We start from the raw sequence: 61,733 nt of genomic DNA, 5'->3' as shown, positions 1-61,733 counted from the left end.
ATTTCAGAGCAAATATTAAGAGTGTTAGGTGGAGAAAGGCTTCCTAAAGGGCAGGACTTTTAAATCTGGAGCTTCATCAATTGTGGCAGAGGAGTCCGAGACTCCCTAACAGGGAGCTGGAAGAGAGGTGGGCTTGGAGCTTATGGGATAGAAGCTGCTATTTACCGGCCCAAAATCAGTCTCCCGTGGGTCCTGCTGCCTCGACATCAGGTCATTACATCCCAGGGCTATTCAGAAATGTCCCATGTCCATTTCCAGAATCTGTCCCAGCAACTTCCCCTCCTCTTGTCAAAGTGAAAACACAGGTGAGCAGAATCCAGGTGCAGCCTTGCCTCAAACCTCAGGACAGCCTCCTTTTCCCTTCCTTGGGAAGACATCTGGCCCTCAGAACACTTTGAAGGTCTTGATCTTCTGCTGGTAAGGATGGAACTGCTTACTTCGTGATGCCTGGACTTCATCCTGGGAAGGATGAACCCAGAAGGAAGGCAAACTGCTGCCCCAGCACCACGGGAGCAGGGTGAGAGGAGGCCAAAGACAAAGTCATCCCGGGAGAGAACTGCAACGTTTCGGCAGGCATGCTAGCTACACGCTCTCCATCCCCTTCACCTTCCTGAGCAGCAGCTGCTCTCATCAGAACCTGGGATTGGGGAGAAGGGGTGAAATCTCACACAATTCATATGGGCTTCAGTTTCATATAGGGACACTGATGTTCAGATAAAGCTGACATCCCACATCTTGGTCCTCCCAAGCCTGCTGCAGTTCTAGGTCTCAGGTAGTACTATTAGACAGAATGCTAGATGTATAAGCAGATGGAGAGTCTTGATTTGTGTTAGGTTTTCTCATCTAATTTTCCAAATACATCATTGAACAATTTCAAGGGGCCAGCAGCTGCTAGGCAATGCTGAATATAGGGCTAAAAATGAGTAAGAGCTGGTCTCTGTTCTCAAGCTCACATCTCATGGAGCACACATTCTATGAAAGAGCTTGCACTCAGCCTCATGAGTTTCCATCTAAAATCAAAGCCCCAGTCAAGATATGCCTGCCTGCACAAATTCTAAATGCCTGTTTCCGTCTGCCTCACAAGTTTCCACACATTCCTTTTCAGATAAGATACAGGACTGGGAGCAAAAGCGCAACCTATTACGCCATCTGTACTAACGCTTGCTGCAGAGCTTCTGGTCTATCCAAAAGGCAACACAGGAGAAGGAAACAGACAATACCACACCTAAGCAGGATACAACAGTGCTGAAAGACCCGAGTGTGGGTTTTACCTGTGCCATCCAGGCCTATTTACACCTTTGCCCCATGTAGTTCAACAAACCAATTCTAGTAAAGAAATGACATCACAGTATTATTTCTGAACCAAAAATTGAAAGCCATCTAAACATTTCACAGGAAAACAGCTAAATAAATTATGTAACTATTAAATGTTCTTAAAGAATATTAATGATATGGATTATCATTAATCCATATTAATTTGGATTAATCAATTTATCCAAATTTGTTAGGTAAGATTTGTTAGGTAAAAAGCAAGAAGCAAAACTATGTGATCAAATTCATGTAATATTATAACATACATACGCATTTGAATTACATACATATTTATAGGCCAGCAGCTCAGGTGCCTCTGTGACTCTGGGGGCACTTCTCATCAGATGTAGGGTCTGACGCTCCAGGTCAGAGGCTACCTGACTGCAGCGTTGGGACTTGGGCCGCAAAGGCTGCCATCAGCAGGTGCCCGAGAGCTCTAGGTCCACTGGGGCTGATCCTCCAGAATGAGGGGGTGCTCAGCGGGGAGACAAGAAGGCCAGAATGCTAGAGCACATACTGATCTAACTGCTTTCCTTTTTTTTCATCCTACTTTGCTACAGTTTTCAATAAACTTCAGTATTTAGCAGTAAGTTAGGCCTAAAGTAGGATTTAGAACTATAAGTGAATTCAAAGAGGCAGAATTCTGCTACAAGTAACAAAAGCAAGCTAGTCAGGTTCACTCCCACCCACACACAATACTACCTCTTCATCACCACCCAAATGAAGGACCCACATGCCATCATTAAAATGAAACACACTTATAAAATCATAAATTTATATATCTTTACCATTTATTTTTTAAAATCTTATTCAAAATTTTAACTAATACAATTTCCGATATGAAAAATATTACTGCAGTAAAACAGTTCAGGTGTATTTCCATAGTGCTTCCCTTCCTTATTAGGACAGTAAATCGTCCACCCTGGAGAAATGACGGACTGCCCCGCTCCCTCCATCCCTACACAGAGCACACGCCCTCCGGCTCATCTGGGCTTTGTGAGTGTGTATATCAGGGGCTATGTTTTCTAAAAAGTTGTAGGGACCCTTGTAAGTCAACCATGGTTCAAATCATATATTTACATATGGATCAATTCATTATGATAGAAAGACACAATAAAATGAAATACAGTAAATAATTTCAAGTTGCTATAAAAAAAAAGAAGAAAAACAAGTACAGGGGGTGAAAAAGACAGTGTACTCCTACATCCTTTATGTATACAAACAACTTCATTTGGGTATAATTTTAATTTGAAAGTTCTAGATATATTAATTAAGTGATAATGGCCTCTAAGATTTATTCAAACATATTACAAGATAATAAAGTCAACAAATCTGATATAATTTTAAATTCTGCACCTTGCTTCAAAGGTTGGAGGAAACTGTGCTACAATCAATTGTTAACTAAAAGCAATTTTACATGTATCTGATATTTTACCATAATTTCTACTTCTAAATTTAACTCAGTAATTCAAACCAGAAAATGGCATCTCTATAATATTTTGCCTATGTCCAATGCAAACTGCACTGTCCTCTCTATTGTCAGAATTTCTAGACACATTTGTGAATGTGTTACCTAAAATTGTGGCCAGATTGAGCAATACCATTATCTTAAGTCATGTTTAACTTATCCAAAAATATTCAAAGCAATTTTTCTGGAAGAAAGAATGTTATCTATACGCAAAGCATACATCCTTGTAGATTACAGTTTGGGAGCACAAAGAAATGTGTGTTTAAAAAATAGTACTTGGGCGGCAGACAGAGAATCTGAGTCAGCAGTTTCAGATATGTTAGAATTTTGTTACAAGTTTGGGATTTTTTAAAAGTAGAATTACTAATACTTCCAGAAGAAGTAGAATAAAGAAATCTAAAACAAAAAAACTAACAGGTAATGCTTAGCTCCACATTTTGGACACCCAATTGAATTCACTTCTAAAAGTGTAGGAATAAATGAAATACTCCTTGTTTGTGATATTTAATTTTCAAAGCACCAAGGCAAAATAAAGAGAGACCTACCTCTCATTTAAGTACCAGTTGCCTATGGCAAACATCTGCACAATGTCATATAAAAAGTCAAGCAAATAACATTACATAATAAGCAAACTGAAATCACAGTGCTTTAAAAAATATAATCATTGGTAATCTTCAGAGAAGGCATTGCCTCATTAACATTCTGGTCCAGACAATGGTATTCCACTGTTTTGGAACAAAGACCATCACGCCATTTCCTGCTTTGAACCAGAAGGAAAATCTGGAATAAAACAAAATAATTAGATATGCAAAAGAGAAAATGGAGGATACGTTAAAAGGTTTTATAACAAGTGAAATATCTCTACTAGGTTCCCAAATACAAAAAGTTAAATAACAATAAGGCTGTTTTATTTTCCATCTTGTAAACAAGGCTAGACAGTGCTTCTATAATTTTAACATACATAGGAGTGCTTGTTAAAGACTGATTCCTGGGCTCTATCTTCAGAGATGAGTTAACAGACTGCAGCAGGGCCCAGGAGCCTACCTGTTTAACAAGGTCCTTAGATGCTATAATAGAGATGGCTCAACACTAAACACTAGGATAGAATGTCACTAGCATTCAAAATTTTGTCCACCTACAAATATTTACAATGCTAGCAATAAACTAATAAAACACAAATAACCAAAAGGGTTTGTAGTGCTTGATTTCTAACTCAAAACCACCAACAGTTATATATAAGAATTGCTGATTCTCAAAGCTGGAAGGCATCTTGAAATTATCTGGTCCAGTTTTGTCATTTCTCAGATGAAGAAATAAAGGCCCCAAAGGGGAAGATGGCTTGCCAGAATCACAAAGCAAGTTACAATAAAGTCAAAGACAGAAATTTCCTAATCAGAAAGTATTTAGAAAGACATTGTGTGTTTGGCCTCCCTTTAAGCATTTGAAAAGCTGAACTATTCAGCTCTGCCACTACACAGTGCTGAGATGTACCCTCACAGTAAATTTTCCATCCAGTCCTACATATGCCTTGTTTGCTTCATGTAATCAACAAGTCAATTCCAGTACAGAAATGTTCATCACAATATTATTTTTGAACTAAAAATTGGAAACCATCTAAATATTCAATAGAAAAACGGCTAAATTGTGTATCTGTTAAATCATGTTTTTAAAGAGTATTAATGATATGGAAAATGCTCATGATTTGTTATGTAAAAAGCAAGATATAAAACTCTACGAGATCAAGTCATTCAAAAATATAACATACACACATTATATCTCAATTATATACATAATTATAGACCAGAAATATACCAACATATTAATAATGCTCAACTTTGGATGATTGATAGCTTAAATTTTCCTTTCTATACTTCTGTGTTTCCTGAATTCCCTAAAATAAGCATGTAATAATTTTACAACCAGAAAAAAGTTACCAAAATATCATTAAGTTGAATGCTTAATAAATGAAAAGTCTTAAGTTAATAATGTTTTTCTACAAGTATTCCCACTGAAGTAGCAATGCTAATGTAAGATAAAATCCTTTTTTCAAACTAACCACTTGGTGGGGGAGGTGAAGGGATTAAAGGGGCACAATAATTTGCAATCACAATATAAGTTGGTCCTAGGGACAGCAGTACAGAGGGAGAATATAGTCAATGGTTCTGCAACATCTTTCTACATTGAAAGACTGAACTGCACTAAAAGGGTTAAGGATTTAATAACATGGGTAACTGTTGAACCACTGTGTTGTACATTTGAAACTAATATAAGATTGTGTATCAATGATACTTCAATTAAAAAATAAATAAACACTGCACTTTAGTTTTGCTTATTAAAAAATAATCTGACTTTTTTGGAATCACATGGCGTAAAGGATTCTGTCTGTATTTTGTTAAAATATGCCAGATTTATAAACTGATTAGACATCTCAATATTTCACCATCAATTTAAACTTGAATAAAAAGAAAAAAATTGAATCATCAGAAGTATGAATTAGAACGATGAATGAGATAATAAAGGGCAACTTACCTTCCTTTTGTTGTGGTATGTAATGTAAACAACAGCAATACATAGAGCAAAAATAATAAGATGAAAAAAGAATTGGCTATCTTCCTCTTCTATATTTGAAGATGAGGTCTTAAAAGATCTCACTGACTGTTCGATTTCTATGTAGCTTCTGTTATCTTCCAAGGCCTCACTGGACTCCTCATCGCTGGGGCTGGTGGTCCAATCATATTCTGGTTCTCCGTAATCCCCATTGTCCAGAGTGTCTTTGGCAACTAGTCAGTGTGAGAAGATCCTCCTCCTCAATGCTAGGATCTTCATTGTTACCGGCCTCCTCTTGGGACAGAGAGGCGGTAGGTGAGGGACGAGGGGCCACAGATGCCCCTCCACTTCTCTCTGTACTGGTTGTGGGAGGGAGAGTGGTGCTGATTTGGGAAATAGAAAGTCTGGTTTGGTTTTCATGTTTTAAAGCATTCATATTTGGAGTAGAAACTTCTGGCATGAGTACAGTTTGGCTCAGCGAATCAGTCTGTGGTAGAGCTAAAATAAGCAAATAAAGAACATTAAACTGCATCTCCAACTTTATCTCCACCAAGCTAGACACATATTTACCTAAATTTTTCACCAAACATTTATTTGCTAAATTCCTGTTACCTTCTCTTGAGAATTGGTTAGTAAGTCTCAAAGCCAGCAATCAGTTACATTTCTTCTTAATTATTCCTCAGATAACAACTGCCTTGCCAGATAATAACATCTTAAACAGCATAAGAGACCTGCTGCATTATATAGGCGGCCACCAAAAGGAAAAAGAAAAGAAAGAATAGAGAGGGGTCTGACTTTAGGTCACAATGGCAAAGTCCATGCAAAGCTCTGACCCATCCCCTCTGTTTTTACTTCACAGAGAGGCTAGACTTGAGAAATCCTAGCCCAGACTCCCATCTAGCCCCATCCCCAGAACAGAAAGTTAGGTAGCTGATTCTAGCTTAAGAATAGGTCACAAACTAGACCCAGAATTTTAACCTAAATATTTTCGGCACAATATGACAAATTCAACAATAGATATAAGCAAGCTATAGACAGAATTTCTAAGTGACACTAGACATGGAAGACTGTCTCTCTCAAATGAAAAAAAAAGAAAAGTATTCTCAGCAGGAAGGGAAAACTCCTAAAGGAACAGAACTGGAAACCGGACTTGAAAACTAAGTGTGAACTAGACTATTTTAAAGATTGCAGCATGCAGTTGAAGCATGGGAATGACACCAAATAAATACAAGTTCTTCCCTCTGCTCCTACCTACTCAACATCTAAATTTACTAAAGGTTAAATTATTTATCGCAGTTAACTCTAAAAGCTCAGAGGAATCCCTGTTGAAATTTAACAGTGTTTCTAATTTATCTAATGTAGTAACTGTTGAAGAACTTCAAGGACATCCATTATACTTTAAAAAAAGAACTGTTACCTGAGATCTAAAAATACTCAGAAAATATTTTTTTTTCTTTTGTAGATAATTATTTCTTATTGAAGAGTAGTTAACACACAGTATTACATTAGTTTCAGATGTACAACACAGTTATTCAACATATATATACATGATAATTTTAGCTACCAGCTATCACCATACAAACTTGTTACAATACTTTGACTATATTCCTTATGCTATACATTACATCCCGGTTACTTATTTATTTTACAATTGGAAGTGCGTACTTTTTTTTTTTTTTGAGAGGGCATCTCGCATACTTATTGATCAAATGGTTGTTAACAACAATAAAATTCTGTTTAGGGGAGTCAATGCTCAATGCACAATCATTAATCCACCCCAAGCCTAATTTTCGTCAGTCTCCAATCTTCTGAAGCATAACGAACAAGTTCTTACATGGAGAACAAATTCTTACATAGTGAATAAGTTACATGGAGAACAGTACAAGGGCAGTCATCACAGAAACTTTTGGTTTTGCACATGCATTATGAACTATAAACAATCAGTTCAAATATGAATATTCATTTGATTTTTATACTTGATTTATATGTGGATACCACATTTCTCTCTTTATTATTATTATTTTTAATAAAATGCTGAAGTGGTAGGTAGACACAAGATAAACGTAGAAAACGTAGTTTAGTGTTGTAAGAGAGCAAATGTAGATGATCAGGTGTGTGCCTGTAGACTATGTGTTAATCCAAGCTAGACAAGGGCAATAAAACATCCACGGATGCAGAAGATTTCTCTCAGAACAGGGGGGGTGAGGTTCTAAGCCTCACCTCTGTTGATACCCAATTTCTCACCTGATGGCCCCCTGCGACTGTACCTGTCTTAGGTTGTTCCTCCCTTGAGGAATCTTACCCGTCTCTGGCTAACCAGTCATCTTCCGGAGCCATACAGGGAAATGTAAAGTTGGTAAGTGAGAGAGAAGCCTTATTGTTTGAAAAGGTTAGCTTTTTACTTCTTTGCAGATTTATGCCCTGTGCCTTCTATGCCCAGCATTTGTCTCGAGGTATCTTTACCACTTGGATGAATTATGATACTCGGTAAATTTGATATGAGGCACGAATTCTATTTAAGGGTTGTAATTAGGAAGGAAGAAGAAAAGCTATAGAAGTAGCAGGCGGAAGAAAACATGGGAAGATTATTTCTTTGACATATCTTCTTGTAGCATAACTTCAGCATGTATAGGTTTTAAACTACTAATTAAATTGCGCACACACATAAACATAATAGGAGTACAGTTGCGTAACCAAAGCATACCTGTAATTACCAGCCGTCTCCAGTGAAACCAAGAAAACCAGTTAGGCACCTTAGGCATTTGTGAAAACTTATCTATGATATGGTGGATATTGTCCAACTGAACTTGAACAGTCTGAGAGAAATCAGACAGATTAAAACAACCCATTCCTGGGGACTGTTCACATCCCATATGCTCTTTTAACAGTAAATAGTATGTAGTTGTAAGATTTTGGAGCACTACAATTTGCACTTCTCCTAATTTTTCGTTGAGTTCCAACAGTGTAGATCCAGTCATATTTGTTGTTTTACTGTATGCACAGGCCAGCTTAGATATCTCCTTCTTCATTCCCATGGCAAGTCTAGGGACTGGTGGGATGAGTGCATCTACAGCTGTAGCAGTGCGTGGATCTTTGTTGGGGTATTTTGATGATCATCTTCTGGCATGAGTCTTCCCGAGAGTGCTGATGTTGGAAGTTCCTTTTCATATCGTATCTTAGTTCATTTTCGGGGTAGCCAAATTAGGCTTTGATCGTCTGTATAAACACAAACAGGCCCTTTGCCTACACTTTTATATGCCCTTTACACCATAATGTAGAACTCATTGGAGGTCACCACACAGGAACTGCTTTTTTGTTGTTGTTGTTATCATTAATCAACACTTACATGACGAATACTATGCTTACTAGGCTCTCCCCTATACCAGGTCCCCCTAAAACCCCTTTACAGTCACTGTCCATCAGCACAGCAAAATGTTGTAGAATCACTACTTGTCTTCTCTGTGCTGTACAGCCCTCCCCTTTCTCCCACCCCACCATGTTTCCTAATCTAAATACCCCCCTTATCCTTCCCTACCCACCCATCCTCCCCAGTCCCTTTCCCTTTGGTACTTGTTAGTCCATTCTTGAGTTCTGTGATTCTGCTGCTGTTTTGTTCCTTCAGTTTTTCCATTGTTCTTATAATCCACAGATGAGTGAAATCATTTGGTATTTCTCTTTCTCCACTTGGCTTGTTTCACTGAGCAAAATACCGTCCAGCTCCATCCATGTTGCTGCAAATGGTAGGATTTGCCCTGTTCTTATGGCTGAGAAATATTCCATTGTGTATATGTACCACATCTTCTTTATCCATTCATCTATCGATGGACATTTAGGTTGCTTCCAATTCTTGACTATTGTAAATAGTGCTGCGATAAACACAGGGGTGCATCTGTCTTTCTCAAACTTGATTGCTGCGTTCTTAGGGTAAATTCCTAGGAGTGGAATTCCTGGGTCAAATGGTAAGTCTGTTTGGAGCATTTTGATGTACCTCCATACTGTTTTCCACAATGGTGGAACTAATTTACATTCCCAGAAGCAGTGTAGGAGGGTTCCCCTTTCTCCACAGCCTTGCCAACACTTTTTGTTGTTTGTCTTTTGGATGGCAGCCATCCTTACTGGTGTGAGGTGATACCTCATTGTAGTTTTAATTTGCATTTCTCTGATAATTAGCGATGTGGAGCATCTTTTCATGTGTTTGTTGGCCATCTGTATTTCTGTTTTGGAGAACTGTCTGTTCAGTTCCTCTGCCCATTTTTTAATTGGGTTATTTGTTTTTTGTTTGTTGAGGCATGTGAGCTCTTTATATATTCTGGACGTCAAGCCTTTATCGGATCTGTCATTTTCAAATATATTCTCCCATACTATAGGGTTCCTTTTTGTTCTATTGATGGTGTCTTTTGCTGTACAGAAGCTTTAAAGCTTAATATAGTCCCACTTGTTCAATTTTACTGTTGTTTTCCTTGCCCGGGGAGATATGTTCAAGAAGAGGTCACTCATGTTTATGTCTAAGAGGTTTTTGCCTATGTTACTTACCAGGAGTTTAATGGTTTTATGACTTACATTCAGGTCTTTGATCTATTTTGAGTTTACTTTTCTATATGGGGTTAGACAATGGTCCAGTTTCATTCTCCTACATGTAGCTGTCCAGTTTTGCCAGCACGATCTGTTGAAGAGACTGTCATTTCGCCATTGTATGTCAATGGCTCCTTTGTCAAATGTTAATTGACCATATATATCTGGGTTAATGTCTGGATTCTCTAGTCTGTTCCATTGGTCTGTGGCTCTGTTCTTGTGCCAGGACCAAATTGTCTTGATTACTATGGCTTTATAGTACAGCTTGAAGTTGGGGAGTGAGATCTTCCCTACTTTATTCTTCTTTCTCAGGATTGCTTTGGCTATTCGGGGTCTTTGCTGTTTCCACATGAATTTTTGAATTATTTGTTCCAGTTCATTGAAGAATGTTGCTGGTAGTTTCATAGGGATTGCATCAAATCTGTATATTGCTTTGGGCAGGATGGCCACTTTGACAATATTAATTCTTCCTAGCCACGACCATGGGATGAGTTTCCATCTGTTAGTGTCCCCTTTAATTTCTCTTAAAGTGACTTGTATTTTTCAGAGTATAAGGCTTTCACTTCTTTGGTTAGGTTTATTCCTAGGTATTTTATTTTTTTTGATGCAATTGTGAATGGAGTTGTTTTCCTGATTTCTCTTTCTGTTGGTTCATTGTTAGTGTATAGGAAAGCCACAGATTTCTGTGTGTTGATTTTGTATCCTGCAACTTTGCTGTATTCCGATATCAGTTCTAGTAGTTTTGGTGTGGAGTCTTTAGGGTTTTTATGTACAGTATCACGTCATCTGCGAATAGTGACAGTTTAACTTCTTCTTTACCAATCTGGATTCCTTGTATTTCTTTGTTTTGTCTGATTGCCATGGCTAGGACCTCCAGTAATATGTTAAATAACAGTGGGGAGAGTGGGCATCCCAGTCTAGTTCCCAATCTCAGAGGAAAAGCTTTCAGCTTCTCGCTGTTCAATATAATGTTGGCTGTGGGTTTTTCATAGATGGCCTTTATTATGTTGAGGTACTTGCCCTCTATTCCCATTTTGCTGAGAGTTTTTATCATGAATGGATGTTGAACTTTGTCAAATGCTTTTTCAGTATCTATGAAGAAGATCATGTGGTTTTTGTCTTTCTTTTTTTTGATATGGTGGATGATGTTAATGGACTTTCAAATGTTGTACCATCCTTGCATCCCTGGGATGAATCCCACTTGGTCATGGAGCATGATCCTTTTGATGTACTTTTGAATTCGGTTTGCTAATATTTTGTTGATTATTTTTGCATCTATGTTCATCAGCGATATTGGTCTGTAGTTTTCTTTTCTGGTGGGGTCTTTGCCTGGTTTTGGTATTAGGGTGATGTTGGCTTCATAGAATGAGTTTGGGAGTATTCCCTCCTCTTCTATTTTTTGGAAAACTTAAAGGAGAATGGGTATTATGTCTTCTCTGTGTTTCAGATAAAATTCTGAGGTAAATCCATCTGGCCCAGGGTTTATTTTTCTTGGGTAGTTTTTTGATTACCATTTCAATTTCTTTCCTCATAATTTGTTTGTTTAACTTTTGTGTTTCTTCCTTGCTCAGTCTTGGAAGGTTGTATTTTTCTAGGAAGTTGTCCATTTCTCCTAGCTTTCCAGCTTGTTAGCATATAAGTTTTCATAGTAGTCTCTAATAATTCTGTGTATTTCTGTGGGGTCCGTCGTGATTTTTCCTTTCTCGTTTCTGATACTGTTGAGTTGTGTTCACTCTCTTTTCCTCTTAGTAAGTCTAGCTAGAGGCTTACCTATTTGTTTATTTTCTCGAAGAACCAGCTCTTGGTTTCATTGATTTTTGCTATTGTTTTATTCTTCTCAATTTTATTTATTTCTTCTCTGATCTTTATTATGTCCCTCCTTCTGCTGACCTTAGGCCTCTTTTGTTCTTCTTTTTCCAATTTCAATAATTGTGACATTAGACCATTCATTTGGGATTGTTCTTCCTTTTTTAAATATGCCTGGATAGCTACATACTTTTCTCGTAACACTGCTTTTGCTGTGTCCCACAGTAGTTGGGGCTTTGTGTTGTTGTTGTCGTTTGTTTCCATATATTGCTGGACCTCCATTTTGATTTGGTCATCGATTAATTGATTATTTACAAGCGTGTTGTTAAGCCTCCATGTGTTTGTGAGCCTCTTTGCTTTCTTTGTATAGTTTATTTCTAGTTTTATGCTTTTGTGGTCTGAAAAGTTGGTTGGTAGGATTTCAATCTTTTGGAATTTTCTGAGGCTCTCTTTGTGGCCTAGTATGTGGTCTATTCTGGAGAATGTTCCATGTGCACTTCAGAAGAATGTGTATCCTGTTGCTTTTGGATGTAGAGTTCTGTAGATGTCTATTAGGTCCATCTGTTCTAGTGTGTTGTTCAGTGCCTCTGTGTCCTTACTTATTTTCTGTCTGGTGGATCTGTCCTTTGGAGTGAGTGGTGTGTTGAAGTCTCCAGAATGAACGCATTGCATTCTATTTCCTCCTTTAGTTCTGTTAGTATTTGTTTCAGGTATGTTGGTGGTCCTGTATTGGGAGCATATATATTTATAATGGTTATATCCTCTTGTTGGACTGAGCCCTTTATCATTATGTAATGTCCTTGTCTTTTGTTACTTTCTTTTTTTTTTGTTTAGATAATTATTTATTTATTGAAGGGTAGTTGAGACACAGTATTACATTACATTAGTTTCAGGTGTACAATATAGTGATTCAACATTTATATACATGACAATTCTAGGTACCAGCTATCACCATACCAAGCTGTTACAATATCTTGACTATATTCATTACATTCTGGTTACTTATTAATTTACCATTGGAAGTGTATACTTTTTTTTTTTGTGAGGGCATCTCTCATATTTATTGATCAAATGGTTGTTAACAATAATAAAATTCTGTATGGGGAGTCAATGCTCAATGCACAATCATTAATCCACCCCAAGCCTAATTTTCGTCAGTCTCCAATCTTCTGAGGCATAACAAACAAGTTCTTACATGGAGAACAAATTCTTACATAGTGAATAAGTTCTTACATGGTGAACAGTACAAGGGCAGCCATCACAGAAATCTTCGGTTTTGCTCATGAATTATGAACTATAAATAGTCAGTTCAAATATGAATACTCATTTGATTTTTATACTTGATTTATATGTGGATACCACATTTCTCTATTATTATTATTTTTAATAAAATGCTGAAGTAGGTAGGTACAAGATAAAGGTAGAAAACATAGTTTAGTGTTGTAAGAGAGCAAATGTAGATGATCAGGTGTGTGCCTGTAGACTATGTGTTAATCCAAGCTAGACAAGGGCAATAAAACATCCATGTATGCAGAAGATTCCTCTCAGAACCGGGGGGTGAGGTTCTAAGCCTCACCTCTGTTGATCCCCAATTTTTCACCTGATGAACCCCCTGCGACTGTGCCTGTCTTAGGTTGTTCCTCCCTTGAGGAATCTTACCCGTCTCTGGCTAACCAGTCATCTTCCGGGGCCATACAGGGAAATGAAAAGTTGGTAAGTGAGAGAGAAGCCTTATTGTTTGAAATGGTTAGCTTTTTATTTCTTTGCATATTTATGCCCTGTAGCTTCTATGCCCAGCATTTGTCTTGAGGTATCTTTACCACTTGGAAGAATTATGATACTCGGTAAATTTGATATGAGGCACGAATTCTATTTAAGAATTCGTTGTAATTAGGAAGGAAGAAGAAAAGCTATAGAAGTAGCAGGAGGCAGAAAACATGGGAAGATTGATTATTTCTTTGACATATCTTCTTGTAGAGTAACTTCAGCATGTATAGGTTTTAAACTACTAATTAAATTGCGCACACACATTAACATAATAGGAGTATAGTTACATAACCAAAGCATACCTGTAATTACCAGCCATCTCCAGTGAAACCAAGAAAACCAGTTAGGCACCTTAGGCATTTGTGAAAACTTATCTATGATATGGTGGATATTGTCCAACTGAACTTGAACAGTCTGAGAGAAATCAGACAAATTAAAACAACCCATTCCTGGGGAATGTTCACATCCCTTATGTTCTTTTAACAGTAAATAGTCTGTAGTCGTAAGATTTTGGAGCGCTACAATTTGCACTTCTCCTAATTTTTGGTTGAGTTCCAACAGTATAGATCCAGTCAAATTTGTTGTTTTACTGTATGCACAGGCCAGCTTAGATACCTCCTTCCTCATTCCCATGGCAAGTCCAGGAACTGGTGGGATGAGTGCATCTACAGCTGTAGCAGTGCATGGATCTTTGTTGGGGTTTTTTGTTGATCATCTTCTGGTATGAGTCTTCCAGAGAGTGCTGATTTTGGAAGTTCTTTTTCATATCGTATCTTAGTTCATTTTCGGGGTAGCCCAATTAGGCTTTGATCCTCTGTATAAACACAAACAGACCCTTTGCCTACACTTTTATATGCCCTTTACACTCTTGTGTAGAACTCATTGGAGGTTACCACACAGGAACTGCCCTTTTTTTTTTTTTGGTATCACTAATCTACACTTACATGACGAATATTATATTTACTACGCTCTCCCCTATACCAGGTCCCCCCTATAAACCCCTTTACAGTAACTGTCCATCAGCATAGTGTTACTTTCTTTATTTTGAAGTCTGTTTTGTCTGATATCAGAATTGTAACACCTGCTTTCTTCTCTCTGTTGTTTGCATGAAATATCTTTTTCCATCCCTTGACTTTAAGTCTGTGCATGTCTTTGGGTTTGAGGTGAGTCTCTTGTAAGCAGCATATGAAGGGATCTTGCTTTTTTATCCATTCTATTACTCTGTGTCTTTTGATTGGTGCATTCAGTCCATCTACATTTAGGGTGATTATTGAAAGGTATGTACTTATTGCCATTGCAGGCTTTAAGTTTGTGGTTACCAAAGGTTCAGGGTTAGCTTCTTTACTATCTTACTGTCTAACTTAACTCGCTTGTTGAGCTATTATACACGTGGTCTGATGATTCTTTATTTTTCTCCCTTCTTATTCCTCCTCCTCCCTTCTTCATATGTTGGGTGTTTTTTTCTGTGCTCTTTTTAGGAGTGCTCTCATCTAGAGCTGTCCCTGTAGGATGCCCTGTAGGGGTGGTTTGTGGGAGGCAAATTCCCTCAACTTTTGCATGTCTGGGAATTGTTTAATCCCTCCTTCATATTTAAACGATATTTGTGCTCGATACAGTAGTCTTGGTTCAAGGCCCTTCTGTTTCATTGCATTAAGTATATCATGCCATTCTCTTCTGGCCTGTAGGGTTTCTGTTGAGAAGTCTGATGATAGCCTGATGGGTTTTCCTTTGTAGGTAACCTTTTTTTTCTCTCTGGCTGCCTTTAATACTTTGTCCTTGTCTTTGATCTTTGCCATTTTAATTATTTATGTGTCTTGGTGTTGCCCTCCTTGGATCCCTTGTCATGGGAGTTCTGTGTACCTCTGTGGTCTGAGAGGCCATTTCTTCCCCTAGTTTGGGGAAGTTTTCGGCAATTATTTCTTCAAAGACATTTTCTATCCCTTTTTCTCTCTTCTTCTTCTGGTACCCCTATAATGCGGATATTGTTCCGTTTAGATTAGTCACTCAGCTCTCTTAGAATTCTTTCATTCCTGCAGATCCTTTTATCTCTCTCTGCATCAGCTTCTCTGCATTCCTGTTCTCCATTTCTAGTCCATTAATGGTCTCTTGCATCTCGTCCATTCTGTTTTGAAGTCCTTCCAGAGCTTGTTTTATTTATGTATTCTCCTTCCTTAGTTCTAGCATATTTCTCTGCAGGTCCATCAGCATGGTTATGACTTTTGTTTTGAATTCTTTTTCAGGAAGACTGGTTAAATCTATCTCCCCAGGTTCTTTCTCAGGGGAAGATGTAGCAGATGCCGAAGCTGTCTGGGTTAGTCTTGTCTGGATCATATTTTTTTGCCTTTTCATGTTGACAGGTGCTATTGACTGTCAGCTGGGAGGGCCAAAATTTTCACTTGCTACTGGCCTTTCTTTACTGGGACAACTGCGACCCCTAGTGGCTTGTGTTGGGTAATTGCGTGTAGACTGGGTCTTTGTGTCTTGCCCGGCCGGAATGGAGGAATGTCCCTTTCTGTGGGCGTGGTCTGCCTTAGGTTGCTTCTCTGCTTTCACAGTGCCTGGAGGGGTAATGGACAGGGGGGCTGTTTGGCTGTTTACCTCCGTGAGGGGTCTCAGAGCTATTGCCCAGGGGGTTAGTGCACCCAGTTTTCCCTGTAATTTCCAGCCACTGGGCTGTGACCTGTGTTATTTCCGTCCAGCTGTTATGTCCCTCTCCCTTTAAGACTTTCAAAAAGCACTTGCTTTTCTTTGTCACAGGGGCATCAGCTTCGGAACCCGCTCAGAGGTCTTGCTGCCCTGTTTCCCTAGTTTCCAGCCCTCCACGCATGCACTGTGTCTGCGCTCTGGTGCGGGTGGCTGGGGCTGGGTGTTTAGCAGTCCTGGGCTCCCTCTCCCTCCCGCCGGGAGCTGGGGGGTGGTGTGCTCGGGTCCCGCTGGGCCAGGGGTTGTATCTTACCCCTTTCACCATACGCTGGGCTCTCGCACATGTGGATGTAGTCTGGCTGTTTTCCTGTGTCTTCTGGTCTCTCTTTTAGGATTAGTTGTATTTGTTGTATTTTCAAAAATATATGTGTTTTTGGGAGGAGATTCCCACTGTCCTACTCATGCCACCATGTTGGCTCCGCCTCAGAAAATATTTTTACGACTATCAAATTAATTAAAATACTTTATAGGGATAGGATTAACCAAATCATTCCTGGGTCTTCATAACCATGTGTGCAAATTAACAATCTAATAGACAACCTTTGGTTATGTGAATATACCCTGGTTTGTGTACCACAATTGGCATCAATTTTGTGTAGAAAAAATAAATAGCTAGTCTGAATAGGACTACATAGAATCTCAGAAAAAACAACTTAGTAAATTAGGAAAAACTCTCTTAAACATTTTCAACACTTGGTTCCTTGAAATTTTTCCCTGGAAGTATAGAAATAAACAGGGCTTACAACTGAGTACATTGTTCAGGGACTATTCAAAGGAATTTCTTAAAAGAACTTTTACATTTATCACCTCAACTTAGTTATCATTCAGGCATTTACAAATTACTGTTTTTCTGATATATTTAACCCTCCTGCCTAAGTGAGGGAAAACATGTTTTAAAATAAAACTCAAAAAAAAAACCAGGCACCAACTAACTCATCTTTTTTAAAAAATTTGTTTTTCCATGCTTGACTTCAGAATAACTCTGTATAAAGGAAACAAGCTGACAGGAGAATAATTGTAATTTGTCCCCATCTCCCACCCCCTCTCCACATCCAGAAACCCCTCCACTGTGCACTCAAGAACTCAGTCCATCACCAGCAAACTCACTTTCCTGGTGTAACTGAACCCTAAACCTCCCTTAAGCACACACTTTCCCTGCAGCCCTTTTCATTAATAGCTGTTTCTCTCCCACATCCTTAGGTGCCCTGGGGGAGGGGAACTATCCTTGGGAAGGGGGTAGCCCATTCCAGACACATTCTCCCATTCCCTTCCCTAAATACTCCAGCCTTGATTCTCTTGTCATCAGCTATCACCCCCTAACCTTTGTCCACCAACTCCCAGTTCACACTCCCTAGTTTTTGATTATTTTAGCTCCTGGCTCTAGAGTTCAACTACTGCTTGATTTAAAAATCCTTGAGTCTCTTCTGCTCATCCAGCTCTCTCCTTACCTTAACCCCTCACTCCCACGGCCATTCTCTATCATCATATCACCCCTCCATAGTCTCAATTTCACACATCCTATTTGCTGACATGACCTCCTATCTTTCCAGTTCATTCCCTGGTAATGTGAATCCATCACGACCTACAATTCACTGATCCTACCACCTTCTCAGTTCTTCATGGTTACCACTCCACCCACTCACAACACACAGTCTTCCCTCTTTACCACATTCAATTTGTGGTCAGCCATTATCCTTCTCTTACATACACCTTCAAATGCCTTCCTCCTTACTTTGTCCCACTTACTTGGCGAGGCTGCATCCTGAGTTAAATGAAATTCTCTGACTACTTCCCATCTGCACCGAACAGCTGAACATGGCTGGAAATAAATACACAGCCACATCACTGTTTTTATCCATTGTAAATTCAATGCCAAAATTTGGATGTATACGTAGTGCTGTGGGCAGTCACACTGTATTTCCCTAGTCCATTCACCCTCCTGCTCCTTCAGGAGACCATGTCACATTTTCTTCTGTCATAAATCTTCCAACACCTTCTCTGTTGTCTTCATTTTCAACTGATGGCATCGCTTCCTAACTTCTCAGAGAAAAATGAAGCCATCAGAAGAGAACTTCCGTGAATTACCAGAACTCTATAGACTCATAAATCCAACTGCCCACTTGACATCTCCTCTTAGATGTCTGACATTCAAACTAACGTGTTCAAAATGAATTCTGACTGGCTTTCAGGAAGATGGAATACACATGCTGTTCCCTTTTCTTCCCACTAAAAACAACTAAAGATCCTGCATGTTATATATAAAATAACAAGACTCTGAAAGGTAGACAGAGTAAGTCAGAGCAGTTAGAGACCTCTGAACTCAAGAAACAACCTGGTGGTGACTTCCCTGTATTTCTTTTTTTACCTCATGTATTCCAGACATGGAGCTGAAGAAGCCAGCAACCTGTAAACACCAAAGAGTACAGACAAAATGGGCCCCCCCAAAAAGCCTGCTCTCTCTAGCCAAATGGTCAGGAGAGAGGCAGCCTACTAAGAAAGTGTTTAGATAACGACAGCTTTACTCCAGGCAAACACCCCCAAAAAAACTGTGGTTCCACTCAAAACCACACCAGCAAAGGCCGAGTGAGGAGCCTAGATGTCCCCCCTCATCAGGCTGTAATGAGGTGCCCCTTCCCCCCACAATGGGATGGTGTCAGAGGAGGCCAAGTGGAAAGCCAAAACTTTAACCATCAGCCATCAGTAACAAGGCAACCTCTACCACCATGATTGTGCAGGCCATGAGGGCAGCCAGAACTCCCACCCCTGCATAGAAGTCACAAGATGACCACCACCCTTTGAATGTCAATAGAAATCAAGTGGAAACCCTAGAATTCTACCTCTACCTGGCAGTGATGTGCAGCAACCCCCCTTCTCCTGCCAGAGCAATGTCGTAAAAAGTCAACTAAAAGAGAAAGTTTAAATAAGACCAGAGTATTAAAAACACAAATTACCACAACTCACACAATATGAAATGCATCATTTGAATAGCTCTTTAACTATTAAGGAAACTGAATTATTTTTAAAACTCCCAAAATATAAATCTCCAGACTCAGATGGTTTCACTGGCAAATTCTACCAATGTTTAAAGAATTAACACCAATTCTACACAATCTCATCCAGAAAACCGAAGAGGAGGGAACACTTCTCAATTCACTTTGTGATACCAAAACCAAAGACACTACAGAAAAAGAAAACTACACACTGATATCTTTCATGAACATAGATACAAAATCCCTAACAAAATATTAGAAATAAAAATCAGCAATATATAAAAAGATTGATATTCTATGAATAATGAGGTTTATTCCAGGGATACAAGACTGGTTCAATATTCAAAAGCCAATCAGTTGAATCCATCATATTAACAAGCTAAATGAAACCCACCTAAGTCTCACACCTTTACAAAAATTAACTTAAAATGCTCCACAAATTTAATGTAAAATGTAAAACAATAAAGCTTTTAGAAAAAGTCATAGGAGGAAATCTTTGGAATTTAGGGCTAGGAAACATATTCCTAGACTTGACAGCCAAAACACAATAGATAAAAGGGAAAAATTCATAAATTTTTCAAAAACTCCATCAAAATTAGAAACTTTTGTTCCATGAAAAATCTTCTTCTAAGGATGAAAAGACAAGCTACAAAGTGGGAGACAAACTTAGAAGCCCCAACCCAACAAAGGACTAGTACCTAGAATACAAAAAGAACTCTGAGAACTCACAAGTGGAAGAGTGAACAGTCCAATTAGAACATGGACAAAAGAGAGGAAGAGAGACTTCACCAAACAGAATATACAGGTGGCAAATGAGCACATGAAATGATATTAGCCATTACGGGAAAGCAAATTAAAACCATAATGAGATTTCACTGCACACCTATTAGAATAGGTAAAATAAAAAATATTGACAGTATCAAATGTTGACAAGGATGCAGGGAAACTATACCACCCATATATTGCTGGTGGTAATGTAAAATAGAACAACCATGCCAGAAAAGTTGGGCAGTTTCTTAAAAAACTAAATATGCAACTACCATATGACCCAGGAATTACACTCCTGGGCATTTATTCCAGAGAAATGAAAACTTACGTTCACACAAAAATCTGTACATGAATGTTTATAGCAGCTTTATTCATAATAGCCAAAAACTGGAAAAAACCCAGATGTCCTCCAGTAGATGAATGGTATATAAAGTGTAATAGATCCCCACCACGGATATTTAGCAATAAAAAGGAACAAACTATTGACATATGAAACAACTTGAATGGATCTCCAAAGAATTAAGTGAAACGAGCCAATCCTAAAAAGTGACATACCATATGATTCCATTTATATCACATTCTCAAACTGACAAAATTATAGAAATAAAAAACAGATTAGTGGTTGTCAGGATTTCAGGAGGGGGTGGAGATAGGAGGGAGGTGGGGGATGACTATAAAAAAGGTCACATGAGAAGTCCTTATGGCAATAGAAATACTCTGTATATTGACTGTCTCATTGTCAGTATCCTGGTTGTGATATTGTACTAATTTTGTAAAATGTTACCATTGGGAAAACTGGGTAAAATGATACAGGAATCTACAATTATTTTAAACTAAAAAATTCACCTTAAAGAAATACATTTTTACTTCCCACTCCAAAAAGAAAAAACAAAACAACTAAACAAAAACTTGTCCCTACTTCTCCCTTAAGGGCAATTCCATTTTTCTAGTTATTCAAGCCAAAAACCTTGGAGTCATTTTCTTAACCATCCAATCTGTTATGCTACATTTAAACTACATACAGAATTTGAAGAATTTTCACCCTTCCACTGATACTGTCTAGTCCAAGCCACTATCATCTTACCTGGATTATTACAGCAGCCTTCTAAATGATCTGCTTTGTGTCTACTTCAACCCCTAATGTCCACTCTCAACACAGCAAATAAAGAAATGGAAAACATAAAAGAGATTAAGACTACAATAGACAAAGTGGAAATATCAACACACATCTAATAGGAGGTCCAACTAAAGAACTGTGAGTTTAGACAAAGGCAATATTCAGCAATAATGGCTGAGAATCAAAGAAATGCATGAGACAACAGACCCAGAGAATGACTGCTGAGCAAGAAAAATTAAAATAAGCCCACAATAGTGTAAAATAGCAGATCACCAAAGAGATCTTCAAAGTAACCAAAGCAAAAAGATAGTCCACCTACTAAGGATCAACAATCAAACTGACACACTTTTCAACAGCAATAGGAAAACACAGAGAACAATGGAATGCTTTTCCAGTGCTTAGATAAAAAAATAATTAACCTAGAATTATCACCAGAAAAACTACTTAGGCATGTACGTCCAGCAGATTGAAATTAAACTTAGAAGAAAGGAATTCAAGAAACCAATAAATAATCATACATCTAAATAAGTAAAACAGTAAGACATATCAACTTGAGAAACATAGAGTCAAAGTGGAATTAAAATGCTGGACAACAATTACATATAAGATAGAAGGGGAGTAATAAATATCAAAGCATCTTTTAAAAAATGAAAGCATTATAAAGTCCTTATATTCAGAAGGAGGAAAGAGATTTCTGGAGGGCTTTGACATGCAATGTAAGATCTGCAAGGAGTGAAAAGGAGTAATACACTCAAAAAATTAATAAATCTCTATCTCAATCCAATAGAAGACAAAAAAGGAGAAAAAACCAGTAGCAAGAAAATAACATGATAAATATAAATGATAAAATAAGATGCTAGAAATAAATCCCAAGGGCACAGAAATTCTTAGATTACATCTTAGAAATATAATTTTGCCCTATGTCGTTTATAAGAAAAACTTATAAGACACAAGCACACATAAAGATAAAAATAATGGATTGGAAATCCATCAGTTGATGAATTGGTAAACATTGTATCATAGATCCATACAATTGAATGTTATTCAGCCATAAAAAGGAATAAAGTACTGACACATGTTACAACCTGGGTGAACCCTGAAAATGTCATTCTAACTGACAGAAGCCAGACACTAAACAGCACATATTATGTGATTCCATTTACATGTAATGCCCAGAATAAGGAAATCCAGAGACATATGGTAGATTTGTAGCTTCCAGGGAATAGGGGAAAAGAAAATGAAAAGTGACAGCTAATGGGTACGTGTGATTGCACAACTGTGTGAATATAGACCACTATAGATGATAGATGATGGATAGATTATGATGATGATTAGGTAGACAGATATAGATAGGTAGATAGATAGATAGATAGATAGATAGATAGATAGATAGATAGATAAGATAGATAGATAGAGATATCACTATAAACCACTTTTAAAGGATGAATTTTATGGTCTGTGAATTACACATCAATAAAATACATAAATTTAATAATGTTAACCTGGAATGGAAACATAAGCCAAATACAATTTTTTAAAATTTTCCTGGTTATATTAATATCTGGCAGTAGAGTACAAGGCAAGCAGCAGGGATTTAAAGAGAAATAATAATGACAACAGCAGCAATTTACCAGGCAGATAAAACAAATTCTAAAAACAAGCTCAAAATGCATACAACAAATTTGACAGTTACAAGACCTGACAAATTACCATTATGTCTGGAAATTTTAACGTAGCTCTCTCAATGACTTTCATAAATAAAAACTGACAAGTCTATAGAAGATTTGAACTACAAATAAGCTTGACCCACAGATGTATACAGAACCCTGCAATTAGAGAAAACACAATGAAATTATACACTAAACATCAGAGATCAGAGCATTCAACTCAAGAAATTATAAAAAAAACAGCAGAGTAGCCCTAAAGAAAACAGAAGGCAGAAAATAGGGTAAGAGCAGAGATTTTTTTAAAATAGGAAACAAATGATTAAAAAGGATTAATTGGGAGGAGCCTCAAGATTGCTGAGTAGGAAGGGAAAATGGAAACTTCCTCCCACACACAGGCAAAAGAAGCAACTACAGCAAATACAACTAAATCTGAAAATGAACTGAACACTGCAGAATACACCATCTATACCTGGGGAAGAAGAGAAGACCACACAGAAAGGGTAAAGTGGTAGAGCCACAACCAGGTAGGACCCCATCCCTTCCCCCAACCCAGCCCACAGACAGGAAGAAGAGGAACAGAGAGGGGAGGGGATAGGTGCCCAGAACCTCTGCACACTTGGCCCTGGAGATCTGCTCTAGGAACACTAGTCCACATCGCCTCGGGTTCTGGTGATAAGCGGGACTAGACACCAGGGACAGCTGGAGCACTCTGGGAGGCTGAGAGCCCAGCCACCTGCAAAGGACAGGCATGCTCCAATGGGCCCACCAAGACCCCACACAGACACAGCAGTTTGAAAGACTTGTCGGCAGTGGGAGCGGAGCCAGAGGGGCCAGGACTGGCCAGGGCTGTCTCTGCATGAGGACGGGCAGGTGGGTGACACCTCCCCAAATCTTCCCTCAGTCTGGAAAGCTGAGCACTCCCAGGAGCCCCAGGTGATCCATCCCCTGTGCTGGCAGCTCAGCACTGAGGCACCTCCCTGTGTGTCACCACTGGGCCAGCCCCTGGGCGCAGAAGCATCTGACTTTGCTGCCTGGCAGCCACAGGGAGACTCTCTCAGCTTTCACAGCCCTGTTTCAGGCCCACTGGGGAGGTACCTGCAGGAGCAGCTCCAAGAGTTCCTTCCTCCCCAAGGGTGGCCAGGCCAGGTGCTGCATGCCTTGCTGCTGCTAGGCACCATCTGTGGGTCTCGCTGCTGCAGCAGCTGTGTGCCACTGGAGCACAACTAGCTGCCTTTGCTGCCAGAGGGGTCCCTGCCACCCAACTCGCTACTGCTCCTGGCCCGTGTGGCCCCTCACTGCTCACACTGCACCAGCACCATGAGGCCATAGGACCTCCCACTGTGCCAATTGCTGCCTCAACCTGCCATGCACCCTCCCTCCATGTAGCTCACTGACACTGCTGAGCACCAGAGGGCTCTGCAACTGGGTGATTTGCCACCTCTGTGAGCCCATGCACCTTGGCATTGTGAAACTTGCCCTGCCACTGCCTTGCCCACTCTATTAACACAGCAGCCTCACCATGACTGCAGGGCAGGTAGAAGGCAGACCCACCCACAATGGTCCCAGCAGAAAGCACTGCTCTGAACCCAGAGGCCAGGCTGAGGCAAACCACCAGCCTTAGAAGACTGGTATAAACCACTGCCCATCAGACAGACAGAAAGACAATCCCACCCATTGCCCACAAACAGCAACTGGGACTCTACAGCAAGGGAGAAGTAGGCACTGGAGAGGAAAGGGTCCAGTCCTTCTGGGAACCATGTACATCTTCTTCATAAAGCCATTACTCTTTAGATCAGAAAGCATAACAGATCCATCTGATACAAAGGAAGAAACAGAAAACATGACAAAATGAGGAGGCAGAGGAATATGTTCAAAACAAAGCTACAAGATAAGATACCAGAAAGAGGGCTAAATGAAAGGTAGATCACCAACTTTCTTGATAAAGATTTCAAAGTAAAAGTCATAAATATGCTTACTGATCTGCAGAAATGTATTAAAGATCCCAGGGAGGACTTCAACAGAGATACAAGAGCTGAAGAATACAATAACTGAAATGAAACACAAAATGGAGGGAATGAAAGATTTTTGCAAGTACAGGAGACACACAATGAGATGGAAATTAGAGAACAGGAATACAAGGAAGCTGAGGAGTGAGAAAAAAGGATCTCCAGGAATGAAAGAATCAGAGACCAATCCAAATGAAAAAATATTCACATAATAGGGGAACCAGAAGGAGAAGAGAGAGAGAGAAAGGGATAGAAAGTCTCTTTGAGGAAATAATTGTTGAAAACTTCCCCAATCTAGGATATAGACACTCAAGTCATGGAAGTACAAAGAGCCCCTAACAAAAGGAACCCCAGGAATAAAACACTGAAACATATAATAATTAAAATGGCAAAGATTAAGGATAAGGAGAAAGTACTGAAAGTAGCCAGAGAGAGAAAAAAGATTACTTACAAGGGAAACCCCATTCAGGCTATGAGCACACTTCTCAGCAGAAACTTTACAGGTCAGAAGGGAGAGGCATGAAATATTTAACATACTGAAACAGAAAGACCTTTGACCAAGAATCCTCAACCCAGCAAGATTATAATTTAATTTGAAGCAGGGGTTAAATAATCTCCAGGTGAAGTAAGGCTCAAAGAATTTATAACAACAAAACCGGCATTACAGGATGTTAAAGGGATTGCTGTAGATGAAAATGTTCCGAAAGCTAAATATTTTTCATTAGGACATCTAATATATAAAGTGTGGAGGAAGAAGAAGGAAAAAAAGCACTTTTAGGCTGTGTTTGAAATAGAGCAATCAGCAAATTAATATAGACTGTTATATAGTAAGGAAGCTATCCTTGAGCCTTTGGTAACCACAAACCTAAAGCCTATAATAATAGATACAAAAAATTAAAAAAGAGAAATCCAACCACAGCACTACAGAAAACCATCAAATAACAAGAAAAGAGTATAAGAGAGGAAGAAATGAAAAGAGAGGAGATATGAAAACAAAACAAAATGGCAATAAGTACACACCTATCAATAATTACCTTAAATAATTACAAAAAATAATAATTACCTTAAATGTAAATGGACTGAATGCACCAATCAAAAGACATAGAGTGGAAGAATGGATGAAGAAATAAGACCCATCTTTTGCTGCCTACAGGAGACTCATTTCAGACCCAAAGACCTATACAGACCAAAAGTGAAGGGATGGAAGAAGATATTTCATGCAAACAATAGGGAGAAAAAAGCAGGAGTACTGGTACTTATAGCAGACAAAAAAGATTTCAAAACAAAGAAGTAACAAGAGACAAAGAAGGACATTAGATATTGATAAAGGGATCAGTCCAACAAGAGAATATAACCATTATAAATATCTAAGCAACTCAACATAGGTGTACCTAATATGTAAAATAAGTACTAACAGAATTAAAGGGGGAAATAGATTACAATACATTCATTTTAGGAGACTTTAATAGATCACTCACACCAACAGACAGATCAACCATATGGAAAACAAAGAAGGAAACAGAGGCACTGAACAATATATTAAATTAGATGGACTTAACAGACTATGCCAATTGTAGAATTCAGCTATGAAGCCATCTTGACCTGGAGTTTTCTCAAGTGTACATGGAATGTTCTCCAGAATATATCACATACTAGGCCTCAAAAGGAGCCTCAATAAATTCAAAAAGATTGAAATTGTAACAAGCATCTTCTCAGATCACAAAGGTATGGAACGAGAAATAAATTACACAAAGAGAACAAAAAAGCCTACAATCATGTGAAGGCTAAATAACATGCTTCTAAATAATCAATGGATCAATGACCAAATTAAAACAGAGATCAAGCAATACATGGAGACAAATGAAAACAAAAAAATACAGCAGTCCAATATTTCTGGGACTCCACAAAGGCTGTTTTAAGAAGGAAGTACATAGCAATACAGGCCTACATCAAGAAACAAAAACAATCCCTTATTTATTTCCACTTCTAAACTGACAATTAAAGAAACTAGAAAAAGAACAACTGAAACACAAACTCAGTAGAAGGAGAGACATAATACAGATCAGAGCAGAAATAAATAGTACAGAGAAGAATAAAACAATAGAAAATATTAATGAAACTAACAGCTGGTTCTTTGAAAAAATAAAATAGATAAACCCCAAGCCAGACATATCAAAAAAGAGAAAGTACAAAAATAAACAAAATCAGAAACAAAGAATAGTCACAATGGATACCACAGAAACACAAAGAATTCTAACAGAATACTATGAAAAATTATATTCCAATAAATTGGACAACCTAGAATAAATGGACAACTTCCTAGATAAATACAACCTTCCAAGACTGACCCAGAAGAAACAGAAAATCTGAACAGACCAATTACCATCAATAAAACTGAATTGGTTGTCAAAAAACTCCCAAAAAACAAACCTCCAGATCAAGATGGCTTTGTAACTGAATTCTACCAAACATTTAAAGAAGAGCTAATATCCATTCTTCTTACAGGATTCCAAAAAGCAGAAGAGGAGGGAACACTTCCAAACTCATTCTATGAGGCCAGCATCACTCTAATATCAACACTAGGTAAAGATACTCCAAAAGAAGAGAATTATAGACAAATATCCCTGATGAACATAGATGCAAAAATCCTCAACAAAATAATAACAAATTCAAAAATACAACAAAAGGATCATCCATCATAACAAAGTGGGATTTATTCCAGGGATGCAAGGATGGTATAATCTTGGTAAATCAATCAATACCATACACCACATTAACAAAAAAGGATAAAGACCAATGATTGTCTCCATAGATGCTGAAAAATCATTTGACAAAATTTAGCATCCATATTCGTGATGACAACTCTCAACAAAATGGGATAAGAGGGTATATATTTCAACATGATAAAGGCCATATATGACAAGCACACAGTTAACATCATACTTAATGGTGAAAATCTGAAAGCTTTTCCTCTAAGATTAGGAACAAGACAAGAATGTCCACTCTCACCACTTTTATTCAACATGGGGTCCTAGCCATGGCAATTAGACAAGACTAAGAGATAAAAGGCACCCAAAGTGGTAAGGAGGAATTTAAACAGTCACTATTTGCAGATGACATGGTATTGTACACAGAAAACCCTTAAGACTCCACCAAAAAACTATTAGAACTAATAACTGGATTCAGCAAAGTTGAAGGATATAAATTTAATACACAGAAATCAATTGCATTTCTATATACTAACAATGAACTAGCAGAAAGAGAAATCAGGAAACAACTTCATTTACAATTGTATTAAAAAGAATAAAATACTTAAGAATAAAAAGGAAGTGAAAGACCTATAGCCTAAAAACTATAAGGTATTTAAGAGAAAAATTAAAGTCACAATAAGTGGAAATACATCCCATGCTCATGGATAGGAAGAATTTATATTATCAAAATGACCACTCTACCCAAAGCAATTTACAGATTCAATGCAATCCCTATCAAATTACCGGCAGCATTCTTCAATGAACTACAATAGTTCTAAAATTCATATGGAACTACAAAAGACCCCGAATACCCAAAGCAAGAAGAATAAAGCTGGGGGGATTATGCTCCCTGACTTCAAGCTCTACTACAAAGCCACAGTAATCAAAACAATTTGGTACTGGCACAAGAACAGACCCATAAATCTATGGAACACAATAGAGATCCCAGATATAAGCCCACACATATATGGTCAATCAATATATGATAAAGGAGCCATGGATATACAATGGTGAAACAACAGCCTTTTCAACAACTCATGTTGGGAAAACTGGACAACTACATATAAGAGAATTAAATTGGATTACTGCCTAACTCCATACACAAAAGTAAATTTAAAATGGACCAAAAACCTGAATGTAAGACATGAAACCATAAAAGTCTTAGAAGACAACATAGGCAAAAATCTCTTGAACATAAATATGAGCAATTTTTTCCTGGACATATCTCCTTGGGCAAGAGAAACAAAATAAAAAATGAACAAGTGGGACTACATCTAACTGAAAAGCTTCTGTACAGCAAAGAACACCAGGAGTAGAAAAAAAAGAGGCATCCTACAGTACAGGAGAATACATTTGTAATTGATTTATACCATAAGAGGTTAACATACAAAATATATAAAGAGCTCATCCACCACAACAGCAAATAAACAAATAACCCAATTAAAAATTGGGCCAAGGACCTGAAGAGTCATTTCTTCAAAGAACAGATGGCCAACAGGCACATGAAAAAATGCTCCACATTGCTAATCATCAGGGAAATGCAAATTAAAATCACGACATATCACTTCCTGCCAGTTAGAAGGGCTATTATCCAAAAGAAAACAAATAACAAGTGTTGGCAAGGATGTGAAGAAAGGGAACCCGCCTATATTGTTGGTGGGAATGTAAATTGGTGCAGCCACTGTGGAGAGCAGTATGAAGGTTCCTCAAAAAACTGAAAATGAAAATACCATACAACCCAGCAATTCCACTTCTAGGAAATTACCCCCCAAAAAAACAAAATCCCTCATCTGAAAAGACATATGTACCCCTATGTTTACAGCCACATTATTTATGATAATCAAGATGTGGAAGTAACCTAACAGTCCATCAACAGATGAATGGATAAAGATGTGGTACATATACAAGATGGAATATTATTCAGCCATAAAAGAAAAGAAATCCTGCCATTTGCAACAACATGGACAGATCTAGAGAGTATTATGCCAATGAAATAAGCCAGGTAGAGAAAGACAAATAAAATATGATTTTGCTTATTTGTGGAATATAAATACAAAGCAAAACAGAATGAACCAAACAGCAGTAGACTCACAGACACTGAGAAGGGACTGGTAGTTACATGGGGGAAAGGTGGAGGTAAGTGGGTTGGGACAGTGAAAGTGATAGAGGTGAGACAGGGACCATGAGCTTAGACGCTTAGACAGAGTAGGGGGAAGGCCTCTGGAAAAAAACAAAGTGAGATAATCCATTGTGGGAATTGCTTTGGCCTGCTGGGGGGAACAGTGTACTTTTTACTTTACCCAGTTGCTGCTTTTCCTCCTCCAGCCCTCATCAAGTGATTTGCAACCTGGGCAATTTAGCAAGCAAGCCCAGAACAATGTAGTAAAAACAGGAAGGATTCCATCTTGAAGGTAAGATTGCATTTTAAAACCTTATTAGTTAAAAAGTAAGGTTCTTAACATACTGTTTAACAAACAGACAATAACTCAGCCCACCTTGGGAGCAAAGCAGGCAGTCTTGAGTGACATGCTTCCAGACCAGGAAGCTGCTATCCTTGGAGGAAATCAGAGCAGTAAATTTCTTGTAAATAATCCAGAAGACTAATAAGAAACTTAGTGTCTCTTCAAAGATAAACATTTGGGACCCTTAGCAGGTGTACATCCCTAGCCCTTTGTCTCTCAAGCACCCATAAAACCCCTAGACAATGCACCAACCCGGGGCTCCCTTGTCCCCCTCCTGGTGTGAGCCAGTAGCTCTGTCCTCTCACTTTATCTCTAAATAAAAGCCTCTCACTTGCTCTCCTACCTTGAGTGTTTGTGAAGTTCATTTTTCAACTCTGCAAACAAGAACCCTGGCATCAAAGGGGCACAAAAATTTTCAATCATAATGTAGTCTGGTCACAGAGAATAAAGCCAATGATTCTGTAACACCTTCTTATCAACATAAATTGACAGTATCTGTGCTAGTGGGAATAAGGATTTAATAATATGGGTAACTGTTGAACCACTGTGTTGTATACATGAAACTAAAATAAGACTGAATATCAATAAAAAGGATTAATAAAACTAAAAGCTTATTCTTTGCAAAAACTAAAAAAATAGCAAACTCACAGCAAGAATGATCAGGAAAGAGTATAAACAACATTAGGAATGGAAAAGAATAGCTATCACAGACTTAAGAGTTTTTTAAGCAAAACACATTAATCTGAGCAACTGTATGCAATCCATATGAAAAGTTAAATGAAATGGACCGTTTCCTAGAGAAACGGTTTGCCAAAACAAACTCAAGAAGAAATGGAAAACCTGAATAAGCCTATAAAAGAAAGCAAATCAACAGTTACTCTACTCACAAAAATAATACCAAAACACCAGGCCCAGACAGTTTAAGAGGCAGTTCTGTCGTAGATAAAATGCTTCAGAAAATAGAAAAGAAGGGAAAGCTCTTCAATCGATTTTATGATACCAGTAAACTCTTAAATAACAGACAAGAACAGTTAAAGTAATGAAAATTATGTGCCAATCTCACTTATGAAAATAGAGAAAAAAATTCTAAATAAAATGTTAGCAAATCAGACTTTAGAAGGCGATATCTCATGACCTCAAGAGCATATCCCACTAACACAAGCATAAATAAATTCTAATCTAATCTATTCATGTAAATCATCACATTAACACATTAAAAAAGAAAAATCTGTGATCACCTCAGTAGACACAGAAAAGGCAATTAATAAAATTTTATACCCAATTCATGATATTTTTTTAATCTCTTAACAAATTAGAATAGAAGGAAACCCCCTAGGACATAAATCAGTTTTGAGAATTATCTCTAGTAATGCCCCTTGGGTGCCATTACTGGCATGTGACACAAAGCAGGTAGAGAGGCCACCCAGTGCCTGCCCGGCTGCATTCACTCACTGCTGCTGACCACAGGCTGCTGTGTCTCCTCTTCTTCCCTGTTCTGAAAAGCACCTCCTGGGCTTTGTCCTACACTTGCCTCACCACTGGCCATTTGCTGGGGGGTGGGGTGGTCTGGGTTTGTCTCCTGATTTCATAGATCAGAGATGCCATGGACCTCCGTCAGGAACTGAAGGAGAGCCTACGCATCACCTGGAATGCACATTTGGAATTTGATCTGCAGATAGTGACTAGATGTGACCTAGTGTGTGTCCCTATATGTGGGTGAGGAAGATGAAATAAACATTTGGCAATGATAAAGGCAGACTGTGGCAAAAATTGCTTGGCTGTTCACAAACCTTTCTTCTTCCTTCTGGGCACAAGGGGGAACTAGAGAATCCAGCCTTCTTCACAGTTACATGTGGTCAGATGACTGAGTCCTGCCTACTGGAAAGAAGGCATATGCGGTACACACCGCTTCTGCCCTGACTCATAAAATCCTATATGTGACCCTCCACATTCTTTCGTATGCTAGGAAGCTACAAGATGGAAAAAAAACATGGGTCCCTTCTGTGATCGTTTAAAGAACCGACCACTCATCAGAAATACAGGATTCGACACTTAAGCAAGCAAGAAACTTATTTTTGGAGATAGACATTGAGATTTTGATGCCTGTTGTAGCAGCTTGTATTATCTTAATTAATAGAAGTAATTAAAACCTACATCAGACTTCAGGGGAAATGTTAAACTTGTTTCTTTTACAGTCAGCAACAAACGAAGAATGTTCAGCTACCTCCCCTTTCAGTGTGGTGCTGGAGGCCCTAGCAAGAACGGGGATGTGATTGACTGGTGGGTATGGATGGATAGGTGGGTGGGTGGGTGGCAGACAGCATAAGATTTTAAAGGAAAAACAAAAATGTCATTATTTATTGTGTATGTAAATATGTAGAAAATCCAAGAGTTTCTAAAGACACACTATTAAGAATGATTCTTTAACACCTTCCTATGTTGACAGATAGTAACCGTACTACTTGAGGTAAGGATTTAATATGGGTAACTGTTAAACCACTGTGTTGTATACTTGAAACCAGTATAACATTCTATATCAATAATACTTCAAATTAAAAAAAGAATAAAAGAGAGTGGAGATTTTGACAACCAACAGAGAAGAAACGTCACTTGTGATCTTATATAATAGTAACAATTAGAAAATGTAATCTTTAAACAATGCATAATTTATAATAGCACAACAAACACAAGGTATTAAAGAATAAATCTAACAAAAAGGTATGCAAGCGTTTTAAAGAGAAAATATTGTGCTTACAAAAGACACTTAAAATACTTATATAAATAATTAGATACGTTACGTTCATGACTAGGAAGGCTCAATATCCAAAAGATAAAACTTCTTCCCCAAATTAATCTATAAATTTATGCCATTACAATCAAATCTAATCAAATGCTAATGAGACCAAGAATAGCCAAGACAATCTGGGGAGTTGGAAATGGTAGGATTGATCTTAAGATTTCTTACAAAGCTATAGTAATTAAAACAGTTGCATTTCTACAGGGATGAATAAATACACCAATGAAACAGAGTAGCAACAAAGTCAAAACAGACCTACATACAAATGGGAGCCAGATACATACCACAAGAGGAAGTCCTCAAAACAAATCAGGGAGAAAATACATGCAACTCAGTCAATGGTTCTAGGACAATTAACTTTCCATATTAAAATATGATAAAGTTAGAGTAAAAGTATAAAACCTTAAGAGGAAAACATAAAACATCTTGAAAATTCACAGTAAGAAAACTTAAACAAGTAACTAAAAATACAAACCATTAAGGAAAGACAAATATATCTGACCGCAGAGGGATATTTATTTGTACTTGCTTGCTTATAGTAGGCACACAAAGAAATTCTGGAAGGATGCACAAGAAATGAATAAAAGTGCTGGAGGGTTGACAGATGGGGGACAAGAGAGGAAATCATTTCCTTTATACTTGAGTATTGTTAACCATGTGAGTATAGTACCTATTTGAAAGTATATTTTTTAACATACCAAAAGTTACCATAAGCAAAGTGAAAAGACAAGCCATAATCTGCGGCAAGATGTTTATAGCCATATAACAAAGTATTCATATCCAGACTATTACTAAAGAAATTCTTAACAAGAAAACACAATCCAATAAAAACTGGGCAAAGAAATGAACATGCAAATCATAGAAGTGAAACCTGATGGCCAGTAACAAATTGAAAGGTTACTCAATTCCATTAATAATCAGGAAATGCTATTTAAGTTTACACAGCAATATAATTTCACCCTCCTAAGTGCGGGAGTAATTAAGTCCAGTAATACCCACTGTTGATGAGTGCTGTGGAAACAGGGACTCATACACTTCTAAGTGGAAGTGCAAATTGGTACTACCACTTTGGAGAGCAATTTGGCAAAAACTAATTAAGTTAAAGATTGTATATCCTGTAATCGAGCACTACAATTATAAGTATATACCCTAGAGAGACTCTAATGCATATGCACAAAGATAGATTTAAAGAATGCTCATAGCACCACTGTTTATAATAAAGACAAACTCGAAACAACCTAAATGACCATCAGCAAAAGAATAAATTGTGGTATATTCACAGCATGGAATGTTAAGTGAACAAATTAGAGCTACATGTATTAACATGGATAAATCTCAAAAACAAAGTTGATTCTATATCTTGACTATTGTAAATACTGCTACAATAAATACAAGATATGGAAGCAATATAAGTGTCCATCAGTAGGTGAATAAAGAAGAAGTGGCACATGTGTTCAAAGGAATATTATTCAGTCATAATAAAGAATGAGCTCTTGCTATTCGTGACAACATGGATGCATGGATGGACTGAGAGGTATTATGCTGAGTGAAATAAGTCAGACAAATACCACATATGATTTCACTTGTACGTAGAATCTAAAAAACAAAACATATGAATGAACAAACAAAACAGAAATAGACTAATAAACACAGAGAACACACTGCTGTTTGCCATAGAGGAGGGGGGAGAGGAGGGGGTGAAATACATGAAGGGGATAAAGAGGTACACACTTCCAATCAGAAAATAGTCATGGGGATGGAAGGACAGCATAGAGATTACAGCCCATAATATTGTAATTTCTTTGTGTGTTTTGACGATGGTAACTGCACTTATCATGGTGAGCATTTAGTAATGTACATAATTATTGAATCACTGTGTTGTACATCTGAAACCAATATAATATTGTATATCAACTACATTTCAATTAAAAAAACAAGGTTGAGGAGGGGAAAAAAGATGGTGGCATGAGAAGTTTGGCAGAAACCTTCTCCCAAAATCACACGAATTCTGAAAATACAGCAAATACAACTATTCCTAAAACAGTGACCAGAAGTAACAGTACACCAGCCAATCTACATCTGGGAGAAGCGAACATCTCACAGAAAAGGGTAAAGTAAAAAGCTGCCACCCAGCGGGACCCGAGCACTCCCCCGACCCCAGCTCAGCAGTGAGAAGAGAATCAGAGCAGGGAGGAAGTGGAAGCAAAGGGCTGCTAAATACCCAGCCCTAGAAATCTACCCTGGGAGCACACACCCACACTGCAGGGTGCTCTGGAGATTAGAGGGCCTGAAAAGCAAAGTCTGAGACTAAGACAGTGAACAGGTTCCCACAACAGGCTGCCCTGGGACAAAAGAAAAGCAGGCGCTTTGAAAGACTTCTCAACAGTCAGAAGGCTGCTAAAGGGGCAAGGGTTTAGCAGAAGGAACAGGTGGACAAAATCAGCCTGGCACACTCAGCCCAGCAAGTTGGGAACTTTCAGGAGCTTCAGAGGCTTCATACCCCAGATTGGGAACGCAGCCGCAGGTCCCTCACTGCAATAAGCAGCCTGCCACTCTTTCCTCCCTGCCAGTAACTGCACACAAACCCGCTGTCCATGCCACTGCTGCAGACAAGCATGAGAGCAGCCCCGCCTACAGCAACTACACAGTTTAACACAAAGGCTTCTCCCTGCGCATGACTAACTGGCCCAGACAGTGGAGAAAGGCATGGTGAGTGGGAAGCACCAAAGGGCTTTGCCTTTCCTGCAAACAACCACATTGCTTGCCAGTAACCTCTGCCATCTCCCTAGCCCATCCCAAGGGCCACCAGCCAAAGGCCACTTAGGGGATCAACCTAGAGGCCACTCCCTGCATGTGGCTAAATGGCACAGACAGCAGAGACAGGCATGGGGACCGGGAGGCGTAAAAGGGCTATGAACTCGTGTCAGATTCCCGTGCTGTTCACCTGATACCTCTGCCATCATCTTAGGCCAACCCAAGGGCCTCCCTGCCCATGGCAGCTTAGGGGATCAATGCAGAGGCTACCGCCAGCATGCAGCTTACCAGGACAGACAGCAGAGACAGGCACTGTGACCGGACCAAGAAACAGGAGAGACTTTGTACTCCAAGCCGAACCAACACCACTTGCATACGATGACTCCCATCGCTCCAGGACTATGAAAAGGCAGAACCCTCTTCAATCCAAAATCCCTGAAACACCAGAAAGAGGGCACAGTGAGACTGAAATGATCAATCTTCCTGAAAAATAACACCACAATGTTGCTCATGTGAAATCTGAGCATAAGATTGTATAACAATGATACCTTAATTAATCAATAAAACAAAGTTGAGTTGAAAAGTAAATTACATACAGATATGCACAATATGATGTCATTAATATACAGTTTTTAAAACATGGAAAATATAATACATTGTCTGTTTATACTTTCATATGTAATGATTGCAGAAAAACATGATGAAGATAACCAAAATAACCCCATCAGCGGTTTCCTTAGGAGTGGTAGTGAAGAGCACAGGATAAAGGAAGTCCATGTAAAAGACTTCAACTTCATCTGTACAATTCTACCTATTATTTTTTAATCTAAAGGAAATGTGGCAATATATGGACATTTGACAGGCGATAGTAGTAGATAACAGGGTACATCAGTGTTTGCTAAACACTTCTCTATTCTCTTCTATACAATGAACACATTTTTAAAGTTAGATGCAGACTGTAAATAATTTAAGGATTTTGAAAGAATTCCATCCTCTGCACTTTACTATATATTCTCTTTTTAAAAATTAGCTCATTGCTATACGTATTATTATTTAAACGGCAACTAACCAAGTATATACCATACATTGTAATAATCTATTCTTTAATACAAATATGGCTCTGGATGTGGCTATAATTTTCTCAACTTTTTTTTAATAAACAAAAATTTCTTTCAAAATTCAAAAAAGGAAAGAAAAGAGAAAAAATAATGAAGTTTCAGTTTCAAGATGATAAAATAAATCAAGGCTACAGCCTTCTCCTCCTGCCACAAATCCACAAAAACACTTGCAAAATCTTTTAAAAACCAATATATACTTGTGTTCAAAACAAGAAAGGAAACTATATATATATATATATATATATATATATATATATATATATATATATAATTGACCACAAAATGTGAGAAATCCCTGAAAGACAAAAAAGGGAGAGATTGAGAGAGGGAGTTAGGCTGGGAGAGAGAGAGAAAAGGAGAGAAAGAGAACTGAGAGAATGAAGAGGGATGCCATTGGCCCAGATATAAAACAATGCAGGTGCCCCAAAAAAGAAAATAGTGGCAAAACGGAAGATGCTTCATGCTCATGGTAGAAAACCAAGCCAGACAAGGCTTGGGTCACTGGTGACTGACTAACAGGGTTGCTGAAACAAGAACACAGATGTAACCCTGCACCTCCCCACCTCTATCCCCAGTGAGCCAAGAGTCAGCAAGAAGGAGTCTGCCTCCAGGGAGGAGCAGTGCATGTGATGGTTGGGTAATAAAGACAAGGTGGTATCCGAAAAGGACACTAGTGGAAAGAAAACCAGGCTCCCCCCTGCCCATCAGCTCAGCCCCCACGATACCCTTTCTGATACAAGCAGCAGTGGTGGTGCCCACGCATTCCGACAAACGCCCTGTGCAGACAGCAGACAGACACTACGGGATGTACAACTAAAGGTAAATGTACAGTGATGGGCCACCCAACAGCCCGAGCATGGGGGAGAGACAAACTTAGCAAATAGGAAACTTAACTCAAAGGGAATAGAGTTAGTAGAACAATTCGGCCAGGATTTTTTATCCTAAGAATATTTTACATACTTCGAAAAATAGGAGGATAGCAAATTAAGAAGAAGGTTATGAAAACACACCAATCTAAATAAAAATTGAACTGTTGATAGTAAAAGGACTCAATAAAAGGGCTGAGTTGCAGAATAGATGCACCTAAACAATGAACCAGAGGCCAGAAACACTTCCAAACAGGGCACCAAGGAATAGAAAGATAATAGAAACTACACAAGAAAACTCATGAAAAATAAATATTAAACATCTTCCACAGCTGAAGATAGATATGTGTCTGCAAAAAGAAAGGACCCACTAGCACTAAAATGAATAAATCACTCACACATGTACACACCAGCCCTACCAGATACACATTGTAAAGCCCCTCTGATAAAACAGCATGGTACTATGCCTGCCTCGCCAGACGGGCCAGTGAGACAGAAGAGCCAGAAATATGGAAATGTAGCCAACATTAAGACAGTAGCTCAAATTGGCAAGGAAAGGAAAGAATGGTGATGGCACACTACACAGTCATAGAAAAGAAGGCAAAACTGGATTGGTTCCTCACACCAAAGCCCAGAATAAATTCCAACCTGATGAAACGTCTAAAAAATAAAAAGCAAAACCACAGAAGTATTAGGAAAAAATGGGTGAATATCCAGCAGGACTGAAAAAAAGTGTGGAAAACAGTCCTTACTACAACTCAAATCCAGAAACAAAGAAAAACTAAGACTACAAGTCAGACTTTTGTGACAAAATATCAATAGCTCCTATGTACTATCACTAACAAATTATCAAACATTGTAGGAAAAGAAAGGTATCAGTACATTATGTACTTGGAATATAACTGGTAAGAAATGTGCAAGAAATAGTACAACTATCAGACCTAACTAGAAGATAATAAAAAGTGACCTAACTGGAGCAAGAACTCATTTTTGAGAAGAGAAGATTATAGCAAAGTTATCCATTCCCTCTCAAATAACCTATAAAATTAGTGCAATTGCAATTTTAATAACAACAAGATTTTGCAAGGAATTGTAGAAGGTGATTCCAGAATGCATATGAAAACATAAATACAAAAATCACTTTGGAAAAAGTTTAGCAGTTTCTTACAAAATTAAACAGAGTCTTACAATATGATCCAGCAACTGTGCTCCATATTTACCCTCAGGTGTTGAGAACTTATGTCCATATAAAAACCTGCCCACATATGTTTATAGCAGCTTCAATCATAACTGCCAAAATGTGGAAGAAACCAAGGTGTCCTTCTGCAGGTCAATTAATCACACATAAAGAGAAGACATAATAACCATTCTCTAGTTTTCCAAAATATACAAGAGGAGGGAATCCTTCCAAACTCATTCTATCAAGCCAGCATCATTCTAATACCAAAACCAGGCAAAGACACCAAAAAAAGAAAACTACAGACCAATATCCCTGATGAACGTAGAGGCAAAAATACTCAACAAAACATTAGCTAACCAAATTAAAAAATACATCAACAGGATCATACACCATGATTAAGTGGGATTCATCCCAGGGATGCAAGGATGGTACAATATTAGAAAATCTATCAAAATCATCCACCACATCAACAAAAAGGACAAAAACCACATGATCATCTCCATAAATGCCGAAAATACACTTTATAAAATTCAACATCCATTCACGATAAAAACTCTCAACAAAATGGATATAGATGGCAAGTACCTCAACATAATAAAGGCCATATATGACAAACCCACAGCCAACATCATAATTAACAGTGAGAAGTTGAAAGCTTTTCCTCCAAGATCGGGAACAAGACATGGATGTCCACTCTCTCCACTTTCATTCCACATAGTTCTGGAGGTCCTCGCCACAGTAATTAGGCAACACAAAGAAAAAAAAGAAAAAAAGGGCATCCAGATTGGTAAGGAAGAAGTTAAACTGTCACCTTTTGCAGACGACATGATACTGTACATAAAAACCCTAAAGAATCCACTCCAAAACTACTAGATCTGATATATGAACTCAGTAGTTGCAAGATACAATATTAAAACACAGAAATCTGTTGCATTCTTATACACTAATGATGAACGAGCATAAAGAGAAATCAGGAAAACAATGCCATTCACAACTGCATCAAATAGAATAAAATATCTAGGAATAAACCTAACCAAGGAACTGAAAGACCTATACTCTGAAACTACAAAACACTTATGAGAGAAATTAAAGAAGATACCAATAAATGGAAACACAGCCCATGTTCATGGATAGGAATAATTAATATTGTTAAAATGGCCATCCTGCCTAAAGCAATTTACAGATTCAATGCAATTCCTATGAAAATACCAATAAAATTCTTCATGAACTGGAGCAAATAGTTTTAAAATTCATATGGAACCACAAAAGAATCCGAATAGTCAAAGCAATCCTGAGAAGGAAGAGTAAAGTAGGGGGAATTATGCTCCCCAACTTCAAGCTCTACTACAAAGCCACAGTAATCAAGACAATTTGGTACTGGCACAAGAACAGAATAGAACAATGGAACAGATTAGAGAGCCCAGATATAAACCCAACCATACATGGTCAATTAATATATGATAAAGGAGCTATGGACATGCAATAAGGAAATGACAGCCTCTTCAAGAACAGGTGATGGCAAATCTGGACAGCTACATGCAAGAGAATGAAACTGGATTATTGTTTAACCCCATACACAAAAGTAAACTCAATATGCATCAAAGACCTGAATGTAAGTCATGAAAGTATAAAACTCTTAGAAGACAACATAGGCAAAAATCTCCTGCATATGAACATGAGCAACTTCTTCCTGAATGCATCTCCTCCCGCAAGGGAAACAAAAGCAAAAATGAACACATGGGACTACATCAAACTAAAAATCTCCTGTATGGCAAAGGACACCATCAACAGAACAAAAAGGCATCCTCCAGTATGGGAGTATATATTTGTAAGCAACATATCCAACAAGGAGTTAACATCAAAAATATATAAAGAACTCCACACGCCTCAACACCCAAAAAGCAAATAACCCAATTAAAAAATGGGCAGAGGATGTGGAGACAGTTCTCCAAAGAAGAAATTCAGGTGGCCCACAGACACACGAATAGATGATGCTCCACATCACTAATCATCAGGGGAAAGCAAATTAAAACCACAATGAGATATCACCTCACACCAGTTAGGATAGCCAGCATCGAAAAGACTGAAAACAAATGCTGGCAAGGATGTGGAGAAGGGGAACTCTCCTACACTGCTGGTGGCAATGTAAGCTAGTACAACCATTGTGGAGAGCAATATGGAGGTTCCTCAAAAAACTAAAAATAGAAATACCATTTGACCCAGGAATCTGACTCCTAGGAATTTACTAAAATAATACAAGTTCTCAGATTCAAAAAGACATATGCACCCCTATGTTTTATCACAGCACTATTTACAATAGCTAAGATAGGGAAGCAACCTAAGTGTCCCTCAGTAGATGAAAGAATAAAGATGTGGTACATAGACACAATGGAATACTATTCAGCCAGAAGAAAGTAAGAAATCCTACCACATGCAACAACATGGATGGAGCTGGGGGATATTATGCTCAGTGAAATAAGCCAGGCAGAGAAAGACAAGAGCCAAATGATTTCCTTCATTTGCGGAGTATAATAACAAAGAAAACTGAAGGAACAAACCAGCAGCAGACTCACAGACTCCAAGAAGGGACTGGCGTTTACAAAGGGGAGGGGTGTGGGAGGGTGAAGGGGATTGAGGGGTATTATGTTTAGTACACATGGTGTGGGGGATCACGGGGAAAACAGTGTAGCACAGAGAAGGCACATAGTGGACCTGTAGCATCTTGCTCCACTGATGGACAGTGACTGCATTGAGGTATGTGTTGGGACTTCATAATATGGGTAAATGTAGTAACCACATTGTTTTTTCATGTGAAACCTTCATAAGAGTGTATATCAGTAATACCTCAATGAAAAAAAAACTGGAAAAAGAAAAAAGTTATGTTGGGATTTTGATGGGAATGTCATTGAGTTTAGACTGTTTGATCCTGTCCCAGCGCTCTTGAATCTCTCTTCTGGTTTTTTGTTTATTTCACTCCTTTTTTTCTTTGTATTTCAGTTTAGGTAACTTCTGTTGCCCTATCTTCAAGTTCACTGACTCTTCTTTCAGCCATATCAAGTCTACCTACCAACCCATCAAAATGATTTTGATCTGTTACCATGACTTTTCTTTTCTAGGATTTCCAATTGACTCCTTATAGTTCTCATCTCTGTTGAAATTCCCCATCTGTTCACTCATGTTATCTATCTATTCCTTTAGAGCCTTTCACATATTAACCATGGTTACTTACATTTCCTGTCTGATAGTTTCAACATCTGAGTCATCTTGCATCGAGTTTATATTTAAGGTTGTGGAAAGTTGGCAAAAAAAATTCAAGTTGGAAAAAGCAACGTCCAGTTTCATGTCCATAGTATGCTTCCATTTGCTTACAAAAGGGAGGAATATACAGGTACACAAGCATCTACTTGTATAAACACGGGATATCTTTAGAAGGATGCTGGGCTTGGAGAACTGGAGGTCTTGAGCTTGAGGGAGGTTTACTTTTCAATGTAAACTCTTTTGTACCATTTGAATTCTTTAAATGTAAAAAAAATAAAACCACTTGACTTGAAAAAAAGTAAACGTAGAACTTTATTTTACTTCAAAGTGAAGAAGAAACGTTATTTTGAGAATATAGAATCAGGAAGTGTTCCATAATGTCTTGCTTTTATCCTTGGAAAGCTTTTTACAAGATAGAATTATTAAGGGTAGACATCACTGAACATACAATATATGAGGGTGTCTCTGCAGGTAAGCTTTTACTTACACAAAAGACCTTTTGGGAAATTAAATATCCTATAATTAGATAGCCACATACTTCTTAAAAGAAAATGCTATAATAATTTAACACAGATATGAGTTATCACCATCCCAAAGGTATACACCAGAGATTTATATAAATGTTTCTGAATCTTATGAAACCAATGGACTCTTTCCCCTCCAGAGACAGACACATAAACACCAATTTACACATAATTTCGGGAAGTTACAGGATTCCTGAAATACATTCCTGAATCTCAGTTAAGCAGAGCTAATTTAAGTTACTAAGGATATAAAAACAATGCCTCAAGTTTTCATTCAACAGACACTGAGGATATGATCACTAAGAAAAATTTACTGACAGGCAGAGGGCATAAGAAATCTCTCTCTCTCTCTCTCTCTCTCTCTCTCTCTCTCTCTCTCTCACACACACACACACACACACACAGCAATGACTGGAAGTGCTAAATCAATGGTGCAACAAGAGCTTATAAAAGGGGTAAATGAAAGTCAAGAAAGGTTTCCCTGAAAAAGTGAAAAGTAAAGTAGAAGTATGAAATGTAATAAAGAGAGGAAAAAGCTTCAGGTAAAAGGAACACCATGTGCAAAGGATCTATAGGGTGCTGCACTAGACGGTGGAGCAAGGCCAACGCAGCTGAAGCACAGAGACTGAGGAGGATGTGGTATAACAGAAGGGGAGAGACTGGCCTTATTTACACTGCTCTTCACCAAAACCAACAGAGCTACCAACTAGGTTTCAAAAAAGGGGTGTGGAGGTCACATGATTAGATTTCTGTTTTGAAGACAGCACACCAGCTGCACTACAGAGATCAGATTAGAGGTAGTGAAGAGTCAAGCAAAATAGCTGGGAGTCTAGTATAGCAGTTCTGGTGGGACATATAACCTAGACTAGAATAAGGGTGGTGATTAACAGTAATGCAGAGATCTGAAGGTAATAGTGAATCTAAACTCTTTTTCACATATTTTTTCCCCTTGAAATTACTTCTTTTGCTAATTTTCTATGATACATTCTCTTAATTTTCAAGAGCTATTTTATAGTAATGTCATTAGCTGTTTATGTCATATTTGCAGTATTTCTTTTTTATAAGTGATTGTTCTATTTTTTCCTTTGGCATGGTCTTCAATTTTTCTGTAGATGTATCCATATTTTTTTCCCTTTCTAGTTTTTCTTTCATTCGTTTTCAATTTCAACACCTTCCCTCCTCTCCACTTTTTTCTGCCTTTTTCCCCTCACCTTCATACTAGAACATGTAAAATTTACTTCAGTGTAGGATGTCTATAGTTCCTAATACATAAGTTCATTCAGACATCCAGCAAACATTTACAGAGCACCCACGTTGTAGGGAAGAGACATATACACAAAACAGAGAAATAGGTACAAGTGTTTCCAAAGTAGAAAGCACTCTGGTTACACATAGAACAGACACCTAGCCTGGACTGAGAAGAATTAGTCAGGACTCCCTGAAGGTCAAGGTCAAATTTTAACTATTCTTAAGGAGGGGCCTGGAAACTAAGTGGAAGAAAAAAGAGCCTTAAATGAAGAGTAGTAAATGACTAATATTCCCACTCTCAGAGTAATTTCAGAATTGAACAGGAAGCTCACTAGTATTTTCCATGAATTCCCAAGGATATCATTCCAGGTAAGGTTTCAGACGACCTCAGAGGCAATCTAATGGTAAGAGGCCAACAAATGTTTTCTGGAACTAGCACAAGCTTAATGTATGCTTAGGAATATATACTAAATGCTCTCACAGTTTCCCTTTTCAATATATTTCAAATGAAATCAAGGCTTAAAACCTACCAGCAAAGCAGTAACATATTTCATGTTTATCTCCTACTTCATCCAACAAGTTCCCATCAATGGAGAGTTATCTATCCCTGTACCTTCCCAGAGGCTTCCTACTGCCACCTCTTCCCTGCTTATTCCAGTCCCTCTGCCTGGAATGCCTTCTCCCCCTTCCCTAATCACCAACTGCGATTCCTATGTAAGATCCTTAAAAACCAAAAACAAGTATCAGTCACCTCATTTTGCTCTGGGCATTATTCTATATCATAGGTGGATGTTTCCTACCCTTTCCTTTCTGAGTGTGGCTTGCCTGACTACTGAAACTGTGTCAAACACAACTACGTAAAGTATGAACAGTGGCTTACTCATGGGCAGACACTTTCATACCCACTGAATAAAGATAACAAAAAACTTCCTTGGCTGTAGCTGTGAGATTCTCATTTGATCCTTGCTTTCCCAGATTACTTTAGGTCTTCAGATAACTTAAGACTTCCTTGAATAGAAGCAGAAACTGGAAAGACGATAGGCACAGAAAGGGTAGCCTACTGATATTGACACGGTATGGTGGAGGTGATGAGAGCAAATGCCTGATTTGGGGCTCGATTTACGAATGAGGGAGAGAACTGGAGATAGCACGTATAAACAGCTTTTCTTAAAATTTCGCTGTAAATGGAAAGAAGACGTGCGGTAATGAACACACAGTTAAAAACGATATGGTCTCATTCAAGATCAGCCACGTATTAGGAACAACCTACAGGTCTCAATCCCGCCCTTCACTCCCGGCAGTCAATAAAAGGCAGGCAATGCGGAATGAGTGTTTATTATCTGTTCGGCACTGTGCACTTTACATACTCCAGTTAACATACTTATTACAACCGTAGGAGCAAAGTATCACGAGCTTCGTTTACAAACAAGGGCACTGAATACAAAGACTAAATCATCTTCCCAAAGCCCCACACATAAAAAGTCATGGGGCCTCAGGGCCAGAAACACGTCGCTTGCTTCAGTCGCCTACAGACTGAGAAGGGGAGGTTCTGCTGCCATCACGTGGGCTCCGGGAAACCCGCCCGAGCCCTTCAAGAGGCTCCTGCCGCCGCGCTCCACACCCTCACTCCGCGCCAGACCATGCGCCCGATGGAGGGACGCAGAGCAGCCGTTCTTAGGCCCGAAAAAGAGCCCCACCGGCTCCAAGACCGCGGCACTTACCTCGTTACTGAGATTCGGAGTCCCGGCCGAACCACGAGAGATCTAGAAAGAGCCGGAGCCGCCGCCGCCCCCCCCGGCGCGTGGACTGCGTGGACCAGACGGCGGCTGCGTGGCCACGCCCCCATACGGCAGGCCCTTCGGTCCTAAACTCATCTGCAGTCGGCTTCGGCCGATGCCTGAGGAAAAGTGAGACCAGCTCTGACACGAAGAACGATACTGAGGGGAACAACTTCCGGAGCAGAGCGCTACGCGCCTGATCTGCGCACTCCTATGGAAACTGGACCCCGGCCGGCGCCCCAGAGGGAGCTGTGCAAGCAGTTCCTGCGTTCTGAACGTTTTCAACATGCTCATTTTATTATACTCGTTTGTAGACGTGGCCTGGTTTTGTAAGGACATTGGCTTTGTGTCCCAATACGGTTGAGTTTTTATAAAAGAATTAATTGAGTGACCAATTTTTTGTTGTTGTTATCATTAAACTACAATTACATGAAGAACATTATGTTTACTAGGCTCTCCCCTACCCCAAGTCCCCCCAACAAACCCCATCACAGTCACTGTCCATCAGCATAGCAAAATGTTGTAGAATCACTACTTGTCTTCTCTGTGTTGCACAACCCTCCCCTTTCCCTCACCCTCACACTGTACATGCTAATCATAATACTCCCTTTCTTTCCCTACCCTCCCATTCTCCCCAGTCTCTTTCCCTTTGGTAACTGTTAGTCCATTCTTGGGTTCTATGATTCTCCTGCTGTTTTGGTCCTTCAGTTTTTCCTTTGTTCTTCTGTTCCACAGATGAGGGAAATCATTTGGTATTTGTCTTTCTCCGCTTGGCTTATTTCACTGAGCATAATACCCTTAGCTCCATCCATGTTGTTGCAAGTTGTAGGATATGTTTTCTTCTAATGGCTCAATAATATTGCATTGTGTATATGTACCACATCTTCTTTATCCATTCATCTACTGATGGACACTTAGGTTGCTTCCATTTCTTGGCTATTGTAAATAGTGCTGCAATAAACATAGGGGTGCATCTGTCTTTTTCAAACTGAAGTGCTGCATTCTTAGGGTAAATTCCTAGAATTGGAATCCCTGGGTCAAATGGTATTTCTATTTTATGCTTTTTGAGGAACCTCCATACCGCTTTCCACAATGGTTGAACTAATTGACATTCCCACCAGCAGTGTTGGAGGGTTGCCCTTTCTCCACAACCTCACCAACATTTGTTGCTGTTTGTCTTTTGGATGGTATCCATCCTTACTGGTGTGAGGCGATATTTCATTGTGGTTTTAATTTGCATTTCTCTGATAACTAGCAATGTGGAGCATCTTTTCATGTGTCTGTTGGCCATCTGAATTTCTTCTTTGGAGAACTGTCTGTTCAGCTACTCTGCCCATTTTTAATTGGATTATTTGCTTTTTGTTTGCTGAGGTGCGTGAGCTCTTTATATATTTTGGACGTCAAGCCTTTGTTGTATCTGTAATTTACGAATATATTCTCCCATACTGTAGGGTACCTTTTTGTTCTATTGATGGTGTCCTTTGCTGTACAGAAGCTTTTCAGCTTGACATAGTTCCACTTGTTCATTTTTGCTTTTGTTTTCCTTCCCTGGGAAGATATGTTCATTAAGAAGTCGCTAATGTTTATGTCCAAGAGATTTTTGCTATTTTTTTTCTAAGAGTTTTATGGTTCCATGACTTACATTCAGGTCTTTGATCTATTTTGAATTTACTTTTGTGTATGGTGAGTGACCAGTTTTTGTACAGAGTTTTTATCTAGTGTTTGTAATGATTCCTGCACTTCCAACAACCAGGTCTTATTGTCCAGGCTTACATTATTAGTTCAGCATCGACATATTCTTCTGCACACTGTAAGATTTAAATTTACATAGTAAATGCTTAAAGCAAAACCAGGATGCACATTTACTGCTGCCTGCGGAAATGTCTGAAGTATCAGCCTGCAGGAGAGGGGGCATAAGGAAGTGAAACTGTATTAGAAAATATATTAATAGTTACCATCTGGTTGAAGTGAGCGTTGAAATAGGTCGAGCACAGGGGCAATCACTTTGAATGTATTATCTCCAAAATACTCATGGAAATCCAGTGAGACAGGAACTATTATTATGATTTTACAGATGTGGAAATGGACTTCGCAGGAGCCAAGTATTTTATTTAGCCAGAGTTGTCCAGCTGGGGCCCATCACTGCTGCAGGAATCCAGGGCTGGCTGCATAGTCGGTGAGGCCCAGTGCAAAAGGAAATACAGGAACCCTCGTTCAAAAAGTAGGAAAAATGTCTTCATTTTTCTGTGGTGTCTTGATGTGCCATGTGTTTTTATTTGGCATTTAATCTGGAGCTCCTCAAGCACTGGAATACTAATGGGGCTCGTGTAGACCCTCACATGTGCCTGGGATTCCTGTCCCAGGACTTAAAGAGAGGTGCGTTTCCTGGAACAATAGGAGAGTAGTTTCTGGGCAAAGACCTGGAAGTGGGAAGCCCAAGAACCCAACGGGGAAGATGTGGGAGACAGGCACCATATGACCTAAAACTAAGACCTTGACACATTTTCCAGTTGCCCCCTGGATTTCACCTACAAAACTCAAAATTCAGATAAAATTATTCGAGACTGTGGTGAAAGAACATTTACTCCAGTCCCTCTTATGACACTCTAAAGAAGAGAGCCCTGTGCAGGGCCCATGTCCTTAATTTGTGATTCTGTTTTTAAATTATAGTTGTTCAGACTTTTACTCGGATTGGTATTCTTTCACTTTAATGTATGATTTGGATACAAATAGTTTAATGACTTCTTCCTGTTTGACTAGTGTCACATAAGGGTAGTTTTTGTGATTAATACATCATACAATGAATTATAATGGTTTTCTTATTCATCTACTTCCCATCATTAAATCGGACCTCTTGGAGTGTAGGGGACATTGAACCCAAGTGGGTCATAGACACAACATACAAAAATACATAGGAAAAGACATCTTCAAGACAAATGTAGATCTTTATGGAAAATGCTTCTATTTGAGATAAAAGGTGTTTAAAAAATTGATTCCATATTGCTTCATGTACTATTCACTTTTTGTCTACAGATGTCAAAGGCTCTGTAGTGTTTTCTCTTGACCACCCCTCTTGTTCTCCAACACCTCATTCCTCTAGCCACCACAGTCTCCTCAAGCTCAGCACATTTGTTTTCTACCTTTTCATAGCCCAAGCTCTGTCTTTGGCCTGTGATGCCGCCTACCAAATCTGGGTTCTCAAGGGCTACTTTTCAAGACCAGGTCAAATTCCATCCATCTGTTTTATGAATCTTGTTTAGTCCCAAAACAAGTTAATTTTTCTCATCAGCAGTTCATTCTTATATTACTTACAATAGTCTAATTTGAAATTTCTTTTGTACTATTTTTTTTACATTATAAGCTCTCAACAACTTTAGATAGTCATTTTTAAAACAACTAATAGTTTTTCACTGCCTCTTGTGTATTATTTCTAGGCCAGTCTTTTTCCTCCTTTTGGTGCTACAATCTCAAGAATTATTTTCATACCTTACAGAGATGATTCTACTAGTCTGCTCTCATTAAGCGATGCACATTTCCTCTCTAGTAATAATAATGTATTTATTAATCAGGTTAAGTTTCTCTAGACAGCAACACATCAAAACACACCCCTACATGTTATTCCTGTTGGATTAGTTAAACGCTGTCAGATATATGATACAATTAAATTATTGCCATTAAAAGCATCTAGTGTGAGACTGCTTCTCCTCTTTATCACAGTGCTCCAATAAGTGGAAGTAAGGATCCACCAGCATGTTCAGTTGGTTGTGGGGGGTGGGGCACAAGTTTTTTAATTTCAGTTTTCTCAAGAGTTTTTCAAATCCCACTGTATTTGTCTGCTTGGTTGCCATAACAAAATATCACAGATTGGGTAGCTTAAACAACAGAAATTAATTTTCTTACAGTTCTGGAGGCTAGAAGTCCAAGGTCAAGGTACTGTCACGGTTGTTTCCAGTGAGAGCTCTCTTCCAGGCTAACAGAAGCCAACTTCTTACTTTATCCTCAGGTGGCCTTTCGAACGTGAGGGTAGAGACTCTAAGATGGAGTCTGAGGTTCAGAATCCTCTGCGGACTCTTCACCTTCCTATAAGGATACTCATTCCATTGGATTAGGGCTTCACCTTTGTGAATTCATCCCACTTCATTACCTCTCTAAAGACTTTGTCTCCAAAAACTATCACAACAAGAGTTAGAGCTTCAATGTGAATTTGGGGGGGACACATTTCAGTCCATAGCACCCACTTTCTTTAGGAAAAGAGAATTACCTCAAAAGTAATCTTTTCCTGACAACTTTTTTTACACTATCATTGCACTTTCAAAAATTAAAGCCATACATTTTTGGATTACAGTTAAATTCATGGGTGTATAGCAATCAGAATGAAATTGAGGAGTAGACCTCAGTCTACTGAGACTCAGACACTATATGTCACACATATAGTGACAACTGATTTTCAACAAAGTTGCAAAGACATTTCGGTGGGTGAAGGTGATTTTTCAAAAATTGTGCTAGAACAATTGGACATCCACATGAAACAAATTTGACATTGACTCATATCTCACAGCAATACAGAAACAACTTAAAAGGGATCATACCCCTAAATGTAAAAGTTAAAACTATAATACTTCTAGGGGACAAAATAGGACAAAGCATTGTGACCTAGAGCTGGGAAAAGATTTATTGGATATCAGAACAAATTTTACAGAATACATGTAAAAATACAGTAATCAATTAGACTGAATCAACATTAAACTTCTACTTCAAAATACACTCTAAAGAGAGTAAAAAAGCCACACATTGAGAGAAAATTTTTGCAAATAAATGTTTTATAAAGGACTCTTATCTACAATATGTAAAGAACTCTACAATCTCAATAAGTAAACAAACAACTCAATAAAAATATAGGCAAAATATCTGAACAGATGCCTCACCAATGAAGATATGTAGATAGCATACAAATTCATGGATATATATTCAACTTCATCATTAGGGAAGTGCAAATTAAAATCACAATATATCATTACACACCCATTAGAATACTTAAAAAACCTGATCATATCAAGTGCTGGTGAGGATCTGGAGCAACTGGAAATCTCAAGCATCATTTCATTTGTGCACATGGAAAATGGAACAATCACTTTAGAAAGAGTTCAGGAGTTTCTTAAAGTATACATTCAACACCCATATGATCTAGGCTTTCTCCTCTGGGAGCAATAAAGAAATGAAACCATAAGTCCATACAAAGACTTGTACATGAATGTTCAGAGGAGCTTCTTTCCTAATATCCAAAATATGGAAAAAACTCTTTTCCATTTAAGAGAGAAAGGAATAATCTGTGGTATACACAGAGACAGACATACACACACCAAACCAACAATCAGAAATAATAAAGCATGATGTACACTCCAATATGGATATATTTCAAAATAATTACACCAAGAGAATCCAGACAAAAGGAGTACATACTTTATTATTTCATTTCCATACAATTCTAGAAAATGCAAACTAAGGTAGAGTGACAACAAATAGATCAGTGGTTGCCTGAGGACATGGGGAAAAAGATAGAAGGACTGGAGAGAGAAATTACTAAAGTTCATCAGGAATCTTTGGGGGTGATACATTATCTTGATTTCAAGGATGATATAACATTATATACATATATCAAAATATACCAAGCTGTGTACTTTAATTTTTGCAGTTTATTCTTTCAGTTATACCTCAATCAAGCTATTAACTAAATACACTTACCACTGAACTAGCAATTCTACTTCTAGAAAAATATGTAACAATTATATTGGTTCAATTTGATGATTCATATATATAAGGATGTTCATTACATAAGTATTTGTAATAACAGAAGATTGGAAACAACCTGTCCATCAAAACATCATTGATTAGTGGATACATTAAGAATAATAATCAGCTATTTATTCACTGGAATGGAAGGCTCTTCATAATAAATTGTTTAATGAATTCAAGTGGCATTACAGTATACTATACTATTTTTTTAGTTTGTTTGTACATACAAATATATTTACTTGTTGGTATAGTATCTTATTATCTGGAGGCCAAGTCAGTGGATGGGAAACATGCATTAAATCTTTCCACTAATGTGCCCTTTTGTATCTTTAAAATTTTGTACCATGTATCAGTATAAACTTTGAAAATAGTTTTGTTGCAGCTGTGAATGGTATATTTTCTCTCATTTCTGCCTATATTAGCAGGCCAGTGTAGGTACAAGCTATGATTTTGGGGGGGGGGTGTTTATTATGCCATTGCTTACACAAATTTTTTTTGAGAGAGGATTATTTCCTATGTATACAATCAAATTATCAGAGAATTACATCTATTTTTCCATATTTTATGCTAATTATTTCATTTCTTGTTTTAAATGTCCTAGAACTTTTACAACAATGACAAGTAATAACACTAATAGCATTCATAGCTTGTTTCTGATTTTCTTCTAACTTTCTTAAGAAATAAATGACATACATCACTATATAAGTTTAAGGTATACAGCATGATGCTTTGCTTTACATATATTGTGAAGTGATTACTACAATAGGCGTAGCTAACATCCATCTTCTCAGATAGGTAAAATAAAAAGAAAAGAAAGAAAAGAAAAAGGAGGAAGGAATTTTCCTGTGATAAGAACTCTTAGAATTTTCTCTGTGATAACAACTTTCCTTTATATCAAACAGCAGTACTAGCTATAGCCATCATCTTGTACATTACATCCCTAGTACATTTCTCAATTCCCCAAATACACTCTCAGGTCAGGTTGAGCCACAGCTACCTTCTGCTTTGTCCGTAATTTGATACCCCTTGTATGCATAACACAGGAACCCTCCACACCAGGTACTTGCTTTTCACTGGGGACATTCAGGTCTACTCACCTGCCTTTCAGCTCAAGCTCCACTGAACTACAGTGTTTCAGGACTTTGTCAACAGCCCTTTTGGTCAGATGGGGCTGGAAGACACACTCCACTGTTGAAGGGACTATGATTCAGTTACTTGCCTGGGTATGAGCAAGCCAGATGTTAGGGCCAACAACACTGCTTGAGGATCCATGTCAGGCAGGTCTGTGCCCCACTGAGTTCCATGGTCAGAATACACCCACAACTTGATTCTGCTGATGAACAAAGCTGCGGTTGGAATTACTCCCTGAGCCTGCAGGTATCAACTTGGTCTGCCAGGATCCCTTTGCTGATTATTGCAAGACCCTCCTCTCTTTTCCATTGTAGTCAGATTCCAATAATTTGCCCCACAGAATCCTCTGTAACAAAAATGCCCCAAAAGGCTGGAAGCTTAACAACATGCTCCTAATTAACCAGTGGATCAATGATCAAATAAAAACAGAGATCAAGCAATATATGGAGACAGATGAAAACAACAACACAACACATCAAAAGTGTAGGATGCAGCAATAGCCACTATAAGAGGACAATATATTGCACTACAGGCCTACCTCAGAAAAGAAGAACAATCCCACATGAACAGTCTAAACTCACAATTAATGAAACTAGAAAAAGAAGAAAAAATGAGGCCCAAAGTCAGTGGGAGGGACACAATAAAATCAGAGCAGAAATAAATAAATTTGAGAACAAAACAATAGGAAGAATAAATGAAAGCAGGAGCTGGTTCTTCCAGAAAATAAACAAAATAGATGAAGCCCTAGCCAGACTTATCAAGAAAAAAAGAGAGTCTACACACATAAACAGAATCCAAAATGAGAAAGGAAAAATCACTATGGACACCACAGAAATATAAAGAATGAATAGAGAATACTGTGAAAAAGTATATGCTAACCAATTGGATAACCTAGAAGGAATGGATAACTTTCTAAAAAATACAACCTTCCAAGACTGACCTCAGAAGAAACAGAAACCAGAACAAATCAATTACCAGCAGTGAAATTCAATTGCTAATCAAAAAACTACCTAAGAAGAAAAATTCTGGACTAAATGGCTTCAAGGCTGAATTTTATCAAACTTTTAAAGAAGAGCTAATACCCATCCTCCTTAGGGTTTTCCAAAAAGTAGCAGAGGAGGGAACACTTCCAAACTCATTCTATGAGGTCAGCATCACTCTAATTCCAAAACCAGACAAACACACCACAAAAAAAGAAAATTACAGACCAATATCTCCGATGAACATAGGTGCAAAAATCCTCAACAAAATATTAGCAATCTGAATGCAAAAATACATCAAAAAGGTCACCCATCATGGCTATGTGGGATTTATTCCAGGGATGCAAGGATGGTACAATATTCAAAAATCCATCAATGTCATATACCACATCAATAAAAAGGACAAAAATCACGTGATCATCCCGACAGATGGTGAGAAAGCATTTGATAAAATTCAACATCCATTCATGATAAAAACTCTCAACAAAATTGGTACAGCGGGCAATTACCTCAATGTAATAAAGGCCATATGCGACAAACACACAGACAACATCATACTTAACAGCAAAAATCTGAAATCTGTGTCTGTGTGTTCAGAAGACAAGGATTCCCACTATCCCCACTTTTTTTGAGCATAGTACTGGAGGTCTTAGCCACGGCAATCAGACAACACTAAGAAGTAGAAGGCATTCTAACTGATAAGGAAGAAGTTAAACTGTCACTGTTTGCAGATGACATGATATTGTACATAGAAAACCCTGAAGAATCCACACCAAAACTACTAGAACTAAAAACTGAATTCAGCAAAGTTGAAGGATACAAAATTAATACAACAAAATCTGTCGCATTCCTATATACTAACAATGAATGTGCAGAAAGAGAAGGGGACATATTCTGACTACACCAATATTCTGTCCCTCACCGCACACCTAACCACCAGACTTTACATCAGCTGATGATTCTCATCTGCATTGACTATCCTTGTGATGGTTCCCAAATGATTATCGTCTGTTGCATCATTTCTTCTATAGTTATGACTTGGTGTTCTACTAAGAGGAAGTGTTTTCCTTCTGTATCTTTTTATCTAAGTATGGAGTGGAGGATTTTTTTTTTATTCTTGGAGTTGTAATCTAATGCCCTTGTTTTTATTTTGATCCTCAAGTTGTTACAGATGGTGAGTAGGAGCCCCTTCAAACTTGCTTCTATGAGTTTTTAACATGTGTCCATTATCCCAGAAGCATTTACTTATTTTCTGGCACAATATACTACATACTAATCTTAATGTTCATGTTATATGCTCACCTGCCCCAGATCTATAGTCCAAGGAGCTTTGGTTCCTCTTAGTGGGAGGTTGTTTCTAGAAATTGAATCTGAGTGCTTGGTGTGCACATTACTACTGATCTGTCATTGCACATAGTCCCTTTCAGAAAACAGGGCCAGAATATATATGCATATAGCTATATGTGCATATACTTACTTTATAAATAATCCCCTTTCCCTCACCTACTTGGTAATATCCTACATTTACTTAAGCCCCAAGTGCCACCTCATCTGAGCTCTGTCTTGGATGAGACAAGAGCTCCTCCTATAGGTTTTCACCATTCCCTATTCATACCTCCCCATTTACTGTGCTGTTTTGTAATTATTCCTTTGAGATTGCCATAGGAAGAGAACTAATCTTTTACTTCTGTATTCTCGACTTTGTGCACTACACACAGCACATAACATGTACACAGTACATTTTTCTTGAATGAATGAATTCATTAATGAAGTGGAACTTGAACCTCATCTGCTCTATTATGTGTGCCTTTTTCTCTTGTTGAGCTGTGCTAAACACATGGTATGGTTATCATTTTTCCTTAAGCACATAGATATGATCTCCTAAATCTAATCAACTATAAATGTACAAAGGAGGGAATTAATTTTTCTACCTCATTGGAAACAAACTACTGGCAAACTGAATATTATTGACTGCTTGGACCTACAGAATTCCACATGTGAGAAAAAGGCTTTGTGTAGGGATTCTTACATGAGAACAATGAATATGCACTGGTTTAGGTGTCTTCTAATTATTAAAATATCCTCTATAATAAAAATCCACTAGTTAGGAGATTATTTTTAATTCCAAGAAGCAATGACATTGTCATTTCACAGGTGTCTTATTGCATCTTATTTTCTCCACAATAAGCTTTAAACTTCATTATCAAATTTCCAAAGTTTATTTCCCCAGATTACTTTATATGCCCCTTTCCATTAATATACGACAAACTCAGTTTTTTTATTTCTTAGATGATACAAAAATATGTTTAAGTCCCTCATTCTCATTTTGAGTTGAAGCCAGAAGTACCTCAAAGACATTTGAGATCAAGAAGGAGATAGAATTGTCTGTGTTTATGGATATCAATGCCCTCAGGGTCATCTCTGTTAGCTCACCTTTGTGTCTCCAGGGAAACTAAATTTTTTCCTCCATTTCTAGAAAATCCATCATGGGAACACTTACTGTGTTCCCTTGGAGTTCTGGAAGCTCATATTAATCCTTTGAATAATAGCGAAACATGTGAGTTCCCTCTCTTTTAAAAGGTAAGTCAGCATCTATGAATTTTACAGAAATATCAAATCATTGGGAGCCTAAAAATGAAAAATAATGAACAGATAAGACATTTAAAGATGGGATTGTATACTAGAAAAAGTTCACCCTCAGTGCAATATTAACACACACATACATACAACCAAAAATCAGAGTCTACCTAAAAGTCATCTGGTTTAAAAAAACAAATACACAGACCATCAAGTTGATAGGGCCTTGAAAAAATAGATCCAGTCACATCATTGATACCCTAGTGTGGGCTAAAATGACTGTGCTGTCCAGGGAAGGCAGACGAGGATCAGGCTCAATCAAGTCCTTCATGATTGAACAAAATTAACTGTGTAAATGTTCTACAGGTGTTCCTGCACTACTGACAGACTAGTGTCCGAGGGAATCAGAATGAAGGTAATAGGATTCCTCTGCTGCATGCATTCATTGCATATGTGTTCCAAATTTCCCAACACAAGTCCTGAGATTTCTGATTGGAAAAGCTCAGGATGTCGTTTAGAAGCATGGTGGAATTGGCCTCTCTAGAATCATATGGACACCTGGTGTAGTCAGGAATGCTGGAAGGTAGGAAAGAGACAGTGAGTGGATAATGGGAAAATAACTGATTGGAGTCTTCTCCACTCCCAAAGGTAAGCATTCTTCTCTCTAGGTTCCAAAGCACCCTGTGCTGATGTCTGTATTGCGGAAAACAGGTTGTATTGTAATGATTTGCTTACTTCTTCCTCCAGCAAACTGTGAATTCCTTGCTGGGAGTGACTTTTATCTTCATGTCTGTGGCAGACACAGAGTAAAGGGGGCATAAATATGTATTGCTACTGAATCATACATTTTTAGAATTAGAAATATCTTTGGAATTTAGTTAGCTTTTACTTTTTGTAGGTGTGGATATGGAGACATTAGAGTTAAAATTTTGAACCTGAATCCATAGTTAGTTGCAGAGGGAAATTTAGACACAAATCATATTATTCCTAATTTTCTATTCATTAAACATTACCCCTTAAATACATACTAACATTTTTCATTTTCTCAAGTGAATGAACTGTACAAAGTCTGGCCACTGGAATTCACATACATTCCAGCATAATGGTGGCCTGGTGGTCTAGGCAATTTAAAAATGCATTTACATGCAGAGACTTCTGGATGAGAACTCATCCTAAAGAGAGGGAGAATGTGGCCAACTGAACCCAGTAATAAAGTTGAATTACTGAGAAGTCCATCACTTGGATTTGTTACTCTCCTGTCCTCTCATGTATGTATGCCTTAGTTCTAGATGAAGCATTGAGAAAAGTTGAGATAACTGTTTTGTTTTTTCACATTTTGGAGAATATTGACATATCAAATTGCACATATTTACAGTGTACATTACAGAAGTTGTAACATATGAACAACTGGGAAACCGTCACTACAACCAAGATAACGAAACTATCCATCATCCCCCAAGCTTCTTCCATGTCCTGTTATAATCATCCCTAGTGCCTCCTTCCCATTTGCAGCACGGTAACACTGATAAACACACTCTATCAACTAGTCAGCATTTTCTAGAATTTTCCTTGTTTGCAGGTTTAGAATTTCATACCTGTAGAGACAAACAGTACTAATATTCTTTTCTGGCTCTTTCCTCTCAACTAAATTATGTTTAGATCCATTTATGTTGTTTCCTGTTTCAATAGCTCACACTTTTACTGCTCAGTCATACTCCACACATTGTTTTGTATCCATTCACAAGTTGATGAACAGTTAGGTTATTTCCAAGTTTTCGAAATCCAAATAAAACTGCTATGGAAATTTGTGTGCAAGCCTTGGTAGAGACTTATGCTATCTATTCTCTTACTTTAATACCTAAATGTGAAATGACTACATCATATTAGAACTGTATGGTCTTTCAAAGACACTGCAAAACTGTTTTCCAGAGTGATTGTAGTATTTTATATTCTCACCATCAATGTTAAAGAGTTCCAATTCCTCCACATTCTTGCTAACACTATGATCAGTCTTTTTTATTTTTAGGCATTTTAGTAGATATGAAATGGCATCTCATTTTTTTTTTTTGGTCTGTCTTGAAGCTGATGTTTGGTGCACATGTATTTAGAATTGCTACACCTTCTTGGAAAATAGACCACTTCATCATAATATAATATCCCTCATTATCTCTGATAATGTTCCTCGTTCTGAAGGTTGCATTGTCTGATATAAATATAGCTCTCCTGGCCTTTTCATGTATGATTGCATGGTATATCTTTTTTCATCCTGGTACTTGTAAATTATATATGTCTTTATATTTACTATAAAGTAGGTTTCCTGGAGACAACATAGAATTGATTCATACTTTTTAAAAATCCAATTTGACAATCTCTCTTTAAATTGATGTGTTTAGATCCTGTGTCTTTAATATGAATATTGATATGGTTGATTAAACTTTGCTATCTTCCCAGCTGTTAACTATATTTTCTTCTCTTTCTCTGCCTTCTTTTGAGTTTACTGAGCATTTTAAAGATTTGATTTTGTTTCCTCTATTGACTTTATTTATACCAAATTAAATTTTTTGTTTGGTCTTCATCCTAGGGTTTACAAAATACATCTTTGAGTCTCCTTTCAAATAATATTATTTTGCTTCTTATATAATGTAAAGACTTAACAAAACACATTACCAATTTCTCCTTCTCACACTTTGTGTTATTGTTATACATCTTATGTTTACATATGTAACAAAGAACACATTGCTAATATTTTTCTTCAAAGAGTCGGTAAACTTTTCAACCAGTCAATACGAATCTCATCTCTTTCCACATCTAAAAGGAACCCAACATGGCTTTGGATTACTGAGTGTTCATCAGACTGTTAGAGAATTGATATCCCAACACATAGTAGGCACACAGGTAAATACTTGGTGAATAAATAATTTAGTGTTCTCTTTCCTAAAAAATATTTTTATAGTTTGTACAGAACTAAGTAAATCCAGGAATCATTGATAAGGCTACCTATCCATTACTTCAATTATACAAACATTCACTCTAAAAAGGAAGTATGCTTCCTCAAACTTCCAGGAGGGGTGAGGGAGAGAGATGAGATGGAAATGGGCTATTTCGACTATTATCAAAGATACAGTTTACATCTAAGTAGGAGCTCACTATTCAAATAAGCCCGATTAACAGAAAAGGCTTACTTTCAATTTTATGTGCTTACTGTTTTCCCTGAAAAACTTATTTTTAATTCTTCTGGAAGAAGGCTAACCGAACAAGGAAAAGAAATACAGTAATCTTGTTCTCTAGGTCTTTTACTACTCAGGTTGAATTTTAAGATTAATATAACACTAATTATTATTGTATGTTGTTATTTCTACCAAATGTATTTTAAGTGCTTATAAGGTTTCAGTTAGCACAAAATATTGCTAAATACTTTGTAAATATTATGTCATGTGTCTCTTAGTTCACAACACTGCTTCTCATATTGAAAAGCATTTCATATAATTGATAACACTTTTGACATTCATTGTTTTATTTGATCCTTTCAACAATCCTGTGAAATAAGTATTATCATTTTCATTTTATGGATTTGTAAATCTGAGGCTCAGGGATAGATATTACTGGGTAGGTGATACACTTCATCGAATAATGAGAACACCATGTCCAAGTCTGCTCTCTGCACCCTGCTTTATCCGGGATATATATTATCCAAACACTCCTGCTGTCTCATGCTCTATTGCATTTACCTCCTCCTACTCCAGCATCTCTCTTGTAGCCAACCAAATCAAACTATAAAATGACAGCAGGCTGTCTCCATATATTCACAGATCTCATTTAGGTCTATCTGACTTACTTTATACTATTACCCTCCTTCGTCTTTTAATTCACGAGAATTAGAAATTTCCTAGAGAACTTCATCTGTCATGTTCTGGGTACAATTGCATAGCTATGATTCATTAGCTTTTGGACCACATTATTACCTGCTTAGGGATTCTAAGCAAACTGTGTGCAAATGCAATGAATGTTTCTTTTAATGAAGTAATTGCAACATCAAACATTAAACTGAGGACTATTTTGTCACATGTTCACTGAGCATATGATCTAATCTAAAGCACGAAAATTATTACAGATAACCCATTTCAGTAGCTCAGTAGCATTTCTAATGAAGATACTCTTTCTTTAGAAAATAAAGCTTGTGAATGACCTTGAATGACACCCATAGTAGATGATTCAAAAGCATTTGAAAAGCCAGAAATTTTATATTTTGATAAAGGAACAGAAACTCATAATTCAAAATTTGTATAATACTGTCCTTAACTACATTTGATTGATAATAAATCATGCCAAGTTTAGAATTGTTTTTCGTGGTGCTGCTGAAATCATTTAGGAGACAGAAGAAACTGTCACTTCTAGAACAGGATGAACTAGGTTTGCATGACTACATCTAGACTGTTTCTCAAAGAATCTCAAAAGCTCTCCCCGTAAACTTCTATTCTACTGATGACACTTACCAAATTATTTAGTATTTAAAAATAAATATTTGACTTTTCTTCATTTGTATGTTTATAAAGAAAAATGTAAACTAAATCTCTGATAGGACATCCCAGAATATTAGAGTGCAAATACACTCTTTGTCAGTTCCCAAAAGCTCTCAGTGGCTTTGGAAATGGGATAATGAGAACTTCTACTTTAATGTCTAAACTATCCTGAAACTATTTTCAAAAATGCCAAAGTGAGTCGATATCATTCAGAAAGAAACAGCAACACTCGTGCCCGATGAGAAAAATAGCTCATCCAAAAAGAGATTGGTCACAGAAAGCAACTTAGACAAAATGAGTCTTCAGTGGACGTAGGACACTTAAAAACTGGCCATGATATTTCTTTTTTTTAAAGCTCAAAAGTATTTGCAATGTTCTTATTCTTCATGAGTGACAAAGCCCTCACTACCCATTGTACAAGGCATGGGATTGCTTTGCCTGCAACCGGTTGCCTAAATGAGAATGGGGTGGATAGAACAGAAGAGTACAAAGGAAAGGATGTTGTACAATTCAGAAACAGAGGAAGGGAAGAGGGAGAAAGAAAGGTGGAGAAAAGCCAAATGAGAGAAAACCTGAAGAACTTCGTAGGCTCTGGAAGTTACTTGAGATGCCCTGCCCCCACCACAGTATCAAACCTCCAAATGGACTCACATCCTCGCTACCTACTGCTTCTATATAGCCATCTTAAAGAGGCGTGTATTGCAGCCAACTAGATGACATTGCTATGTTTTGTGTATCTTTAATTTAATCCATTTTAAATGTACAATTTTCCTTCCATATTTTGAAGCCAATGTTCAATTGAATAGGAAGTTCTCAGGCCTCCAATATTTTAATGGGATCTTGAAAAGCTACTAGGCCCAGGGAATTGTGTCTGTGTAGGCCAATGGATAAAGCAGCCCTGCTGGAGCATAATTTAGCTGCCAGCCACAAAGCTACCTGTCTTTACATTACTCATCTTGAGAAAATGTCCAATATTTTCTACTAGTTGTCTTTAAAAGTCTTCAATGGCATGGAACGCAGATCTTGGACCATTGATAAGGCACTATACATTTCTTAGTATCTGATTTAGGATACCATATGACTTTGACTTTAATTTTGATATTTTATTCAATTATTTATAAGACAGTAAAGAGGTCTGCATTAATCATAGCTGCCTAATGAGTCTACCTTGACTTTCAGAGCCATCCTTGTACAATTTATTCATTTGCATATAATACCTTCCATCATCCAATGGAAATAAAAAGCATTGTCAGAGATAAGGACTAAGTAAGAGAG

General features: G+C 37.9%; 1 pseudogene; it reads right to left on the bottom strand.

Moving 5' to 3' along the window:
- Positions 1-2,086: 2,086 nt before the first annotated feature.
- LOC118921445 (keratinocyte-associated transmembrane protein 2-like) lies at positions 2,087-35,903 on the bottom strand (annotated as a pseudogene).
- Between the last annotated feature and the right edge of the window lie 25,830 nt (positions 35,904-61,733).

The sequence above is a fragment of the Manis pentadactyla genome, chromosome 13 (genome assembly GCF_030020395.1).
Source record: "Manis pentadactyla isolate mManPen7 chromosome 13, mManPen7.hap1, whole genome shotgun sequence".
Lineage (NCBI taxonomy): Eukaryota > Metazoa > Chordata > Mammalia > Pholidota > Manidae > Manis > Manis pentadactyla.
This window is presented reverse-complemented; position numbering and strand designations above follow the sequence as displayed.